Source organism: Trachypithecus francoisi, unplaced genomic scaffold (genome assembly GCF_009764315.1).
Source record: "Trachypithecus francoisi isolate TF-2019V2 unplaced genomic scaffold, Tfra_2.0 Lachesis_group20, whole genome shotgun sequence".
Taxonomy (NCBI): Eukaryota; Metazoa; Chordata; class Mammalia; order Primates; family Cercopithecidae; genus Trachypithecus; species Trachypithecus francoisi.
The window spans coordinates 53,575,114-53,645,026 of record NW_022681466.1 but is presented as its reverse complement, the minus strand read 5'-3'; the positions used below and the strand labels follow the sequence as shown (position 1 = coordinate 53,645,026).

At 50.7% G+C, this 69,913-nt stretch overlaps 2 protein-coding genes across 2 annotated transcripts; one reads left to right on the top strand and one right to left on the bottom strand.

The window, feature by feature from the left end:
* The first annotated feature begins 22,375 nt into the window (after nt 1-22,375).
* On the top strand, nt 22,376-56,136 carry NOS2 (nitric oxide synthase 2). Its single transcript, XM_033184358.1, has 25 exons — nt 22,376-22,457; nt 23,125-23,247; nt 24,242-24,390; nt 29,238-29,400; nt 30,189-30,280; nt 31,120-31,261; nt 31,390-31,529; nt 33,201-33,375; nt 33,466-33,567; nt 37,794-37,988; nt 38,963-39,045; nt 40,107-40,251; nt 41,539-41,643; nt 43,284-43,333; nt 43,723-43,897; nt 45,063-45,195; nt 46,327-46,405; nt 47,199-47,380; nt 48,762-48,925; nt 49,902-50,109; nt 51,686-51,773; nt 52,171-52,292; nt 52,737-52,885; nt 53,841-54,035; nt 55,558-56,136. The coding sequence occupies exons 2-25, from the start codon at nt 23,209-23,211 to the stop codon at nt 55,663-55,665; spliced, it is 3,183 nt and encodes a 1,060-aa protein (XP_033040249.1). The 5' UTR covers nt 22,376-22,457; nt 23,125-23,208; the 3' UTR covers nt 55,666-56,136.
* Nucleotides 56,137-56,898: 762 nt separating this feature from the next.
* On the bottom strand, nt 56,899-62,610 carry LOC117068019 (galectin-9C-like). Its single transcript, XM_033185281.1, has 6 exons — nt 62,215-62,610; nt 59,570-59,617; nt 59,007-59,057; nt 58,327-58,368; nt 57,481-57,569; nt 56,899-57,329 (listed from the first exon to the last, which is right to left on the bottom strand). The coding sequence occupies exons 1-6, from the start codon at nt 62,608-62,610 to the stop codon at nt 57,086-57,088; spliced, it is 870 nt and encodes a 289-aa protein (XP_033041172.1). The 3' UTR covers nt 56,899-57,085.
* Between the last annotated feature and the right edge of the window lie 7,303 nt (nt 62,611-69,913).

The window sequence follows — 69,913 nt, the reverse complement described above, 5'->3', positions numbered from 1 at the left end:
CTTCTTCTGCCTGCAGCTCTGTCCATCACCTCTCTGGGGGGCTTTTGGATATCAACTCTGCTATCAACCGCTGTTCCTCTGTCTCCAGTTCAAACCTGCAGGGCCTGAGGGTCCACCAGGGCACCTCTGAGGCCACTGGCTGCTCCCTGGTCACATACCCATATTTGTCCAGGCAACTGGAGGGATCACATGATACACAGCAGGGAGAAAAGCCACTCAGAAGTGGGCCATGCCAGGGCAGATGGACTAATGAGGAGTTCTTCCAGATAGGAGTTAAGTACTAAAGACAAAACAATTAATATGGAATTAATTGTAACCAGGACCTGGAACAAATTTGCAATCACAAAACTGTCTGTGTTTCTTGCATTTTCTCCACCTCTTCCAACCCACTGCGGGCTTCAGTTTTCCCTTCTGGTAAGACTGGGAGCATGTATTTCCCACATTCCCTTCTTCATCCACGTGCATGAGATCATCGGGCAAGATAAACAGCAGCCCTGTGCCATATATCCCCATTGTCCCCATGTTACATATGAGGAAGCTGAGTCACACAGATGAGCCAGGAATCTTCCTGAAGTGGGCCTGGCTCATGGCGCCGCTGGGTTCTCATAAGCGGTTAGTGACAACCTCAGCTGAGCACTCCATAAACTAACTGCTCAATGCTCACTGCAGCCTGGAGCCTCGAGTGCACCGCTGCCGCTACCAGTCCCCTGTTCCAGCAATTTATTTTAATCCCCTCTTCTTTCCCTCCTGACCTTTCAACTGCCCCAAGTAACAAACTATTTACATGGGAACTACCCAACAGACAGCTAATCTTATACTGGTCTAGAACAGGGGCAGTAAATACGGGTCATTGGTCATCTGCCCAGGGCAGATGCGGGTGGCTACTTTTTCCTACTGGGTCTTAAAAATACAGAACTTTAACGTCCATCTCACTGCGAATCTCTGAGCAGTCATTCCCTGTCTCTGAAGGTTGGCACAATGGATAAAATTCACTGGCCTTGGAATCTGGTTCACCCTTCTGTGTGGTTTGCCTGGGGACCCGAGATGATCTTAGATCAGCACTAGTTAGATGCTGCCCTCTCTCCACGCCCATCCAAAGGCCTAACTAGGAGACTCAGGTCTTCCTTACAGTAAGAGTCGTGCTTGGGGATGCAAATGACTGGGAGGAGATCCCCTTCCGAAGCCTGTGACGATCCTCCCAGGGTTGCTCTGTGACTCCCACTCCCTGGATGACCTGCTGCAGCTTCCTGCCATATGTAAATCTCTTACCTGGCTTTCCCTGTCCCCCACCCTTTCCACTGCCCCACTTCTCAAGCTCTTTTCCAGTAGATAATTAGTGGAGCGGCATTTATATACACATTGGATGAGAAACAGACTGGAAAAAGGAAACTCCCATTTATTGTGGACCTGCTATGTGCCACACCCTCTGCAGAAACTTGTGTGCCTTTTCTCTTTCTCTTTCCATTTCACAGAAGAATAAATTGAAACTGATGAGTAACAGAACTTGTGTCACCCAGAATGGGGCCCCCTCCAGGGCCTTCCATAGGCTTAGGAGAATCCAGGTCACCTGTGTGCTTAAGAGCCACCAAGGATGAAGGCAGATTGGGCATCTGGAACCATGAAGGTCAGGGGCAGGCTGCAGGTTGCTATGTCTCTACTTGATGCAGGTCCTCAGGGAAGCAGACTCTCCCACCGAAATCAGAGCTCAGAACTTAGGGTCAAGTATCTACTCCCATATGTCCATCCATTCATCCATCCATCCATCCATCCATCCATCCATCCACCCATGCATCCATCCATCCATCAGCTTGTCACTCACTAATTCATCAATGGTCCATTGGCTACATCACATCCACAAGAAGCTATATAACAAAAAAAGAAAGCTCATTACCAGTGTTGTCAAGGATGTAGACTGATTGGAACCTTCTTCCTATGATGGTAGTGATGTAAAATGGTGCAGCGGCCACTTCAGAAGATAGGCTGGCAGTTCCCCAAAAAAGTTGAACATAAAATTCCCTATGACTCAACAATTCTACTCCAAGAGAATTGCAAGTACATGTTCACACAAAAACCTGTACTCAAATATTTATATTTGAACAGCGATATTCACAGTGACCAAAAAATAGAAACAACCCAAATGACCATCAACTGATGAATGGATACACAAAATGTGGTATATCCATACAGTGGACTATTACTAAGCCATAAAAAAGAACGAAGAACTTAAACATGTCACGTGAATGAACCCTGAAAACATTATGCTAAGTGAAATAAGCTAGACACAAAGGGCCAAATATTGTATGATTCCATTTATATAAAACATCCAAAAATAAGCAAATCTATAGTGAAAAAAAGTAGATTTAGTGGTTTCTAAGAGTTGGGGGTAAGGAAGAAGTGGGGAGTGACTGTTAAAGGGTACGAGGTTTCTATTTGGGGTGATGAAAATGTTCTGGAATTAGATAGTGGTGATGGTTGCATAACTTTGTGAATATACTAAAAACCACTGAATTATACTCTTTAAAAGGGGGGAATTTTATGGCACGTGACTTTTATCTCAACAAAACAAAGTCCTCTGAGCACCCACTCTGGGCCAGGCATGCTGCTGGTGCTGCAGAGATGTGTGAGACATGATCTTGGCCTTGGGAAGCTTGTGTCTACTAAAAGAGACACACCAGTGAGCTCACAATTAAAATAGTGGGATCAGTGTTGAGGAAAGGGGAGCCCAAGGGATTTGGGGCACCCCAAGGGGCTTGAGGGTGGAGGGTCATGGGAGCCCCTAGAGGCAACAATGCCACGAAGTGAAGCAGAGTCTGAAGGGGATTCGAGTCAGGGCAAGGGTAGGCCAGGGAGCTGTCAGGGACATTCCAGCTACAGGGAACAGTGTGTGCTAAGGCATGGCTTGTTGCAGAGCTCCTGGAGTCGTGGGGAGCTCTGAAATGCAGGCCAGGATGAGACAGGCTAGACACAGGTGTTGGAAGCAGAAGTTCAAGGTTCTTTCTTCCAGTATGGGAGCTTCCCTTGTAAGCTCAGCAGAAGGACAGTTGGGGACTGTCACCTCCTCTGAGAGCACTCCTCCAGGCTTTCCTGCCCAACCCTGCCCCCACCTGGCCTCTTGGGCCCTCCCAGGACCCCTGGGGAACTCCTGCATTGCTCAGTCCTTCCTCCAGGGCCCTGACAGCATCACAGATCATTTCCCTGATTTTCCTGCCTCTTCCCCTGGAGCTGTGTTTGCCTTTTAAACAGTCGTCATCTATAGGAGCTTGGTCTTGGGTGAGAGAGGGCTGCCTTTAGCCTCAGCCCGGCGGTGCCCTAAGATGCTCCTCCCAGATGCGTTTGGAATCAAACGGACCTGAATCGTAGTTCTGCAACTTTAGCTGTATGATCTTGGGAAAAATTATTTGATCTCCCTAAGCCTCACATTTGTCACCTGTAAAATAGGGTTGACACAGCTCATCTCACAGCGTGGTGGTGTGGAATGCATGAGATAACACATAAAAAGGCCCTGGCAGTCAGTTGGGCATTGTTTCTTGAGCTCCGGCATGTACCAGGTGCTGGGAGAATAGCAGTAGGCAGAGCTATCCAGCTCCCTGCTGCTGCTCTGCTAAAGCTACAGCTACAGCTACGCTCTGGCTCTGGCAAGATAGGAGCGTGCTCAAGCTGAACTGCAGGGCGGGCGCTGTGTACAATCATCTCACTACTCCTCCCCAAGGCTCAAAGAGGTGGGGACTCTGTGATCATCCACACTTTACAGATAAGCAAACTGAAACCAAGAGTAACCTCTCCAAGGCCCACAGATGAATTTAGGTGGCAGGCCTGAGACTTGTCCCTGAGTCTGCCGGACGGTGGCCTCTGCTGTTATTAATAGCTTGGCCCCCACAGCCTCCCACTCAAATTGCTGGAGGAATTACCCTTCCTCCCTTCCTCCCATTCTTCCTTCACCCACAAAGAGCCAGACCCCACCTCTGTTTCAAGAGTGAGCCGCTCTGCTTTGGCCAAGCGTCCTAGCATTTTGACGCACTTGGCCTGTCCCCCTGGCTTCTACTCTGTCTTTAAGGAGGCAGCCTCTGTCCCCCAAATGCGCTGCCTCCAACAGGCTCTGGGACTCATCTTGCCATCTTTACTAGCGGCAGAGGAAGGAGGGAGAGAGAGAGCCAGCTTGTCTCCCGTTACTCACCACTGGATCCCCAGGGCCCAGCTTGGAAAACTCATGGACGATGCTCAGAAAACCAGTGTAACTCCTGCAGAATAGCCAGGGGCAGGGGTGGCTGCCCTCTCTGTGCCTCCTGTAATGAAAATGGACATTAGAAGCTCCTTTCCTTTGGGAAAGGTGAATTACCGGCACAGTTGCATGTCTGAGATAGTATTGCAAAAAGTAAGGATCCACTTTTTATATTATAAAACTAACATATGCCCAGATAGCAAATACAGAAAAGGATACAGAAAAGGTAACTATTGCCCATAATTCTACCACTTTTTAATATTTTAGTATGTTTTTCTCATATTTTTTTCTGTCTTTATTTTACATGGTGGGGGTTATTATTTTTCTACTGATATCATGAGCATTATTTCTTATCATAAAGACTCCTTTTTTTTTTTTTTTTTCCCGGGAGACCAGAGTCTCACTGTTGCCTAGGCTGGAGAGTGCAATGGTGCAATAATAGCTCACTAATTCCTCAGCTCAACTGATCCTCCCACCTCAGTCAGTAGCTAGGTTTACAGGTGCTTGTCACCATGCCAAGCTAAATAAATCCTTTCTTTTTTTTTTTGAGACAGGGTCTCACTTCGTTGCCCAGGCTGGAGTACAGTTGCACAATCACAGCTCACTGCAGCCTCGACCTCCTGGTCTCAAGCGATCCTCCCACCTCAGCCTCTTGAGTAGCTGGGACTGCAGTTGTTCACCATCACGCCTGGCTAATTTTTAAATTTTTTGTACAGACAGGGTTTCGCCATGTTGGCAAGGCTGGTCTCAAATTCCTGGGCTCAAGTGATCCTCTCATCTTGCCCTCCCAAAATGCTAGGATTACAGGCATGGGCTACCACACCGGGCCACGAAATGGTTCACTATAAAGCTGGCCTGGTGTGTCTTTATGCTGATCACCTGGATTGTTCCTGACTCTCATAGAGAACGATATTCTGGACATCTCTGTACACACAGTAGCCAGGCTCTACAGAAGCTGCCAGTCGTTGCTGCATTCTGCCTTTCGGGGGCACTCTGGTGGGGAAGGTAACTTTTCCAGGAGCATCAAAGACCAGATATGTACGAGGTGGGGAGACCCAGAAAGCCCAGATATGACAGCTGGAAAAGCGTCAGAGACCCTTAAGTGAGGAAAAGGAGGCCGGGAGGGCTCATGTAGCCTAACCAAAGATACAGTGCTTCTTAGGGAAGGATACAAGAGGGTGGGCTTAGCTGAAGTTCTTGGCATTTAGAACTTCTTGGATCAGCATCCAGCACCCTCAGAGGCTGTACCTGGGGAGAAGGTGATCAAACACCTCTCTTCCTCCATTTGGTCTAATTCTAACCCCCCTGTAGCAGCGACATCTGTCCTCGTCTCATTCCAGTGCACTTTGTGAATTCCAGAGGGCTTTTCAGGAACCAGGGAAGGCTGCTCTGTTCACAGCAGGGCTTGGGAGTTTAACCTCCCTGGGAACAGCCTCAATGAGTGATGCTGTGGAACTGCTGGGCCAGTAGCCGAGCCCCTGGCCCCTCGGGTGGGATCATTCAAAGCCCTGTGTTCTGCACCATTTTTCAAGTTCCCTGGTGGGGCTTAGCTTAGTTGCAAATTGTGAAAGCTGGCCTATAGCACCTTTACCAGCTGCCTCCCTTTCTCTGTCTCACTTTCTCATTCCTCTCCTGATGTCCCCTGTACTTCCCAGGTACACTACTTGCCCCTGAATCTTGCCCCTTGAACCATCACACCCTGCGACCACCCCAGGTGCCAGTCTGTTTGTTATTTCTCAACCTAGAAGGACAGGCACCCAGGAAGCAACATGGGAGGGCAGGGAAGGGAGGATGTTCTGGGGAGGCTTGACAAGAAATGAGACTTTTAAAAGAAATGCCTGGCTGGAACACCAGCAAAGTGCCAGGCCTACATCAGCCAGCGTGAGTCACACTCCAGGGACTCAGCAAAGCTTGTCCACCTCCCTGGTCCACCCTCAGCCTGTCCACCCTGGAGTGACCACTGGGCATTTCCAGTAAAAATCCCTTCACTTCCGTCATCTCCAAGTCACTCAAGGTGGTGGAAACCTGGGAAGACCTCAGCTTCGGAGCTGCTGGAATTTGTGTGACTCACGCCCTCCAGTGGTCACTTGACAAATGACATGGGGCTCAGGGTCTGGGGACTTGAGCTTGTTAGGGCCTCAGAACTGGGAGAGTCCCAGGAATGCCTCTTCTCAATGCCTTCCTTTGACAGCCCAGTGGAGTGAAGGCCCCACAGGATATGTGGCATGCATACACACAAATGGAGAGAAAGAGCCACCCTTCCGTGTTTCCTTCACGTCCCACCTTTATCATTTGTGTCACATCTGCATGCACCTATACTGTTATTTGCTTAAACATTTTACCTTAAACTGGCTCTTTTTAAACCTTAAATATATTTCTAAAATAAAATTTTTTATCACTTTCTGTGAGGTGGGGCACACAGTAGGAACTCCATCTCCTCTTTCCGTGGCCTGGCACAGAGCTGGCACCAGACACTGACATGGAGGGGAGAACATTCAACCCCAGGTAATCCTCAGCTCCTACCTTGGCCTCAGTTTCCCACTCCCTCATCATCACCTCTCCTTGCCCCTGGGTGTACTCATCTGTAGCAAAATGGGCACGCACACAGTGGGCACACAAGTGGGGTCCAGTCAAGTTCTCAGACCTGGGTCAGTCCTCAGCTTTGCCACTTACAGACTGAGTGACGTTGAGCTGGTTGCTCAAACTTTCTGTGTCTCGATTTCCTTATTGGTGAATTGGGGATAGTATTATAATAGTACTTGCCACACAACGTTGTTGGACGATTAACTGAGATAATAAATGCAAAGCCCAGAGCCTGGCTGTATTTATGGAGCAAGTGCCAGAGCAAGTGCAAGTTGGGACTCCAGGGTCATAGCCCTGCCACCACCTGACTGTGTGGTCTTGGACAAGTCATTTGGCTTTGCTGAAACTCAATTTCCCCATCTATAAAATGGGGCTAGTGATCATTCCCATCCCACAGGACTGTTGTGTGGATTAAATGGTCGGTATGTTTAAGTGCCTTGCTCAGTAAACGTGAGCTCTGATCATTGTTTTTGTAGAAAGGGCTTCAAAGTTGCTAACTTCCGAGGGCTAACTGAATCTGAACCATCTTCACAGCCTGTCATAGAAACAGATCAAGTCGATTCAATGGAAAATCAGTTCCAGGATAATGAGCCCAAGACATTCCCGTGCTGGTTGCTGTCAGCATGGTGCCTGGGTCAGCCTGGGAAGGCAGGGAGGAGGGCATTTCTCCACAGCAGCCTCAGAATCTCTATCACCACCCTCTGGAGGGCCCACCTGTCCTCCGCCTGCCCTTCAAGGTGCTCTTTGATTTCTCCCCAGCAGAATTCACCTGCCGCATCCATCATCAGAAGAGGCCCAGGAATGTGGCCTGCTGGGTGGGCAGGGGCCAAGAGGAAGGCAGCCGTGCAGGTCCTGGAAGTCCCAGGAGACTTGCCAACCTCCAGTAGGGGGCCAGCCCTGGATCCTGCAGACAGGTGCTCTGGGGAGGGTACCAGAAGCTCACTGTTTGTCCTGGCTTGAAGGCTGTCTGCTGTGTGACCTTGGTGAGTCTCCTAACCTCTCTGTATCGTCACAATCATTATCACTATTTTTACTCCTCTCCTCTTCCTATTTGCTGGTTAAGAGAGGATTGGGATAGTGGTCATGGTTATACAACATTGTGAATATTCTAAAAAGCATTGAATTTTACACTTTAAAATAGTTAATCAGTAATTTTATGTTATGTGAAACTTATTCCAACTAAAAATTAAAAATATGTACATGAATTTAATGTTACAAAGGGAGAGAGAGGACTGGGAATTTAAAAGCAGGGAATTTAAAGGCAGGAATTTAAAAGCAATTGTTACTCTCTGACCCCCAGCAAGGATAATAAATTCTTGTTTGGCTGCCTTTTTGCTTAATGGCTCAAAGCATTTTCTTGTATCTTCTTTACTTACTTTTATTTTTATCATCATTTGTCACAAGAGAAGTCAGGCCCAGAAAGAAGTGGCTTTTCCAAGGTCACATGACAGTTCAACAGTGAAGCTGTCCCTTGAACCTGGGACCTTTCAGGCTAAAGGAAACCAGATCATGCTAACCCCAGATATGCCGATGTGGCATCCTGATTATTTCCAGCTGAAGTCATTTGAGAAAGAGCAGCTAGAGAGAGGGCTATCTGAACTGCCCTGTCCTGCCTGCAGCAAGCCATAAACATTCCTTGGAGAAAGATGCTTTCCTAGCATCAAGATGAGAAGATAACTTTTATCAGCTCAGAGATGGCACCAGAGTCATCTACAAATACGAACAAACCTTGCTATCCTACTCCTTACCTCACTCCCACATGTTTACTTTCTCGCTGCTTGCTACCTCTGGAAGCCTACAACTGTGTTCCTTTGTCTTGTCACTTTTCTCTTCTTTCTTTCTTTCCCTCTTTCCTTTTTTTTTTTTTTTTTTGAGACAGGCTGGGGTGCAGTGGCACGATCGTAGCTCTCTGCAGCCTCGAACTCCTGGGCTCAAGCGATCCTCCTACCTGATCCTCCTGAGTAGTTAAGACTACAGTAGCTGGACATGCCACTGTACCCAGCTAATTTATTTTCAATTTTTCTGTGGAGATTGGATCTCACTATGTTGCCCAGGCTGGTCTTGAACTCCTGGCCTTAAGCAATCTGCCCACCTCAGCCTCCTAAAGTGCTGGGATTCCAGGCATGAACCACTGCGCCCGGCCATCTTGTGACTTTCTAAAATGCATTGCTCTTCGTGGCAGATGCTCCGTAAGCCAGAGTTCTAAGCCGCAGCATTGAGTTACTTTCACTGAGGCTTCTCCTGTGTGGTGTGCATCACAGACATTAACCAAACTTGCTTGTTTTTCTCTATTATTAATCTGTCTTTTGTTACAGTGTCTTTCCCAACAAAGAACTTTGGAGGATTGAGGAGAAATTATATTTCCTTCCCAGCTGGCTAATTCCAAATGTGTCCTCAAGCCTGAAGCTCAGTTTAGATAGTGACTGCTGACTCAAACCCTGCCAGAGGTCAAGAATGCCACATCAAGCAGATGCTGCATTAGAGGGGAGCCCAAGGTGACACGTTTGACAGATCAAATAACTGAATAACTGCATTTTCTGAAGGAAAATCAACGAAGTGCTTTGAGGCCAAGTAGATGGGATTCTTGAGGATTCCATAAATAGCAAGTAGTAGTATTCCCCTCAGGGGCTCTTGGGTGGGGGCATTAAATGGTTAATACATGCGTTTGCTGCAGGTATAGCCAGAATATGTAAAAGCAGCTACAGGGAATAGAGTGCAGCAAACTCCTAATCATCCCTCAAAACCCTGCCCTGGTGTTCTCTCCCTTGTAAACTTTCCTTGAACAAGGTAGAACCAGCTACATCAGCACCATACCATCCCTCCATCACTACAGGTATCACTCAGTACTATAATTATCCATTTCTTTTTCTTTTTTCTTTTTTTGGTTTTTGAGACAGAGTCTCGCTCTGTTGCCCAGGCTGGAGTGTGGTGGCATGATCTCGGCTCACTGCAAGCTCCACCTCCCGGGTTCATGCCATTCTCCTACCTCAACCTCCTGAGTAGCTGGGACTACAGGCGCCTGCCACCGCGCCTGGCTAATTTTTTTTTTTTTTTTTATTAGAGATGGAGTTTCACCATGTTAGCCAGGATGGTCTCGATCTCCTGAACTCATGATTCGCCCTCCTCGGCCTCCCAAAGTGCTGGGATTACAGGTGTGAGCCACCGCGCCCAGCCTCCATTTATTTTTCTAGGCCTTGCACTCCCTAAGGCCAGGATTCTGATGCTTTCCCAGAGTGCTATTTACCTGAAATGAACCAGTTGAAGCCTGAAAGAAAGGTGGCTTTGATATGTTAAAACTCATTCCAGTTTATTCCTATTTTTCATTCATTCATCCACTCATTCACTCAGCAAAGATCCTTGAGCTCTGATATCCATGTCTTTTTTTGTGGCTCTTAGTTTATCTTTGACAAAGTTAATATATTATGCTGAATTTAACTTGGGAAAGACAGGAAGGCAATGAGTGGACAGTGGCAGCAATGTGTTGGGATGGTGAGATCAAGGGTGACTTTTTTCCCTTTGCTTCTAAACTTCTCCCTAAGGAAGTTGTTATTTTACTTTTATGATGGAAAAATGCGTATGTATAGGAATACTGTATTTGAGTCATTATAAGGAATGAAATTACAGGCTGGGCATGGTGGCTCACCCTTGTAATCCTAGCACTTTGGGAGGCTGAAGTGGGCGGATCACTTGAGCTCAGGAGTTCAAGACCAGCATGGGCAACATGGTGAAACCCAGTCTCTACCAAAACACAGAAATATTAGCTGGGCATGGTGGTGCGCACTTGTGGTCCCAGCTACTTGGGAGGCTGAGGTGGGAGGATCGCTTGAGCCTGGGAGGCAGAAGTTGCAATGAGCAGAGATCGTGCCACTGCGCTCCAGTCTTGGTGACAGAGTGAGACCCCATCTCAAAAATAAATAAATAAATAAAAGAAATGAAATGAAATTACAAGAAATTATCACTTTTTCATATAAGAAGTGATCATTTCCATTATAAGAAAAGGAATTTCTCCCCCCATAGAAAATAATCCTACTTGCCATTCCGCCAAAGCTTACCTAGTGCTAAAGGATGAGGTGTTAGTAAGACCAGCTTCTCAGAAGCCAATAGCATTCCTTCCTTTCCCTTCCAAAAACCTCAGGTGACTAGTTCAGGGGCCTGTCTGGAATAATGGCATCATCTAATATCACTGGCCTTCTGGACCCTGGGCATTTTCCAACGTGTTCCATACTGTCAATATTCCCCCAGCTTCCTGGACTCACGTCACAAGCTGGAAAAGTGAGAGGATGGACAGGGATTATCCAGAGAGCTCCCTGCTGAGGAAAAAATCTCCCAGATGCTGAAAGTGAGGCCATGTGGCTTGGCCAAAGAAAGCCTGGCTCCGTGGTGCCTCTAACTTAGCAACCACCCTACTGATGAACTGTCACCTTGGACTTGGGACCAGAAAGAAGTGGGTTGGGTGAAGAGGCACCACACAGAGTGATGTAACAGCAAGATCAGGTCACCCACAGTCCCTGGCAGTCACAGTCATAAATTAGCTAACTCTACGCCAGCTGGGGGCACTCCCTTTGCAAACCAAAAAAAGAAAAAAAAAGAAACCTTTATGCAAAAACAACCCTCTGGATGGCATGGGCTGAGTATAAATACTTCTTGGCTGCCAGTGTGTTCATAACTTTGCAGCGAGTCAAAAACTGAGGCTCCGGCCCCAGATAACTCAACATCGTTGCTGCTTTAAAATCTCTTGGCCACCTTTGGTGAGGGGACTGGGCAGTTCTAGACAGTCCTGAAGTTCTCAAGGCACAGGTCTCTTCTCGGTTTGACTGACCTTACCCCTGGGAGGCAGTGCAGCCAGGTGCAAGGTGAGTGGCCTTCATTTCTGGGGAAGCGACTTTTTTGAGAAGGTTTTGTTTCTTCCTGTATGAGAAGGCTCAGAAAGTTGCAGGAATTTTCTGCCTACAGAGAGAAGGTATTGGAAAGTCTAGGTAAAGAAATGCCAACATGAGGTTCGGTCATTTGAACGTGGCATCTTGGTCAGATTTCTTTTCTGCAAATGTTAGCTGTGGTTGCTACATGACAAGGAAAAACTTTCTGAAAAGTTAAGAATGAGAGTTTGTGTCTACTAAGAATTTTTTTTAACATAGATTACCTTATTCAGTCCTTATAACATGTAACCTGCCCACAAATCCTGGTAAGGTGGATATATTAAACCATTTTATGGATGAAGAAATGAGTTTCAGTTAAATAACTTGATCCAGGACACATAACTGGTAGAGCTGGAATTCCAGGATTTGAACCCAGGTCTGTGGGGCTATAAGTTCTTTTCTTTCTTTCCTTCTTTCTTTCCCTCTTTCCTTCCTGTCCTTTCTTCTCTTCTCTTCCCTTCCCTTCCCTTTCTTTTCTTTTTTTTTTTTTTTTTGAGACAGCCTTGACTGCCCAGGCTCAAGTGGTCCTTCTGCCTCAACCTCCCGAGTAGCTGGGACTACAGGCACAAGACACTATACCTGCCTGGCTAATTTTTAAATTTTTTGTAGACAAGGTCTCCCTGTGTTGCCAAGGCTGAACTCGAACTCTTGGGCTCAAGCGATCCTCCTGCCTTAGTCTTCCGAAGTGCTGGGATTACAGGTGTGAGCCACTGCGCTTGGCCTAAAAATTCTTACATGGACCATATCCACTACACTGTCTTCTAAAGACAGAGTTTCTGCCTCTTTGATCTTCCTCTTGTCTGTTTCAAAGGAGATGATCTCAGATTTCGAGGGATGAGTGCATTTTTCACAAATATTTCCTCCCCATATAATAAAAGAGGAGCAAGTAATAATGCTGAGTTAGAACAACAATTGCAAAATCTTTAAAAGAAAGGCAGCTACAACTTGAGTGCTTTCCCCAGTAACAGACCTAAAACTACGATTGATAATAATTGCTGCTGGAAAGTGTCTTTCAGGGTCAGACAAAGGCACCCCTGTTTCAGCGACCTCCTGGCTCTTCCTCACCCTGTCTGTGGCCAGTGATGAAGCCTGGCTGGGTCTGGTGGGCCAGCAGGTCCCGCTAAGGAGGCTCATGGTGCATATAGTTTGTCCTTGTTAAGTGGAGATGGGGATGGGGAGGCGGTAAATTGTTTTCCCTTTAGGTTATTAGGTGGCTTTACACAATTGAAGTCTGTGTCAGAAGACTCCCCATTCCAACCCCGAAATAGAGACAGAGGTTGCAAAGCATTGATGAAGGGGCTCATGCTGGCGTTCGTATCGATTCTTCAGTGAGCCAACCCCATTGAGAAGCCCTGTTCTATAAAATCTTCTTCAACCTTCCCTCACCTCTGCTTCCCTTCTTCAGCCCCACAGTGAAGAACATCTGAGCTCAAATCCAGATAAGTGACATAAGTGACCTGCTTTGCAAAGCCATAGAGATGGCCTGTCCTTGGAAATTTCTGTTCAAGACCAAATTCCACCAGTATGTAATGACTGGGGGAAAAGACATCAACAACAACATGGAGAAAGCCCCCTGTGCCACCTCCAGGTGAGTTTTCCCCGGGGGCACCTCCCGCTTGTCTCCTTGGGCACCCATGCCCTGTCGGTACCCATGACTCAGATTCCTTGCTCTGCTCCTCCTCTCTCACCTGAGGTCTGATCTCCTTGTTGCTTCTTGAAAATCCCTGTTGGAATTCAACGCAACCCCTGATTATTGGGCACCTCACTGTGCCTGACAGTATGTGGAGGAAGAGGGGACATGGCATGGGGCTGGCCCCGAAGGAGCTTGGAATCTCTGGGGGAAGAATATGGGAAGGAGCTTGACCTGAGAATGGGAGGCAGTAGAGCCTAGTGGTGGGCACCAGGGCGGAGGGGTGGCGGTGGAGGGTCAACATCCTGGCCTGCATCCATTCTAATTTACTGTTCGCTAGATGCTTTGAATATCATCCTGGTGAAGGGCATCAGGATGTTAGACAAACTAGTTCCAAGCCCTGTGCTGGCAGCACTAGTTGCCTGGTGCTGCCTCTAGCCGTCTGCATGACTCAGGGTAAGTTCACCTCTCTGAACCTTAGTGCTCACCTGCGGAGTGAGAAACTCAAGGGGCCCTCCTCATGGTGTGCTGAGGATGAAATGAGATCTACAGCACTCAGCACTGTGCCCACACAGAACAGGCGCTCTGTCCACATCAGGGTTCATTACCATCTACTGAGTACCTGCCCTTGCCAGAGCTATACAGGCCGCTTTACAGACTTTGCATCTCAACTGATCTCTATGGGGGTTCTGTGAAATTCGTATGATTGACTCATTTCACAGATAAGGAAATAGAAACTCTGAGAGGATTATGACTTTGCCCGGCTTGAATGACCGGTAATTACCGAGTTTACAGAGTTGGAATTTGAGCCCAGAGTTGGGTTCTTCATGTCCCTTCTCCCCAGGCCCATTCCCTCCTCCCAGGGCAGAACCAACAGAATGAGTCGGTCATTGAACAAGCCAAGGGACAGGCTTGAGGCTCGCTCAAGTGGAAAGACAAGGCAATCTGCAATAACGCAATAGTGCAACTCAAAACAAAGCACCCATCTACACAGGGCCACCACACAGTCACACAACCCCACTGCCCCAGAGGAGCCTTTCCCATGGACTACAAAGGGCAGGGCGCCCCCTGCATGCGTGCAGCATGACGGCCTTCAGTGTGTCTGTCAGAGGTGGCAAAAAAAGCCAGTGACTAAGAGGATGGGCTTGGGGATGAGCAAGTGGCTTTGCCACTCAGTAGCCCTGTAACCTTTGGCAAGTCCCCTAGCCTCTGAGCCTCAATTTCCTCCTGTGTAAGAAGAGGGTAGCAATGCTGATTTCCTGGAGTTGGAGTAAGGAGTAAATGAGCTTTCCCATGTAAGCAACTTAGCACAGTGCCTGGCCCAGAGTAAATGCTCAGCAAATGGCACTGTTGGCCTTGCCATCATTAGTGGTGGTGTTGGCAGCTAGCAGGTGATGGAGCAACATTAAACAGACTTCCCTCTAGAGGCTTCACAGAAGTCAGGTGGACTCTGTGGCCTTTGAAGTGTGGGTAGAATGTAGACAGCTGCAGAGAAATAGCAAGGGCATTTGGGAAGAGGGGAGAGGTGAGCAGAGACTCAGAGGCAGAAATGAGCCTGACTGTGCTTGGCCAGGAGTGGGTTGGGGGCTGGGATAGGCAAGGCCAGGCCAGAGCACAAGGGCTGGAATTCGGGGTAGGAGATTTGGACTCGCTCTCCCTGGCAGTAGGGAGCCAATGTAGGTTCTTGAGCAGGACAGTGTAGGTGTGGTGTGGCAGGTGAATTGGAGGAGACAACTTTGAAACCAGGCAGTCTGTGCTGTGGCAGCTGAGGTGGCTAAGAGACCAAGAGGTGAGAACACAGGGTTGGATGGCTTCTAGATGTCCTGCTGGTACTTCAGATTCTAAGGGCTGTAGAGGGAGAGCAGCTTCACCCCTTCTTGCTCTTCATCTCATCATTGCTGCCCCTGCCAGCTGGCCTCCCTGACTCCAGCTCCCCACACTGGCTCTGAGTTCTCTCCTGCCAACTGGACTTCTAGCAAGTCATGCTCCTATTCTAGAGCCTGCAGTGGCTCCCCATTGCCTGTCACCACATTAAAGCTTCCACAGAGCTCTGAGCGCACACCCTACCCAAATGGAGAGCCCATCCTACCTGCCCAACCCAGCCTTTCTCAGCTCCCCAGTGCCTGTGCATAGCACGTTCCTCCCTCAGCTCATCCAGACACAACTCATACCCTATTTTTTTCCTTTCTATTTTTATTTTTTAATTTATTATTGTTTTTAGACGGAGTCTCACTCTGTTGCCCAGACCTCAGTGCAGTGGCTCCATCTCAGCTCACTGCACTGCAACCTCCACCTCCCAGTTTCAAGCAATTCTCCCACCTCAGCCTCCCAAGTAGCTGGGACTATAGGCATGTGCTACCACACCCCCTTAATTTTTGTATTTTTAGTAGAGACGGGGTTTCACCATATTGGCCAGGCTGGTCTCGAACTCCTGACCTCAAGCGATTCTCCTGTCTTGGCCTCCCAAAGTGCTATTACAGCTGTGAGTCACCGCACCTGGGCTTATTTTTTCTTTTCTTTTCTCTCTCTCTCTCTCTCTCTCTCCCCCACTCTCTCTCTCTCTCTTAAAACTGAGAATCTTGCTATGTTGCCCAGGCTGCTCTCAAACCCTGAACCCTAGTGAGCTATCCACTATCTTTCCAGATCACCCTGAATCTCTCTCTTCCCAAAACCCTTATGGTGTTGACTGCAGCCTTTAACCTTCATCACCACACCCTCTGATAGCATTGCCAGTTATCCCTGTGTCTTTGGGGACTGACTTGTGGATTGACTTGTGTCTTTGGATAATTCAGGAAATGTGAGTTCAGACCCCAGAGAGGGCCCTGAGCTGCAGCGGAACTGTGGCAAACCAGCTGACTTGACCATCTTTTCCCCCCTCCTCTTCATGCTGGGGATGGGCTGGCGGAAGGGATCCAGTTGGATAGAGGAGGGGATGAAGAAAAAAATATCACACATCAATTCATTCAACTCTCCCAACGATCCACAAGGAAGGAATTTTAATTATCCCATGTTAAATATGAGGACCCTGAAGCCCAGAAAGTTGAAGTAATTTTCAAGATCTCATAATTAGCAAATGACAGAACCAGCATTCAGATCCAGGCAGTCCGGAGGGACCCCTGCATGGGGCTGCCACCTTTGTGTCCTGGGCATGTCCCATTCCATTGACGAGTACATGGGATGCCCACTCCCCTGGCTCTGTGCTGGGAGTCAAGATACCAGTGAAACCCTTCTGCTCATCAGTGAATTGTCTGAGCCACTTATTACTTGCATACACCACTGCTAAAAACAATAGATAACAGTTATAAGGTCCTTATTACTATGTCAATAATGAGACAGGAACTATTATCCTTGTTTTACAAGATTGAGTGACTTACTGGAGGTCAATTCCTGGAAAATGGTTGAGCTAAAATTTGAATCAAGTCCAAACTCGTAACATCTACACTATCTGTGCTCTCCTGGAGGGCCTACTGTGTGCTGGACTGTTCAAGAGACAGAGAAAAAAGACCCAGTTCCTGCTGTCAGGAAGGAAATGGGGAAACGGATGTCTTCCTCGCTGGTTTGGGAGATGTACATGAAGAATACGATGTTAAAGAGTCGGAGAAATTGTGTCAGGAGTAGGTGGGATAGAGAGTAGACAGGAGGTCGTAGTTGTGGGTATACTGGCACCTTGCTAAAGGCCTCTTCTGGGGAGACTGCAGAGGTGCCTGGGCTGGCTGTAGGGTGGGGAGGAGTTGGGGGGAGGAGGTGGGTACACCCAGAGTGCAGCATCCACTCGAGGGAGGGGTGATGGTACTGGAAGAGGAAGCAGCTGTGCAAAGGGGATTTCATCCTGAAAGCGATGAGAGCCAATGAATGTATTTTGATTTTAAAAAGTAATTTTCTAATCTGTTCAGGTGTCATGAAACCAAGAGCCTATTCTAAGTGACTGATGATTCTATACCTTTGTAAATAATTAGGAAGTGAGCATGGGGTGTGTGTGTGTGTGTGTGTGTGTGTGTGTATGTGTGTGTATTTTAGAGACAGAGGCAAATGTGGGAGCATCTAGGTGAAGACACATGGAATTCAGAACTAAGTCAAGCTATGTGTTGCTAGCTGGGCTGCAGTCGGCTAGAAATAAATATGTGCCCGCTTTCATTCTGCTTTAACTGGGGTTTTGGATTTAATGTGCTTGCATACTGCCAGGAGGGCCCCCTGCATGTTGAGGTCCAGGGCTGCTGCCCCATCTGGGTCTGGACCCTACCTGTTATCTTGCTTGAGATAAGGAGCAACTTACAGGTAGAGCAAAGTCAGGAGGCTCTGAGCAGTCCAGGTAGCAAGGACAAGGGGCCTGCAAGGCACCCAAGGGGGTTTACGATCTTTCCTACAATATTCCTACTAGAAGTCACCCCCAACCCGGTGCTTTCTTTGGTTTCTTTTCTGGAATCGCACAGAACATGCTGTATATAACAAGTGATATAACACTTCCATGGACAGCCTTGTGAGGTGGTGTGAGCTTAGGCTGGGCTGTGGCCCTGGGGCTGCTGTGTGGCCCTGGACAAGATCCTTAACCTCTCTGGCCCCAGCTAATGCCTCAATAAAGTGGAGATGACAACGTAGAACTGTCTTCTCGACGGAATTGGACGAAATGACAGAAAGAAAATTTGCTCTGTAAACTAGAAAGCACCGCGCAATGGGAGTAATTATGATAAGCTTTATTGTGATTTTATGAGGAATAAACAAACACGAGGCCCAATACCACCCGGGCCTCTTAACCCAGACACAGTCCAGTGCCATCCAAACTCCGCGGCGGACGCCGGCTGCGGCTCCCTGGGTGCTTGGGTCCCGGGATCGCCGGGGAAGGCAGGGAACGAGGGGCGGCTCGGCCCCGGACATAGTGTGGGTGAAGAGCTCCGGCCTCTGCGCGGCTCGCCCCGCCCCCGGGGCGGGGGCTGCGGGCTCCGAGCGATAAAGCGCGGGCCCTGGGAGGCGCGGGGAGCCTGCGGATCTGCGCCTAAGGAGCCGGGACCATGCGCGAGGGGTTGGGCGCGGCGTGCGAGGCCGCCGGGCCCCGGCTTTGCCGGCTGCTTTGCAGGATCCTCCGGCCGAAGCCCGCCTGCTGCCTGCGCGGAGCCAGGTACCCCGCGGCCTGAGGTCCACCCTGGGAGGGAAGCGGTGGGCTCCGAGCCCGGGCGCGGCCCCAAGCATCTCTGGGAGAAATCGGAGGGCAGGGATGTGCGCCCTGTGGGATTCCTGAGGGTTTACTAAAAGCGTTTTGTTGGTTTAGAACGCGTGAGAGGTCGCAATAATTCAGGAGCCCAGATGGCCCAGAGAAGCCCCCCCATGCTCTATGAGAGGCGGCTATGCGGGTTGAGTTGCGCTGCGCATGTTTCAGCACTTGGGAGCTTTTGAAAGTTTTCAGCACTGGGGTTGAAAGTTGCTACACTCTTTGGATCAAATATGGTTAACAGAGCAAGGAGGTTCTTGTTTCACAAATGAGATCAGTTTCCCAGGGCGTCATCCCCCCCACCCTCCCCATCTGTCCCCACCATCACCCTTGGTGTAAGGTGAGGTCAACAGGCAGGGAGGCATCGGAGCCGCAGGGGAATCTGGCCCCCAGGTCAGCCCAGGCAAGCCACAGTCTGCAACTGTGACCGGCTCGGCTGGTGAAGGGCTTGTGGAAAGTTCTGGGTCTAAGCAAGCCACCATACTGCCAGCACTCCCCACGCCCCCGACCCCTTTTATTGATAGGGTCTCGCTCTGTCACCCAGGCGACAGTGGTGTCGTCTTGGCTCACCGTAGCCTCCGCCTCCGGGCTCAGGTGATCCTCCCACCTCAGCCTCCTGAGTAACTGGGACTACAGGCGCACATCACTACACCTGGCAACTTTTTTTTTTTTTTTTTTGTAGAGATAGGGTTTCACCATGTTGCCCAGGCAGCTCTTGAACTCCTGGGCTCGAGTGATCCACCCACCTCGGCCTCCCAAAGTGCTGAGATGACAGACGTCAATCACCGCGCCCGCTGCCAGCACTCTCTTTGAATGCAGGTCCTTGAGGGTCCTCAGAACCCCGCGCTGCTGTGGGTTTAGTCAAATTGCATGAGCGTCTGTGGGGTCGGAATCAACCATGCAATAATTTGGAAAGAAGTGTCCAGATCCTGAAGGTGCTCACCTGGCATCTGGACACCCTGTCACCCTGTCTCCCAGCAGCCAGACAGAAGAAATGGTGTGGGAGGGAACTGGGCAAAGCTTTGTTTATTCACTTTTCAAATTTAAAGAATTGTCCAATTATGAAAGGAAGTCGTGATCACTGTAAAACGTTGGAAGATGTGGAAAAGTATAAGAAAAGTTAAATTGCCTATGATCTTATCACTTAATGCTAGTCACTGTTAACATTTACTAACATTTCCCTGAGGTGTTTTTCTGCGCTTGTATGCGCGCACACACACACACAGCCAGCATCAGACCATGTATACAGTTTAAGGCATTATTTATATGAGGGCAAAACTAGACACAGTCTAACACCCAGCCATGGACGATGGGACTAGGCTAATTGTGGCCCATCTGTTAAGTGGATTTTTAGGCAACTTTAAAAAATGATACTTTTTGAAATATGGGGTAAAATGATTATGTTAAATGTCAAAGGCATTGCTTCTCAATCTAAACAGTACTGTAGATATTTCTGGTCTGAAGCTTCTGAAATTGTCCAACTCTACTTCCAGAAGTAAGTGAGAGGAAGCAAGAATGGGTGCAGGGTGGGTGCTGGGGTGAGGGGGAATGGCAGAAGAGCAAGGGAGGCAGTTGCCTCCCTGGGGACCCCATCCCTCATACATCTTCCTATTGAAGCAGCCCCATGATGACTGCTCAGCCATGGCTTACCTGTTCTGAATATCCAGATTACCATATATATATCATATATATATATATATATATATATATTTTTTTTTTTTTCTGGCAGGCCACACCAGTCTAGACCAGAGGGGTATGTTAAAGAAAAACTTATTCAATGATACTTGTTAAAGAACAGTATGGAAGACTTTATTTAGGACCATCTTGATAGGTACAGGGACCTGCTGCAGTGGGGTCTGGCAGTGGAGGAGAGAGATTGGGCCCAAATCCAAATACAGCAGAAGCCAGTGGGAATTTATAGCCAAAGATCAGGGCAGGGTCTGTGGATGGAAAATTACCAAGAAAAACTTCAGGCATAGGGGGAATTCTGCCTCACCAACCTAACAGGATTCTTGCTTAGGACAGGCTAAGGTGATCAGACATCGCCTGGGGGAGGATGGAGGATGAGGACCCTGATCAGATGGGGAGGGCGACAAGCTATCGAGGATGGAGGGTTCTTGTTAAACTGACTTGTCAGGGATTCTTTTGCTAAAACTGCATTTTTATAAGGAAATGCATGGATGGGCCCAGCAGAAGATTCAGAAGTCTGAGTAAAGTTTGGCCAAGCAAAGCATCTTTGCCATGTGGCAATGGTTGGTCACATGGAAGGCCCTTTACAGGGTTGTGTGGAATCCCTTGATTCAGATATAAATTGCTTTCTGATGCATACTTACATCCTCTTTTAAGACAGTATCTCTTTATAGTTATAAATCACTTACTGCTACTATGTAATGTACATAATTAATTATATAGTGGTAACATATAGTCATTTTTTCCCTATAATAAAAGCAATACATGGTCATTTATCCCATTTCAACATCATACATATGTATCAAGTAGAAAATGAGAGACCCTCATAATAGTCTCTAAGCCCCTCTCCCTCTGATGCACAAGCATGCACACCCAGGAAAATACTGCCAAGAACATGGAATACAATACGCTTTCAAACCAAGGTGCCCTGGTGGGACGATTCTCCCTAGGGGAGGCATGTGTGAGTGGTAACTGTTCAGTTTGCCTGAATGAACCTGAAATCCCAAACAAGAACAAACGGTTTCTGACCAGTTTCAGAATACTGAATTTTAAAGTAATCTTTAATTAAAAAAATTACTTTAAGTAATGTTTAATTTAATTTTTAAGTAATCTGTAATTTAATGCTAAGTTTTACAATGCTTGTTTTTACTTTGGTGAAGGTGACTTGACATCTTAGATTTGCTTTAAAATAATGATGAGGCAGGGAAGGTATAGTTGAAACGAGATTGGCAGTGGATTGATCACTGTTGAACTGGGTTGAATCTGGGTGAAGGGCCCATGGAAGGTTATTGGACTATTCTCTCTACTTTTGTATGCTTAACATTTTCCATAATAGAAATGTAGAATAAGTAAATAAACCAAGATAAATCAAGTGTTTTAAATTAAAAAAGCTTAAGTCACGAAAAATAAGTGACTGGGGCTGGGCACTGTGGCTCCCAACTATATTCCCAGCACTTTGGGAGGCTAAGGCAGGAGGATCACTTGAGGCCAGGAGTTCGAGGCCAGCCTGGGCAGCGTGGTGAAACCCCATCTCTACCAAAAATACAGAAATTAGCCGGGTGTGGTGGTGTGCACCTGTAGTCCCAGCTACCCAAGAGGCTGAGGTGGGAGGTTCACTTGAACCTGAGAGGTGGAGGTTGCAGAGAGCTGAGATCATGCCACTGCACTCCAGCCTGGATGACAGAGCAAGACTCTGTTTCAAAAAATATAAATATAAATATATAAATCAATCAGTCAATCAATCAATCCAAGTGGCTGCTGGGCAATGCTGCTGGTCTGGGAGGCAGAGTTGTTGGAGCCATTCTCTGTCCACCCAGCCCCTGTGCCACGTTTGTACTTGGCTTTTCCAGAGGGTGAAGGAGCATTTTCCAGATCCTCTATGGGCTGCTGTTTGGGCCAGTAGCTTTGGCTCAGCTCTGCTCATGCCCTTTTGGCTCTGCAGGAGGAAGAAGATAGGAGGAAGAGGGAAGGTGGGGATGGGGGGCAGTTGATCAGACTGACCATGAACAATTCACTCCCACCCTCTGGACTCAGTTTCCCTATTTGTCAAATGAGGGTACTGGCAGAGGGAACTCCAAGATCCCCCTCCACCCTCAGATACCCCATCTCATACTAGCTGTTTCCTTTCACAGTCCAGTGACACAGGATGACCTTCAGTATCACAGCCTCAGCAAGCAGCAGAATGAGTCCCTGCAGCCCCTCGTGGGGACAGGAAAGGTCAGTGAGTCACATGGGTGTGGGAAGCCCCTTCCTCCCTGGTCCAGGCAGATGCAGACAGAGCAGCCTGTTAGAGGCTGGGCTGGAGAGGGCAGGAAGCCAGGGTTTGGATGGAGAGTGGAGAGTCCCAGACCTAGGGTGTTGGGAGGAACAGGTGGGAATGAGGAAGGGCTTTGGGAGAGTGGGACAACACCCAGTGGTCGGGAGTGGTGGCCCCTAAGGTGCACTGACAGCTAGCTTCTATTCCTTGGGTTCCATACCATTCTAGAGAGGTGGGCAGAGAAATGGGTAGGAGAGGGAGAGAGGGTGGCTTATATGTCCTTCCGTGCTCCCAGGAAAGGAAGGCAGTGGTGCCTTTCTGTTCTCAGTGGTATTGGCTCTGACAGTCATCCTTCTCACCTCTAACTTAGTCCCTCCTACAGCAGTTCCTCTGAGGAAACATTTGGCAGGGCCCTGGGTGAGGAGAGGACCCTGGCCAGTGGCCCAGGCACCTGGAGCTCTTTGCAGGCGCTGGCCCAGGTGGCTCAGGGGCTGGAAACAGAGGAGGGACATGGGGGGACACCCTGCCCTGTGTGGCCACCAATAGATCCTTCCCCACTCCAAGACAAGGCAGGGACTGGGGTCTGGGAGAGATCTGAGAGAAAACCCTGATTTTTTCCCTTCGCAGAAGTCTCCAGAATCTCTGGTCAAGCCGGATGCAACCCCATTGTCCTCCCCACGGCATGTGAGGATCAAAAACTGGGGCAGCGGGATGACTTTCCAGGACACACTTCACCACAAAGCCAAAGGGGTACGTCTGGGGTTTCAGGGAGAACCACCTTTGTCCCAAGCTGGTGAAGCTGCCAAGGCTTTGTGGATCAAACAGGTGTCCCCCTGGGCAAACCAAACAATCATCTGCTTGGGCAAAGGGGTCTGGAAACAGAGACATTCTTCACAGATTACAGTAGGCATCTGTGCATTTACTTAATGATGCCAACTCCCTGCTAACCACCCCAGTAGATAATGGATAATCCAGAAGGTCAAATAAATGATTGCAGAAACAAATTCATATCTTTCTTAGACAGATTTCAGGATAATGTCAGGGAGAGTTTTCTAACAGAACTGCTCAGAGCTGGACTGTATCACATCAGGAGGTAGTGAGCTCCCTGTCACTGGAAGGATTTAAGTGCAATTTGATAGATTGCAGAGGGGTTCAAGTATCCTGTGAGTGGTTGGACTAAACGTCTTTTCAGGCTTCTTTTGGTCATCTAAGTTTTTATTCTAACTTCAGGATACATTCTATGGTTGTAAAGTGGGGAAGAATGGACAATTTCAAGACCATGAAAGCAAAATGATTTCCCACATGCCCCCAAACCACCACAGTTAACATTCGGTGTACTTCATTCGTGTGTGTGTGCGTGTGTGCGCGTGCGCGCGCTCACGTGCCATCCTATGTCTCATTTCAGTTTGTTTTGGCCAAATACCAATATCATGTTCCCATAGGAGCCATATTGGATTGACTTTGCTCTGGATCTGGAGCTGGCTGGGGAGCAGGGCCAGAGACTGAGTCCGGAGTGGGGGGACAAACCTGACTCACACCCCCTGGGGTTCAGCCAGTGGAAGAGAGGAGATCTAGGTGGGAGAAAGACAGGTGGACCCCAAGGAGGAGGTGCCACAGGGGTGGAGAGGAGGTACAGGGAGCCAGAGCAGCCAGAGAGGAGCCAGGTGGCCAGGAGAGCTGGCCCCAGAGGAGGGTGGCAAGAGGCCAAATGGCCCACCCTCACCACCTGCGTCTCTCTTTCCAGATTTTGACTTGCAGGTCCAAATCTTGCTTGGGATCCATTATGACTCCCAAAAGTTTGACCAGAGGACCCAGGGACAAGCCTACCCCTCCAGATGAGCTTCTACCTCAAGCTATCGAATTTGTCAACCAATATTACGGCTCCTTCAAAGAGTAAGCCTTGCCCGCTGCAGGGTCGCTGCCTCCTCTTCCTTCTGCTCTCCTGTCTCCACCCATCGCCCTCTGATCCTAGCTAGGTACCTTTCTTTTCCAGATTTGTGGTGTTAAATCACTATGGTTTTGCAGAGCAAAAATGGTTTTCTAGGGGAGAAGACCCTGGAGCAAGTTCTCATAATTGTAGGATAAAGTTGTACATAGTGATACCGGTTAAAAGTGACTGAATTTGGCTCAAGCCTGTAATCCCAGCACTTTGGGAGGCCGAGACGGGCAGATCACGAGGTCAGGAGATCGAGACCATCCTGGCTAACACGGTGAAACCCCGTCTCTACTAAAAAATGCAAAAAACTAGCCGGGCGAGGTGGCGGGCGCCTGTAGTCCCAGCTACTCGGGAGGCTGAGGCAGGAGAATGGCGGGAACCCGGGAGGCGGAGCTTGCAGTGAGCTGAGATCCGGTCACTGCACTCCAGCCTGGGCCACAGAGCGAGACTCCACCTCAAAAAAAAAAAAAAAAAAAGTGACTGAATTTGAACCCTGGCTCCCACATTGTGTCTCAACATCCTCATCATATTAATGGCAAAAACTGCAACTACTTTTGCACCAACCTAATATAAAATGGAGATAATAATAGAAGGTGGCTCATGTGAGTTTTGTGAGGATTCAGTAAGTTCAGAACAGTGTCCTGGCATACAGAGACCTTGATTATGAATTAGTATGGACCCTTTAATTGTGAAATGTTTGAGACAGAAAGGATCTCTGAGACCACCTAGTCAGGCCTTCTACAGGTGTGAACATGGAAGCTGGTGACATACTTGAAGTTACCTCATTCCAGCTAGAAGCCAGGCCACCTGACTAGGAGAGAGCAGGCCATTGCTCTTTGCCCTGACTCTGGTGGGGTTCTACATTTCTGGAGTTCTCTCTTTTTTTTTTTCTACCCAGTGAGGCTTCCCTGAAGACCATGCTAGACATCCTTTATTTCTATGGCCAATTGGTCATTTGGTTGACAGAAACACGTCAGGCACTGAGTATGCCCCAGCCTTGTGTCAGACACTGGAATACAAAGATTTTTAATTGTCATTTGCCAATTTTATTGTCAACATATACAATTTTAATCATCCAAAGAGAGGTTGTAAAGCATTGTGGCCTTCCCAGTTTCAAATCCTAGCTGTGCCCCTTACAAGCTGAGTAACCCTGGGCAAGTTACTTTGTCTCTCTATGCCTTGATTTTCTTACCGAAAATGGTGATAATAATAGTACCCACCTTGCAGGAGGAAGGTAGTCTACGGGAGTTTATAAAGATGAAAGGAGTTAAAGAATATAAAGAGCTGGGAACAATGCCTGGCCCATAGTAAGCACGACATAAATATTAGCCATTATTATGTTTTTAGAACACTGTGTTGTCCAAATAAAATATGTGGCTATGTAATTTAGGCCCCTTTAAAACTTTTAAAACAAAAATGCACAAAGAGATTGTAAGAAAGAATGTCTGAAGGAAATGGATTGTTTTCTTTTTGTTGGTTTGTTTTTGTTTTTGTTTTTTGAGATGGAGTTTTGATCTTGTTGCCCAGGCTGGAGTGCAGTGGCGCGATTTCGGCTCACTGCCACCTCTGCCTCCTGGGTTTAGGCGATTCTCCTGCCTCAGCCTCCTGAGTAGCTGGAACTACAGGCATGTGCCACTACACCTGGCTAATTTTTTTTTTTTTTTGTATTTTTCGTTGAGACAGGGTTTCATCTTGTTGGCCAGGCTGGTCTCAATCTCCCAACCTCGTGATCCACCCACCTCACCCTCCCAAAGTGCTGGATTACAGGCATGAGCCACCAAGCCTGGCCCAGAAATAGATTATTTTCTAGGCTGGGAGGGTAGTGTAGCTATTCGGGCAGAGCCTCACACAGCACTGCACCACATGAAGTGAGCCACAGACGTGTACCTGGGACTCCCTGGTGGAAAGAGTGGCTTCTGGTGGTACCACCTCCACTTTTCTTTTCTTTTCTTCGTCTTCTTTTTTTTTTTTTTTTTTTTGAGACTGGGTCTTGCTTTGTCTCCCAGACTGGAACGCAGTGGCACAATCTCTGCTCACTGCAGCCTCGATCTCTTGGATCAAATATTCCTCCCACCAGCTTCCTGAGGAGCTGAGACCACAGGTGTGCACCACTATGCCCAGTTAATTTTTTAAATTTTTAGTAGAGACAGGGTCTCACTATGTTGCCCAGGCTGGTCTTGAACTCCTGAGCTCAAGCAATCCTCCTGCCTCGGACTCCAGAAGTGCTGGGATTACAGGTGTGTGCCGCTGCACCTGGCCCACCTCCAGTTTTCTATAATCCTAGAATGTCTGAGCTGGGAGGGACTGTGAGTCTTCAGAAGAGGCCCACATCTTCCAGGGTCGGTGGTCCTCAACCCTGGCTGCACAGTAGACTCACCTGGAAAGCCTGCAAAATTCTGATGGCAGGGTCCCTTGAGTCAAGGGCAGCGGAATCTTGGGAGGTGGGGACGAGGCAGACATGTGTGTGCTTCAAAAGCTCCCCAGGTGATTCTAATGTGCAGCCCGGATTGAGCGGCCTGTTAGGGGCTGCCTGCTTTGTGACTGCAAACTTCACAAGATCCTTGGCCTTTCAGCTCGGTTGTTAATTAATGAGTCTTTCGGGGTCCAGGGAATTTCCTGGATGGGTTTCACTGGGCCACAGTACTTATTTATTTATTTATTTAGCACAAAGCACGTGTGCACCACAACACTATGAGATTGGTATTATTATTATCCTCATCTTACAGACAAGGCAACTGAAGTCCACAGAAGAGATGTACCTTGCTCAAAGTTACATCCCCCGAAGCCCCAGAGTGGGGATTTGAACCCAGGCAGCTGATGCCCGAGCCCCTGCTTTTCCCGTCAGTGCTCTAGTACCTAGCCGTGTGGCCTTGCAGGTTCCCAACTCTATTCTGGACCGGGGAGGCCTTGCTGTTGTGTGGAAGGCAATTGGGCGGGTGTTCAGAAGCCCAGTAGGGCTACAGGGCCATGCTTGGCGGTGTTGGAACCCATTTGCTTCTCACAGAGGAAAACTGTGTTTCTCCAAGTCACAAGTACGTACCTTGAACCCCTGCTTCCCTGACCAAGAGATCCTGGGGATGTGGACGGGGAATGGCAGCCTCTGCTCACAAGGACCCTGGCAGTCTAAGACATGACCAGCTGAGTGGGTTCAGTGGCCTTTTGTATCTGAAGAATCATAGCATATTTAGAGATTGTGACTTGCTGCATGTTACATTTAAATCTGTTCACCGATGATGAAAGCCACTCCTTTTTTTCAGAGCTCGTAGACATCATAGCATTTCTAATGCCTTAGAAACATGATTATATGAAAACGGCCGTCACATCTAAAACTCTGAAGGAATTGGATGTGAATGTAAAAAATAATCTCTCTTGTATATGCACGTGCTGACCGCCATGTGTGTTGGCGATGTGGGTGTTATGGTGTCATTACTGTTTTCATGCTCGGATGCAGAAGCGGGGAATATCGCTGGAAGCTTTGTTTGGGGAAGGAGGTCTCCCAGCAGTGGGGTGGTTCCCACCTCACCCAGCAGCTTCTTATGGCAGGGGTGTCCTTGGGGATAAATATCATCAAGTGTTTTGTCTTCGTGCTTTTTTTCTCTAATCAAGGAAAAGTTGTCGAGACACTCTTCATCCACAGAAAGGCCATTTTGTTCGGAGTTACCCACTCTCCTTAATCAGGAGTTCATTCTTTAAATAGTTTTGATACTGTTTCAAAGGCTTTGGGGCTGATTGGAAATCTCAAGGTTGTTGTTGTTGGTGGTGTGTGTGTGTGTTTCCAAGCCTTTCTGACTGAGTCCCTCCCTCCCTTTGGGATATTTTTGAAGTCTGGGAGGGGAGGAGAGAAGCAAGTTTAGAATTGCATATGGAGTGACTGAATGAGCAATTCTGAGGCTGAGGAACAGCATGGTTTAGAGAGACTATGACATGGGCAGCTCTCTTCTGGCCAGGCCCTGGGACCCTGCAGACTGAGCTCCGATAGCCAGGTCCCAGTCCTGGCTTGACCAGGCTCCTGAGAAAGGGTGGGCAGGCCCTCAACATCTTTGGGCTTACCGTCCCCACTAGGGTGGAAGGTGCAAGGTCACATTGCCACAGTTAAGAACCTGGGCTTGGCATCAGGGCGACCTGGGTCTGAGTCCTGACTTTGCTCTTTCCTGTACTTATGTTCCTGGGCGTGGTACTTAACCTCCTAGAGCCTTGAGATCCTTGGCTATAAAATAGATGCGAAAATATCTCCCTCCCAGACTCAGCGAGACCCTGCCTGCGAGCTGCTTCACCCAGTGCCTGGCTCATGTGGGTGCCCAGTACACCGGGGCTGTCACGGAGGGACTGGCTCATCTTCTCTCAGCCATGGCAAGGCGGGAGGCCACTCTCCTAACTAATGGAGGGGCAGGACGTTGCTATGGCTGGATGGGACACTCCTCCCAGGCTTGCAAGTGTCTGAGAAGGATTGCACCCCTTACTGAGATGAATATGATTAAAGAAAAAGCACCTGAAAATAAGCAGCGTTCCCATGGACTCAGGACTGGCTGAGTAATATTTATAGGACTCAGTGTAAAAATGAAAATGTGGGCTCTTTATTTTAAAATGGTTAAGAATTTCAAGATGGGGACAGCAGAGCATTAAGCATGGGGTGCTTCTAGGCTAAGTGTGGGGTCCCCAAAGCCAGTCCTGGAGGGAGCTGTCTCTGGTGAGAGGCATCTTGCCCTTCTGGTGTCCTATTTCAGTTCCTGCTTCTGTGGATTGAATCAATCCCCATGTAAGGCCATCTCATTGTTGATCTTCCTTCTGTCTTCCTGTCCCCCAGGGCAAAAATAGAGGAACATCTGGCCAGGGTGGAAGCGGTAACAAAGGAGATAGAAACAACAGGAACCTACCAACTGACGGGAGATGAGCTCATCTTCGCCACCAAGCAGGCCTGGCGCAATGCCCCACGCTGCATTGGGAGGATCCAGTGGTCCAACCTGCAGGTGAACTTCCTTAGACCTGAGCAGGAGAGAGCTGGAGGCAGCCAGGCTCTGAGCAGATGGCTTGGAACAGCCACAGAGAGCTGTGCCTAGGCCTCCTGGGACCGAAGCCACGGCCCTGGATCCTCTCTCACATTCCCGAATGTTGAGATGGGGCACCTAGGGTCCCTCTCTAGAAGCCTTGAATCCTGTTTCAGCATCAGAGTTTCTAGCTCCCCGTTCCCTATTGTGTTAAATTCAGGAGACTAAATGCCATCATTAGAGTAAACCACGACCTTGTTTTTATTACTCTTGAGGCCGTGCTGCAAGACGTGTTGTTTTCCTCGAATGCTTGAATTCTTGGCTCCAAGAGAACATTTTATTTAGCCTAGCCTCCTAGGCCATCTTTTTGTTGGGGAATCATTTGTTGCAGGATAATATTGAAAGCTCCTGGACAGAGAAATCGATTAGAACTGCCAGTGAATCCAACTCTGGCTGTGTAGCATGTGCTGGTGTGGGAAAGGACCTAGCCTGGGGCTGTGGGAATCCCGATTCATGTGCTTTCAAGTCAAGTTTTCTTGGAATTCTGGCTTTGCTGGGATCATCTGAGTGGAGTTGCCTGTGCTCCCCCAGCGGGCAGCTGTGAGATGGGAGTGGTGTTGCAGATGGGAGGCTGCACTCTTCTGCATGGTGTTGAGTGTTTGGGTGTTGAGTGTTTCGGCTGCTCCATTGGTTCCCAGTGACTTCTGATCAGCCTCAAACCCTCTATCTGCCCAGTCTTTGATGGGCATGGTCTGGATGGGCTGTTGTAGGTCTTCGATGCCCGCAACTGTTCCACCGCCCGGGAAATGTTTGAACACATCTGCAGACACGTGCGTTACTCCACCAACAATGGCAACATCAGGTCAGTGCACGTTTCCCAGGGCTGCAGAGGGGCTTGTCTTGCCTGAGAATCTCAGCCAAAAGATGCAACACTTGGGTCTAGGGGAGGCATCTCCAGCTCCAAGAGAAATCAGAGAGAAAGGAAAAAGAGAAAGACTCAGGCTTCTTCAGGGACCTCCAGTAGTGAGCCCAGCCCCTGTGAGCTCAGCTCCCATCGGCAGCCCGTGCCCTTGGTTTCCTTCTGACGTGGAGCCATTTGGAGGGGATGGAGAATCTTTAAGTAGTAACTGCTTCACTATTCAGAGTTAGGGCTCCCATTTTTTAGAAGGGTTGGGATGTTAAGAGATTACCTTCCTCTCCCAGCCAATGAGATCAAAGCTAATAGGACTGAACAGCTCATTCAGTCATTCATTCATCTTTTTGTTCAGCAAGCACTCAGTGCCTACCTAATGCAACCCAACACAGGACTAGGCTGGGGGAGCAGGAGGAAGGTGGGGTATGGGGGATAGGAGGCAGAGTGACTAGAACCCTAAGACGCTGCTCCAGCTGCCATGAGCCTACGACCTGCACTAGACAGGCATCCAAGTAACTCCACTGCAAAGAGGGAGACACAGGGCAGCGAAGGAAAGACTGTGGCAAATCAGCTAACCCTGCCTGATGGATGGGAAGGCCCCCTTGAGGGGGTGGGCACTGGGTCTTGAGGGAGGGCAGGAGGAGAGGGCATGTCAGGAGGCTGGCTCAGTCAGCTCGGGGTCAGGTGCTGCAGAGCAGTTAGGGTGGAGGCGGAGGTAGGGCCATTGCAGGATGGCTGGGCCCCCACCAGGGCCAGGTGGTAAACAGCACTGTTCCTGTCCCGGGAAGGTCGGCCATCACTGTGTTCCCCCAGCGGAGCGATGGTAAGCACGACTTCCGGGTGTGGAATGCTCAGCTCATCCGCTACGCGGGCTACCAGATGCCAGATGGCAGCATCAGAGGGGACCCTGCCAACGTGGAATTCACTCAGGTACCCAGCCCAGCCTCAGTCCCTGGCCCTTGAGGCAGAGAGCTCCGTGGTGAGCGAGTGACAGAGTGGAGCCCAGAGGAGACACACAGTCCGGGCTTGCAGACTCACCGGCCTGTCTTGTTCCCTAGCTGTGCATCGACCTGGGCTGGAAGCCCAAGTATGGCCGCTTCGATGTGGTCCCCCTGGTCCTACAGGCTGACGGCCATGACCCTGAGCTCTTCGAAATCCCACCTGACCTTGTGCTTGAGGTGGCCATGGAACATCCCAAGTAAGTGGGCTAAGGGTGCTGGGGGCAGGGGTGAGTCAACACACAGCTCTTCTCCTTTCCTAAGTGAGGCTCCAGCCCTCAGGCCCCTCTCCATACCTCCCCTAAAGCCCAGCCAGCAGCAGATGACACTCAGGGGGCTGACTTTCAAGGACTCTTTTGTCACTGTTGCGTTCTGCAGCCATTCTGCACTGGCACCTCGGGCCTCAGACAGGATGATTTGTTGATGCTGAGGGGAAGCAGAGGCTTAGACGCACGCGGCCCCAGGGGCTTGAGAAGCAGTGACTGCAGGAGAGGAATGCGTTGAGATTCTGGAAAGGAGCAGCCCAGGCCTCTTCTGCCCTCCTGACAACGCTCTTAGCTGTCCCTCTCCTGTCGGGGGCATATAGGGCTCCAGTGACTTTCAAGGGTCCCACTGGCCCAGCCTCTGCTCTAGGCAGTTCTCATAATTGCAAAAATACCTCTGCGTATTGAGATTTACTCTCTAGCAGACATTGGGCTGGGCTCTTCTTCCTGGCCATTGAATGAACTGAAGTCAGTCCCAACTTACAGCCTTTGTACTCCCTGTTCCCTTTGCCTGACATGCTCTTTCCTCCGAATTTTTCTAGGCTCATTTCTTCTTGTCAAAAGGCATTTCCTACAATGCCATCTCCAGTGAGAAGACTCTCTGAGCACTCAAGCTAGAGGAGGGCCCCCTTACCCTCAGTCTAACACATCATCTTGTTTTTATTTCTTATGTATTTGTTTACCCATTTATAATCTAGAGTCTAGACATTAGACTATAAGCTCCTTGAGAGTGGAGATCTTTTCTTTTCTGTTCACAATGTATACCCAACAGCTAGCAGAGTGCCTGGCACATAGTAGGTGCTCAGTTATAAATATTTGTGGAATAAATGAATATACAAGTGAATGATGTTACCAGCTTTCTAATAATTCCATGAATTTGATGCTATGATTTCTATTCTGATAATGAGGATGTTGAGGCTCAGAGAGGCTAAAAACATCCCAAGGTCACACTGCTAGTCAGTGGTGGGGCAGAACTTGAACCCTGGCTTTCTGACATGTCACTGGAGTCCTTAATCGCTCTATTGTGTTACATTCTCAGCATTTAGCACAGAGCCTGGCACATACTTGATGCTTAATATAGGTTTGCATGAATGAATGAGTGCATGAATGCATAATTTAATAAATGGCACCCTGCGTGTCCAATACGTCTCTCTGGCTGGGATTAACTCAGAATCGACTCTTGGAAAGGAGTTTTCTTGTTTGACCCTTTCTGAAGCTTTTTTCTTGATAGGAAGGTGGGGGGTCAATGGGAGGGCAAAGGTGCAAAAGTGAAGCCCCTTGCACCAGACATGGTGGTTCACACCTGTAATTCCAGCACTTTGGGAGGCCGAGGCAGGAAGATTGCTTGAGGCCAGTAATTCAAGACCAGCCTGGGCAACATAGTGAGACTCTAAAAAAAAATAATGAAAAAAATTAGCTGAGCAAGGTGGCACGTGCCTGCAGTCCTAGCTACTTGGGAGGCTGAAGCAGGAGGAACGTCTGAGCCCAGGAGTTAAAGGCTGCAGTGAGCTATGATTGTGCCACTGCACTCCAGCATGAGACCAAGTCAAAAAAAAAAAAAAAAAAAAAAGGAAGGCCCCAGTTAAATCGTGTCTGCCTTTTTGCCAGATATGAGTGGTTTCGGGAACTGGAGCTAAAGTGGTACGCCCTGCCTGCAGTGGCCAACATGCTGCTCGAGGTGGGCGGCCTGGAGTTCCCAGGGTGCCCCTTCAATGGCTGGTACATGGGCACAGAGATCGGAGTCCGGGACTTCTGTGACGTCCAGCGCTACAACATCCTGGAGGTAACACAGGCAGCCCAGCTGGCCAGCTGGAGGTGTGGGCCTGGGGGTGGCTCCAGGGACTGACTCCCCGCTATCACTCTGCCTCTGTAGGAAGTGGGCAGGAGAATGGGCTTGGAAACGCACAAGCTGGCCTCGCTCTGGAAAGACCGGGCTGTTGTTGAGATCAACATTGCTGTGCTCCATAGTTTCCAGGTATGTCTGGAGTTTTGTGAGTCTGAAGACTTTTTGATTAGAAGCTCATCGGATCCAGTGACTTATGTGATGCTTACTTTATAAGTCAGCCCCCTTGCTCACTCTAGAGGTCCAACAACAGGCAGCTCTTCACCTCCCAAGACTGTTCAATCCCTGCACTTGAGCACTGAATTCTGTGCTCTCTCAATTGCTCTAGGACTTCACTCCCGAAAATTTCCCTCTTCTCTCTCTGTATCATCAATGTCTCTCTCTCTGCTGAGTCATTCCCAGCAGTGTACAGACAGGCTCTCCTAGCCCCATGTCAAAAAATAAATGAATAGCTAACACGTAACTCCTGCCAAACCTCAGGCTCCCTCCAGCCACTGCCTCACCTTTCTGCTCCTTTCTACAGCAAAACTATGGAGAGATCTCATTGCGATTCCTCATCCCCCAGCTGCTTCAGCCTGGCTGGGTGACAGAGTGAGACTCCGCTCAAAAAAAAAAAGAAAGGCCTCTCTGACTATGCCATGTAAAATGATGCCCTCGCCCCACTGCCAACCTGTCTCTCTGTGTTAGTCCTTTAACCATTTTATTTTTCTTCAAAATACTTCCTCATACAGTTCCTGGCATTATATAGGACATCGACTTTTTTTACTTTTCCTTTTTTTTTTTTTTTTTGAGACATCATCTCACTTGGTCACCCAGGCTGGAATGCAGTGGCATGATCACTGCAGCCTTGACCTCCCGGGCTCAAGTGATCCTCCCACCTTAGCCTGCCAAGTAGCTGGGACTACAGGTACACACCACGCTTGCCTAATTTTTGTATTTTTAATAGAGATGATGTTTTTCCATGTTGCCCAGGTTGGTTCTGAACTCCTAGCCTCAAGTGATCTGCCTGCCTCAGTCTCCCAAAGCTCTGGGATTATAGGCATAAGCCACTGCACCGCGCCGGCTTTCTTTATTGTTTGGTTTTCTCCAGTAGAATGTAAGCGCCATGGGGCAGGGACCTTGTCTCTCTGTTTGCTGCTGCACCTCTAGCCTAGAAGAGTGTCTGGCACACGGTAGATGCTAAAATAATGTGTCTTGGAAGAATGAATGGTGAGGGCCACATCCACGTTCTGGCCTGGCACAAACTGGGTCTTCAGTCCTGGTCTGATTCGTGTATGAATGAGTGATGCTGAGAGGGGACCTATGAGCTGTGGCTGCTCTTGCTTGCTGTGTGAGGGTGACAGCCTCCACCTCCTCTTAAGCCCACACACAGCCACTGGGCTCCTGTGTAGGGCTAAGCCCTCTCGCCCATCCGCTGTTCTTACCCATGGAAACACTTCTCTTCCCTGTGGGAAGGAGGCCTGAGATGTAGGAAGATACTACTTTAGAAGCCACAACCATTGCCATAAAGCTGACAGATGCCCTGGAGACCCCACCACTGGGCAGTCATTCATTCATTCAGCAATGTTTTACTCAGCATTTGCCTGGTGCTGGGCACTAGACTGGGCCAAGGATGTGGGTGGTGAACAGAGTACAGATGAGCACACACTGTTCCCCATGACTGGGTCACCCCATAGGCAGATCAGGCCTGTGCTTGATGGGGGAGGGGAAGATGGAACAGGAAGAGCCCCTCGGTGTCTCGGGAAGGGCTGGCCTTGCACCACACATCCTGACTCCTGGGGACTCCCAGCACCAGCCCTGATGCTGGCAGGATGTGGATACGTCCCAGAAAGTCCGTGAGCCTCTGCTGTCTCCTGACCGTGGCTGACTGTGTCCTTCCACTGCCTGAGTGTCTCCAGGACTTCCTCACCAACCTTCTTCGGGGTAAACTTCAAAAGATGGGCCCTTGTTTCTTCTCTGTAAAATGGGGATAATAGTGCCTCCCTCACCTGAGGATTGTAGGAGTTAAGTAAAAATGCATACAAAATGTTTAGCTGCACTGCCTGGCCCATAGGGAACACTCGGTAAGCAATGATTTTCTTACTGTTTATTATGTTGTCATCACGATCATGGCTACCACTGAGAATTTTTTTTTTTTTTTTGAGATGAGCTCTCCCTCCGTTGCCTAGGCTGGAGTGCATGGTGTGATCTCGGCTCACTGCAACCTCCACCTCCTGGGTTCAAGCAATTCTCCTGCCTCAGCCTCCCGAGTAGCTGGAATTATAGGATTGTGTCACCATGCCCAGCTAATTTTTGTAATTTTAGTAGAGACAGGGTTTCACCATGTTGGCCAGGCTGGTCTCAAACTCCTGGCCTCAAGTGATCCACCTATCTCCGCCTCCAAAAGTGCTGGGATTACAGGTGTGAGCCACTGCACCCATCCCGTAGCTACCACTGAGCTTAGAACTGATCTGGCACCCAGGAGTTGCTGTGTCTTGGAAGAATAAATGAATGAGAGCCCACGTCCACAAGAGTGGTGGCCGGACTTATATATATACATATATAACTTATATATGTCTATATAATTTACAAGGCATAGCTGGACTTCACAGGCCTGACACCAGCTGGGTCCTCTCATGCCTCCCTACCTTGACTCATGCAGTGCTCCACTCAACCAACTTGCACACCTCTCACAAGACTCCCCTCCTCTCAGGAGCTGCTCCCGAAATTCCCTAACTCGCGCTGGGCCTCTGTTTGGCATTGTGTCCTCTCCTCTACCCTTCCCCAGCACCTTTGCCTGCCTCCATCAGAGTTTCTGTCAGGCCATGTGAAAATGACTAATTTTCCCCTGCTTCCCCACCCAGTTAGACTAGACTATAATGCATAGAAGGGGTTGTGTCTTTCCCTTCTATAACGCTGATGCCTTATGCAGTGCCTGGCAGATGGAAATTATAAGAGCAGCTAACATTTATTAAGCACCTACTATGCTTTGTTTATTTCAGCTTATTGCATCCCTTCAACAACCTCATGATGTAGGAACTTTTTTTGGAGACAAGGTCTTGCTCTGTCGCCCAGGCTGGAGTGCAGTGGCGTGATCATGGCTCACTACAGCCTCTACTTCCTGGGCTCAAGCAATGCTCCTACCACATTAGCCTCCCACGTATCTGAGAACACTGGCATGTGCCACCACACCTGGCTCATTTTAAAATTTTTAATCTTTTTTTTTTGTTTGTTTTTAGACGGAGTCTTGCTCTGTCACCCAGGCTGGAGTATAATGGTGCGATCTTGGCTCACTGCAACCTCCGCCTCCCGGGTTCAAGCGATTCTCCTCCCTTAGCCTCCTGAGTAGCTGGGATTACGGGTGTGTGCTGCCACCGTGCCTGGCTAATTTTTATATTTTTTAGTAGAGACGGGGTTTCACCATGTTGGTCAGACTGGTCTCAAACTCCCGACCTCAGATGATCTGCTTGTCTTGGCCTCCCAAAGTGCTGGAATTACAGGCATGAGCCACCACACCTGGCCTACTAATTTTTAAATTTTTATAGAGATGGGGCCTCACCATGTTTCCCAGGCTGATTTCAAACTCCTGGGCTCAAGTGATCCTCCCACCTTGGCCTCCCAAAGTACTAGGATTACAGGCATGAGCCACTGCACCTGGCCATTATGGGAATTCTTATCATTCACATTTTACAGATGAGCAAACTGAGGCTTAGGGAGATTAAAGAATTAATAGCTCAAATAAGAAGCCCGAGTTTGAACCACTATGTTAAACAAATGTCTCTTGACCGAATGGGTTGCCACAGACATAGAGGCCAGTGGCTGTCTCGCTGGACCATTCCATGGGGTCAGACCCCACAGCCCGTAATTTCAGACTGTGAGTGATTCGTCTCCCATACACTACAGTTCTCCCAATGCTTCAGACCTCCCCATGGAGGGGTCTGGCTCCCTCTTGGCTGAGGAGGCTACAACCCCAGGGAAGTGACTCTTAGAACTCTCTACCTATAAATGGCCAGGATGGTATTTCCTTTACCTGCCAAAAGGCGCTGTGGTTTGAGTTATGCAGATCCAGACAGAGCCATCTGCTGGGAGTCTGGGGAGACCTGTGGGCATGAGAGGCTGGATATTACCCCCAAAGGGACATGGGACCTGTGGGCTGACCCTGGCTAATGTGCTTCCTTGGGCTCCATCAGAGGCTCCACAAGCACCTACCATTTGGGTGTTTATTTTCAGCAGGCGGGGAGAGGGCCAGGAGGAGTTGCTCTCCCATGTTACAGATTGCCAGGCCTTCCCAGGCACCCTCTGGGAGCCCTGCAGCCAACCAACCCCTCTCCCGATTCCCTCACCCTTATCTCCACTCCCCTTCTTGCCTTCTGATATAGAAGCAAAACGTGACCATCATGGACCACCACTCAGCTGCAGAATCCTTCATGAAGTACATGCAGAATGAATACCGGTCCCGTGGGGGCTGCCCGGCAGACTGGATTTGGTTGGTCCCTCCCATGTCTGGGAGCATCACTCCTGTGTTTCACCAGGAGATGCTGAACTACGTCCTGTCCCCTTTCTACTACTATCAGGTGAGGGGCCTTCCTCTCCTCTCCCACCTGGGGGCTCAGGTGTGGCTGTGTGTGTGTGTGTGCACCTCATGGTTACACATGCAGGGCACAAGAGGAGGCAGGGATATGTTGTTAAAGCTTTCCAGGCTTCACTCAAGGATGCTGAGCAGCCTTTGTGCATTTCCACGGAGAGTGGCACTGAAGGAAGTGCCTTCCACTGCACCCCTAGTGGCCTGTGGTTCGGATGGGGGGTCTGTCATTACACCTGCCTCCACGGGAGGGTCTGGCAACAGTCACCCAGCAGAGTGCTGAGGGGATTGGCTCCTGAGTCAGATGCTATTGATTCTGCCATTTCCTAGCAATAGGGTCTTGGGTGGGTCCTTTCACTGTTCTGAGCCCTGATCTTCTCATCTCTAAAAGGGATGAGCTTCACTCCACGACAGGGGGTTGTGTGGATTGCAAAGCTGGTGTATGGAACAGCTCAGCCCAGTGCCCAATGCAGAATGCATTCAGTAACCGTGAGCTATTGAGACAAGTTCATTTTGTGCCAAAAAGGATTTAAGAAGAGCTTCCTGCATCTACGTGACCTCACATGCAGGGTGACTGCATGTCCTAGATTCTTGCCTGTTGTAGTAGCAGCTCCTCTTGCTCTCAAAGGTGTCTCAGTTGGGACTGTACATTATGTTGTCTGCCTGGTGATAAGATGCTAAAAGAAAAAGGGAGCGCAGCTTGTTCCTTCCAGGAGGACACTGATGAGAATAAGAGTCAGTTGCTCTCCTTGATGTGCAGGCTCCATGCCGGGCAGTGGAGAGGCAACTGGGGGAGAGGCAGCCATAGCCCTCCCTTGTGGGGGTTTAGTGACGGGGGTGGAGTGCAGGACAGCCTTCTCTCCCAGGCTCATGACGGGTGCGAAGGGTCCTCTACCACTCCAGCATCCGCAAGCCGAGCCAAGCCAGGACCCTGCCCTGCCCTCACATCTCCTCTCTTTTCTGAAGGTAGAGGCCTGGAAAACCCATGTCTGGCAGGACGAGAAGCGGAGACCCAAGAGAAGAGAGATTCCGTTGAAAGTCTTGGTCAAGTGAGTGGCAGTGACTAGTAGTGATGTGTGAACTGTGTCTCTTCCTTCTAGTCAGCCTCTGCCTCCAGTCCTTGAAGGGCAAGGAACACAGGCAATGGATATTCTTTTTTTTTTTTTTTTTTTTTTTTTTTTTTTTTTTTTTTGAGACGGAGTCTCGCTCTGTCGCCCAGGCTGGAGTGCAGTGGCCGGATCTCAGCTCACTGCAAGCTCCGCCTCCCGGGTTGACGCCATTCTCCCGCCTCAGCCTCCCGAGTAGCTGGGACTACAGGCACCCGCCACCTCGCCCGGCTTTTTTTTTTTTTTTTGCTTTTTTTTTTTTTTTTTTTTTTTTTGTAGAGACGGGGTTTCACAGTGTTAGCCAGGATGGTCTCGATCTCCTGACCTCGTGATCCGCCCGCCTCGGCCTCCCAAAGTGCTGGGATTACAGGCTTGAGCCACCGCGCCCGGCCACAATGGATATTCTTTTTGCTTTTGTTTTTGAGACAGGGTCTCACTCTGTCACCCAGGCTGGGGTGTAGTGGTGCCATCACAGCTCACTGCAGCCTCTGCTTCCCGAGCTCAAGTGATCCCTCCCACCTGAGCCTCCCAAGTAGCTGGGACCACAGGTACAAACCCACACCTGACTAATTTTGTTTATTTTGTGTAGAGATGGGGTCTCACAATGTTGCCCAGGTTGGTCTCGAACTCCTGGGCTCAAGCGATCTTCCTGTCTCAGCCTCCCAAAGTGCTGGGATTACAGATGTGAGCCACTGTGCCTGGTCTGGGAATGTATATTCTTCGTGGAATTTGGCTCCCAGAGGTCCAGTCGCCAATTCCAAGGGTCCCCTGTTGCCATTGTTCCAACCTTCTCTCTCCTCCGTTTTCCCAAAGGGGCCTGCAGTAGTGGGTGAGGGGAGGAAAAGGGTGAGTTGTCATGGTGCATGGCTGGTGAGAAGCGTAGCTTGCTTTTCCCTCAACCTACCCCACATTAAACTCGGTCCTGTCCCATTCCCCTGGTCCCCCATTTTCTTCTGGAAGGCTGACTTAGCATGCAGCACCTGCCTGTCTATCTGTCCCCACAGAGCTGTGCTCTTCGCCTGTATGCTGATGCGCAAGACGATGGCGTCCCGAGTCAGAGTCACCATCCTCTTTGCAACAGAGACAGGAAAATCAGAGGCGCTGGCCTGGGACCTGGGGGCCTTGTTCAGCTGTGCCTTCAACCCCAAGGTACCGGCTCAGTGGGATGGCTGTTGTTTTTTTTGCTTGTGTGCAGGGGAGTCTAGGAAAAGTTAAAACGGTTTCCCCACTCCTGGATGTCTCAGAACCTTGGATGTGCTAATGTACGTGATAAATCTGGAAGAGAAGGAAAGACGTGTGCAGGGATTTCCAAACTTACACAGCAGATGAGTTTTTCATGGTGTTCTAGAGAACACATTTTGAGGAACACTTTCACAGTGAATCCAGGCGTCAATATACATCAGTTATTCTAGCTGAACTTTATTCAGGCTCACTGAACACCTGCTCTGCAGGATGCAGTGCTACATGTGAAAGGGGGAAGAGATGAGTAAGCTGCAGATAAACAAGAAAAGGCCACAGAGGGTCTGTCTAAGCTCTATCCCCTGCCTTCAGCACTGACAGATAAAATCCTACTCTTAGGGATTGGTGGCCCCATACTAGGCCAGCTCCAGGCTTTGAGGATCTCACAGTGAGTGACTCAGGGCCAGGCTTTGCCCTCAGGGAGCTCTCCAGTATACACCTCACTCTACCCTCCCAGCGCCCTGCAAAGCAGGCGTCAATGTCATTGTTAATGCACAGAGAAGGAACCTGACTGTTAGACAGGTTGATGGGTTTTCCAGGGCCACACAGCTTCTGGGAGATGGATGTGACCCTGAGGACAGGGCACGTGCCAGTGTAATGCCACCATGGCATGAGCTGTGATCTGTACCATGTAGAGGCATAAGCCAAGGGGGAACTGACTGATGACCAGGTCAGCCAGGTCGCTGAAAACACCTCTTGGGTCCAAGCCTCCCCTGCCAGCTCCCAGGAGTCTGGAACTGCCAGGAGGGTGGTGGCAGGTCCCCCATCCTTAGCTGGGTGGACCTGGATAGAGCAGCAAGACCAGGGCACATTTCCCCGGCCATTCCCTCCAGGCGCAGCTGTGACCTGCTCATTCCAATTTTGTGGAAATATTTCCACACACACAGAATTGCAAGTAGCAGTGGACATGGTGAGAGGCATTTAGACATGGGAAAGGCAGTATTTTGGAGACAGAGCTTCCAGGGCTTGCCAATGGGTTAGCCGCAGGGCTTGAGCGGGGAAGGAGAATCACGGATGATGCGTTCAAATCGGTTCATTCACCTCCTCTGTGCCACGCCTGTGCCAGGCCCTGGGAGAGACAGATGAGCACAGATGAGCACAGGAGCCGCAGACTGGGGACAGTGTGGGAGGAAGCCCAGGGTGTCTAGGCAGGGTAGGGAGGGCCCTACTGGGAGCTGAGAGTTGATGTCCATCCAGGTTGTCTGCATGGATAAGTACAGTCTGAGCTGCCTGGAGGAGGAGCGGCTGCTGTTGGTGGTGACCAGTACGTTTGGCAATGGAGACTGCCCCGGCAACGGAGAGGTGGGTGGCCTGAGGTCTGGATGGTCTAGGGGGTGATCGCACACAGGAGGACTCAGGAAAGGGTCTAGGGGATGCAGCATGTCCTATATAGGGCGTTTGGGTGTCACTGCTCAGGCCACTCTGGATCAGGTCATTTGCTGGCCTCCATCGTAATTATTGCCATATGGTCGGGCCCCCTTTCCTATGAGATATTTAATATATTTCTGTGAGTGGCCTACCTGTTCGTATTTAAAAATTCACATTTAAAGGAAACTTGTATCACTCTCACAAAAGGAAAATAGCAAAACATAAATTCAATGAAAACAAAATGAAGTTAATGAATTTTAGCTAGATACTATTCCTAACCAAATCCTACTCTTTCTTTTTTTGTTTGTTTGTTTTTATTTTTTTGGTTTTTTTTTTTTTTTGAGATGGAGTTTTGCTCTCGTTGCCCAGGGTGGAGTGCAGTGGCGTGATCTCGGCTCACCACAACCTCTGCCTCCCTGGTTCAAGTGAGTCTCCTGCCTCAGCCTCCCAAGTAGCTGGAATTACAGGCACACGCCACCACGCCTGGCTAATTTTGTATTCTTTTTTTTTAGTAGAGATGGGGTTTCTCCATGTAGGTCAGGCTGGTCTCGAACTCCCGACCTCAGGTGATCTGCCCACCTCAGCCTCCCAAAGTGCTGGGATTATAGGTGTGAGCCAACATGCTCAGCTATCTTTGTTTTTAAAAAAGAGTGATAGACAATGAGAGAGGTGGCTGGGCGTGGTGGCTCAAGCCTGTAATCCCAGCACTTTGGGAGGCCGAGACGGGTGGATCACGAGGTCAGGAGATCGAGACCATCCTGGCTAACACTGTGAAACCCCGTCTCTACTAAAAAAAAAAAATACAAAAAACTAGCCGGGCGAGGTGGCGGCGCCTGTAATCCCAGCTACTCGGGAGGCTGAGGCAGGAGAATGGCATAAACCCGGGAGGCGGAGCTTACAGTGAGCTGAGATCTGGCCACTGCATTCCAGCCTGGGTGACAGAGCGAGACTCCGTCTCAAAAAAAAAAAAAAAAAAAAAGACAATGAGAGAGGTATTAAAGGTCTGTTAGCACCAATTCGAGACTGTGTCTCCAGTGCTCAGAGGAATGAAAATGTAATTGAAGGGGAAGAACTAAAAAATAAATTATGAAAAGGGAGTAAATACTCACCCTGGGATTTGACGCTAGTTCTGCTGGGTCACACACCTCCTGGGATCGTCTTGGGTTCCTGGAGAGCCAGCCTCATTTCAGAGACTATAGTACCAATTGCTGTTGCTTCTACCAGGTTCCAAACCAGAAGAGAATCACGGCCCATTAGGAGGCCCTCTGGAGATGCCCTGCTATAAGGCAGGCCCCCTCTGCCAGGGCTGGATGGGAGGAGGCCAGGCTGTTCTGGGTCTCCCACCAAGGGGCAGGTTGTTTATATAGTTGCTACAGTTTAGCTGGAGTGAGAGACAAGCTAAACTTGTCAGCTGACAACCAGGTCCTTGGCCAGGTGGCCCCACACGTAAACCATCTTCCACTGTGGGCCGTGAACCTTCTCCTGCCAGCTGTGGCCAGGTTTCCAGAAGAAAGGAAAAAACAGTGTTTTGATTGATCCTGGCCTGAGAACTCTGTCGTTACCTCTCTTTCTAGAAACTAAAGAAATCGCTCTTCATGCTGAAAGAGCTCACCAACAAATTCAGGTAAAACTTTTTCCCTCGTTCTACTCCTCCTAGCCCTGCCCTGTGGACCCAAAGTCTGGGTTCAGGAGATGGAACTGGGTGTGCACAGGGGGTCGTCTCAGAGCTGACCAGGCACAGAGGGACCCTGGGTCTAAGGTCTGTACTCACAGTATGTCAAGGGTCAAACCACAGAAACCAAGTCCCTCTCACAGGTCTGTAGGCCAAGCATGGGGTGGTCATGGGAGTTGGTGACAAGGCTCTGGGGTCAGGGGGACCAGAAGGGGATCCAGCTCCATGCTCCAGCTAGAGGGGGAGAGTCTGGGCCTGGCCTTCCAGGCTGTTGGTGCTGGGTGCTGGGTGCCAGGTGCTGCTTGCATGGGACATGAGTCTCTGTGTGTGTTCTCGGGCAGGTATGCTGTGTTTGGCCTTGGCTCCAGCATGTACCCTCGGTTCTGCGCCTTTGCTCATGACATCGATCAGAAGCTGTCCCACCTGGGGGCCTCTCAGCTCACCCCCATGGGAGAAGGGGATGAGCTCAGTGGGCAGGAGGACGCCTTCCGCAGCTGGGCCGTGCAAACCTTCAAGGTCGGTTCCCAGCCAGAGCTGCTCCACAGCAGGGACATGACAGGGAGCATTCATGCCTAGGACCTCTGTGCTGAACATCCCAGGTGCCATGACCTCTGCCTGTGGTCCTGTAGATGTGTTCCCAGGCATGGGCCAGGGCCACTGACCTGAGGGCGCAGGTCACTGCTGCTCTCCCTCAGCCCCCTAGAAGAGCTCCACCTTGTGCACACCACTCTGGGGAAGCAGGTGGCACAGGTACCCCCGTGCCCTTAGGGAGCTTCTAATTTAAGGACTTTCCCCCACTGACTACCTAGGTCGCCTCTTAACTACTGTGTCTGTTTCAGTCTCGCAGCCATAGAGAGCCTGGGCACAGGCACCGCACAGTGGGCCCTCGGCAGATGCTGACCCCTTCTCTCTCCACCACCACTTTGGATCCACTCAGTGTCTCCCTAGCTATTTATTGCGGTGGTTGGCCCTAGTCATTTAGGGAACTCATCAGTCATGCAGAGTGTCATTCACTGGTGGTGCTTAGGATTATCAGCGTGCATTGGGGCAGGCTTGGTTTCAAAGCCCGGGCCTCCTCCATGTGGTTCCACACCAGGAACATGGGGACAATCAGACCTCTCCCAGTGTGGGCATGAGGATACAAGATCATGTCAATATTGGCATTCATAATGGCTGGGCACAGTGGCACATGCCTGTAATTCAAGCACTTTAGGAGGCTGAGGTGGGCAGATCACTTGAGCCCAGGAGCTCAAAACTAGCCTGGGTAACATGTGAAACCTGCCTCTACTGAAAATACGGAAGATTAACTGGGCTTGGTTGTGCATAATTGGTGTCAGCTACTCAGAAGGCTGAGGTGGGAGGATTGCTTGAGCCCAGAGAGGTTGGGGCTTCAGTGAGCTATGATGGCACCACTGTACTCCAGCCTGGGTGACACAGTGAGACCCTGTCTCAAAACAAAAACAAAGCAATATTTATAATAGCAGCAATAGCTACTATGTGCCAAGCCCAGGCACCTCTTTGAGTCCTTGCTGTCACCCTATCAGGTAAGTGTGCTTAGAAGTTACATGAAGCTCATGGCTCAGTGTTTGGTCCATGGTAAGGGCCTAAAAAATGGTAGCCCCGGTGGTGCGGATGCTGCTGCTGCTGACCATTAACCCCAGTCTGCTCCACCTTCTTCCAGGCAGCCTGTGAGACGTTTGATGTCCGAGGCAAACAGCACATTCAGATCCCCAAGCTCTACACCTCCAGTGTGACCTGGGACCCACACCACTACAGGCTCGTGCAGGACTCACAGCCTTTGGACCTCAGCAAAGGTACCTGCTTCTCTGCAGCACACAGGGCTTGTTTGTGTTGGGGTCTGAGCCCTGAGCCCATGGTCAAGGAGACCCCCGGGTCTCCTTCTGAACAGAGACAGCTGGCCTGGGCACCTCCCTCTCACTGCATGCAAGAGCCTGTTAGGGTGCAAGACTCAAGGCGCTGAGGGAGGCTGTTTCAGGAGGGAGCCCCAGGAGGGCGGTGGAGAGAGAAGGGGACAGCATCTGCCGAAGGCCTACTGTGTGCCGGGCACTGTGCAGGGCTCCTGGCCCACATGGGCTAAGTGAGCCTGGACACTCCTCCTGGGAGAAAGGCACAGAGGGAGAAATTGCAGTCCAGGGAGGTGAAGCACCTTGCTAGCCTGTGGCCATGTTGGGGTCTGAGCTTCCGCCTTCCAGCCGCACAGGCAGCCAAGGATTGTGAGGAAGGCATCACAGAGACGATTCCAGGCTTTAGTGGTGAACTCTCCACTCTGCACCCCGGGGTGCTGTGCCCTGTGCCCTGACTAAGATAGTCCTGAAGGTTTCTACATGTTTAAGATCTCCCCAATGTCAACGGTGCTCTCCTGTGGATCCCAAGGCATGGAGATGTCCTGGGACTTTCGTTTTTAGGTTCCTAAATTGAATTTCCCAACACCTAGAAGCAATACCTAGAAGCTGCCCTGTATCAGATCAAGGACTTTTTTTTGGGGGGGGGGCGGTGGGGGACGGAGTCTCAGTCTGTCGTCCAGGCTGGAGTTCAGTGGCGCGATTCCCACTTACTGCAACCTCCACCTCCCGGGTTCAAGTGATTCTCGTGCCTCAGCCTCCCTAGTAACTGGGACTACAGGAACTACTACCATGCCTGGTTTCAGTATGTTGGCCAGTCTGGTCTCTGACTCCTGACCTCCAGTAATCCACCCACCTCGGACTCCAAAAGTGCTGGGATTACAGACATGAGCCACCATGCCCGGCCTGGACCAAGGATCTTTATTTGTGGAATAAAAGGAAGAAAAAGAAAACCTCAATGGCCACCTCAGAAGCATACCCCAAGTGTAATGTCCAGGTGTCACTGACTCAGACACCTGGGGGCTTCCCCTACCTATGCTCCAGAGCCACTTTGCCAGTTCACCGTCTCTGTGTTCTTCGCAGCCCTCAGCAGCATGCACGCCAAGAATGTGTTCACCATGAGGCTCAAATCTCGGCGGAATCTACAGAGTCCGACATCCAGGTAAGGGAAAGTGCAGGGCTTCTCGGGTGATGCTCTGTCGATTTTATTCTAATGAATAAAAGGCCAGAAGAAGTCAGTCTTTGAAGGGAAAGGAGAGGAGCCTCTGCTGGCATTAGCAGCCACACTGTCAGTAGGACCGGCCCACCTGGTAACCCGCGGCCACCTGTGCTTTTACATCTACTCTTGGTTAACCACAGGCCACTTTTCCAGGTTGGACACTAAGCACCTGCTCCACTTCCTCTCCTTCCTCATTGAACTCTTTCACTAAAAGGAGAGTGCAAGAGAGGCTTAAACTGTTTGACTCATTCTGAAGAACTTTCAGGAAAAGTGTTGGCAGGGAAGGAAATTTCCCAGCTCTGGGAAACGAGCCTTGTGGATTATCTGCAGGTTTCATTGATCTGTGTGATCCTCCCCACGTGCATTAGGAAAACTGCCTTTGGTTCTAATAAGAACATGGTTTGTCCTGGCAACAAGGACAGGTTTCTTATAATGTCCACGTGTCTCCAACGGGGATGCTTTCTCCAGGCAGAGGCTGTGGCCAAGCCCTCGGGGGACTCAGAGGGCTGCTGGGAAGGGGTGGGCCCCCTCCTCCCCAAAGGGAAGCTCCCGGGGCCCTCTCGAGCACCCCTGCCTGTGGGGTTCCCTCATCCCAAGCTCGGGGTGGTGGCCCAGGCTTGTGGAACCAGCCAGGAAAATGAAAGGAGGGCACATTTCCTGGGGAAACTGGCCCGCCCATCAGGAGCCCTGGAGGAAATCCTGCAACGTCACCTGAGGCTTCATTTTCCTTCCTCAGCCGTGCCACCATCCTGGTGGAACTCTCCTGTGAGGATGGCCAAGGCCTGAACTACTTGCCAGGGGAGCACCTTGGGATTTGCCCAGGCAACCAGCCGGCCCTGGTCCAAGGCATCCTGGAGCGAGTGGTGGATGGCCCCGCGCCCCACCAGACAGTGCGCCTGGAGGCCCTGGACGAGAGCGGTGAGCCCCAAGCCAGAGAGTCAATGCTGCCTGGCATCCTCCGGCCACCCCACCTGCTGGGCCTGGGCCTGCCAGTGACAGCTATCCCTGTCCTTCGTGCTGAGAGGGTGGGCTGCCAAAGCTCATGTGAAAGCAGCTGTGGAAACAGTCCCAGCCCATAAGGCATGGCCCCCTGGCCTTAGTTTCCCCAGTGATAACAACATCCCCGCAATGCAGTGGCCAAAGTGAGAAAGTGGGATAAGCCAGGCATGGTGGCTCACGCCTGTAATCCCAGCACTTTGGGAGGCCGTGGCAGGTGGATCACTTGAGGTCAGGAGTCTGAGACAAGCCTGGCCAACATGATGAAACCCCGTCTCTACTAAAAATACAAAAATAATTAGCCAGGAATGGTGCTTCATGCCTGTAATCCTAGTCACTCGGGAGGCTGAGGCACAAGAATTGCTTGAAGCCAGGAGGTGGAGGTTGCAGTGATCCGAGATCTCGCCACTGTACTCCAGCCTGGGTGACAGAGACTCCATCTCAAAAAAATAAAAAGGAAAGTGGGACCAGAGAGGCAGAGCCTGGCAGTGCTCCCCACTGTTCAGGAGAAAGTGAGAGAACCTGAGACATGGGGACAATGAGACAGACGTCCTTGTGACTGCAGGGTGATGGATGTGGTTCATCAGGACTCTGTTCCAGAGGAGATAATGTCATGCTCATATTTTAACCTAATATTTAGAAAGCATCTGTGTACCAGGCACAGCACCAGCTACCATGTGCACAGTTTCATTCAGCGCTCATGCCAACCCAGCAAGATAGGTTTTGGTATCAGATCTGTTTCACACGGAGGGAACCCAAGGCCCAGAGGCTTCGGTCACCTAGGAAGTGGGGAGCCAGGGTTTGAACCCGTGTCTTCTGGCCCCAGGGTCTGTGCTGTGACTGCCCTGTGTGCTGCCCCCTGGGACTTCCCTTTGGGTTCATCTTCTGCTCACCCAGCACCTCTTGGTACAGCACCCAGGGGACTGCAGTCATGGGCTTTTCTCTGAGTGAACAACTGGCTTGTGAGGTATCCATTAGTCTTTGGTGGATTTAGTCATTGTGAGTCTGTAGATCGCCAATGGGTGTCTTGCTGAAGTTCAGGTCTGGGCCAGAGAAGGACATGGTTAGTTCATCAGGACCATGCCAACTTAGTGCCCCTTGGAGGGCTGGTGATCAACCTTTCCTGGCAATCCTTTCTCCAAGCGCCACCTCCTTCCTGCCTTTTGCTCATAGAGCCAGGACTTTAGAGCCTCCTTTCCCTGCAGCTGGAGAATAAGGGGTGTCTGCCCTGGGGGCCTCTCTACCTTCTGAGAATCCCGAATGGGGCCTCTTTTCCATCCTGACACCTTCCTTCCCCATCCAGGCAGCTACTGGGTCAGTGACAAGAGGCTGCCCCCCTGCTCACTCAGCCAGGCCCTCACCTACTTCCTGGATATCACCACCCCCCCAACCCAGCTGCTGCTCCAAAAGCTGGCCCAGGTGGCCACAGAAGCGACTGAGAAACAGAGGCTGGAGGCCCTGTGCCAGGTGAAGATCAGGGTTGGTGGGCAGTGCGGGTATGTGGGGGGTCCCAGCATGTGGGGAGCCAGAGTCCAGAGCTGGTCTTTAACTTCCAAGAGGGATCCACCCAGGTTCCCAAAGTGAGACTTGTCAAAGGCTGGTGGGAAGCCAGGCATCATCCACTGGCCCATGTCTAGGACACAGTTGTGTTGAGTGAACTGAGTTTTTGCAAGTATCTGCAGGATGCAACCAGAGTGCACTGCCTTGGACATTAGCTAGAAAGGGGAGCCATCATTATCTGTCTTTGCTTTCCCCCAAACTGGAATAAACTTGTCACTTAAGATGTATTGGGGGATGGATGGTGTGGATGAATGGATACATTGGCATAATGGGCAGAGTGACAGATGGACAGCTGAATTAATAAGTTAATGAGAGAATGCATTAACTCACCTGCAACTGTCTGGTTCCAAGTCTGCAAAAGGCACTGGTTGTCATTATTATCATCATCATTATAGCTAACTATCTCGGTTCCAACTACCTCCGTTACCATTATTTTGTGACTGCAATGTACTAACTTGGTACATGTTTTCTGGTTTAATTCCCATAACATCCCCCCCAGGTAGGCAATGCTATCCTTGTTTCACAAAAGGTAAGTAATTGGGATGACATTCCATAGCTAGTGAGGACACCCAGTCAAGATTTGAACCCAGGTCTGATTGGTTCCAAAGCCTTGCCCCAAATAAATTACAATAAAGATTTGACCCCTGCCCATGAGTTGCTGAGAGTGGAGGTAACATAAGTTAGATAAATGTACTGGACTGAGTTCCTCCAGGACAGGAACTATTTCTTCTCAAGCTTGGTAGTCTCAGCACCCCGGACAGTGCCTGGCACATGGACTTGTTTGTTGAGTGAGTGGAGGAATGAATGAATACTGGGTTGTGACAGCCTTTCCCCCAAAATGGGGCAGGCATCCTGAGTCACTCACATCACCCTTGGCTTTCAGCCCTCAGAGTACAGCAAGTGGAAGTTCACCAACAGCCCCACATTCCTCGAGGTGCTGGAGGAGTTCCCGTCCCTGCGGGTGTCTGCTGGCTTCCTGCTTTCCCAGCTCCCCATTCTGAAGCCCAGGTTCTACTCCATCAGCTCCTCCCGGGATCACACGCCCACGGAGATCCACCTGACTGTGGCCGTGGTCACGTACCACACCCAAGGTGAGCCCAGGGCTCTGGAGCAGGCCCTCTCCACTCCTTATTGGGCATCTGTTCATCAACTCAGATTCAGCTCCCTCATCAGTTCAAGGAGGGAGGGAACACCCACAGCCCAGAGTTGTTAACGGTATTAGGAGGTGTGTGGGAGAGATCTCTAGGAATCAGGCACTAAACTAAGCCTTCTGTGTGTATATGATCAGTTACTTTGTGGGGTAGGCACTGTGTGCATTTTACAGGTGGCACAGAAAGTCACACTGTTAGTAAGTGGAGAGCTGAGATTCAGACCTGGGTAGTCCAACTGCTGAGTCCAAGTCCTCCACCACTCCACTGTCCCACTACTCTGGTGACAATTTAATGAGATCAGACGTGGAGAGCACCCAACCCTTGGTGAGAATCCAGTGGTTCTTAGTCTTCCTGATCGTGCAGCCTGAACGCAGGGGAGATTCTGCATTGATTGTTCATTCGCTCACTGAGCTCATTCAGTGATGGTTTATTTCACACCTCCCCATGCCCGGCACTGGGGTGGGTGGGGAAATACAGCAGACATCAGCCCTGCCCTCAGGGAGCATCTAGAGGCAGCAGTGGAGAGATAGGCATAGAAATAATTACATGATTTTCGTTGTGCAGAAGCCAAGAAGGAAAGGTCAGGGTCACTGAGGGAAGTGAATGGTTGGTGATGCTGCCATTGACGGGGAGGCCAGCATCTCATCCAGGTGATCTCGGCTCCACTACTGGCCACTGCCCCCTGCCCTGCCCTCTGTAACTGAGCATTGCCTGGGTTGGCAAAGCTGGGAGCTGCCCACACGTCCGAGCCCTCTGTCCTCTAGGAAGCAAAAACACAGTTTATAAAACCTTGGCAGAGACTCTGCCCTGCTAGAGAACACCCACCCAGACCAGGAGAGGAGAGGCCGACACGTCCTGTGAGAGCAAGATTCAATCCCGAGGAAAACCAGGGGGACCTCTGCAGTTGGTGGGAGGCCTCCTTCAAGTGCTGGGCCATTGTAAGGGGAACAGAACCCAGAGAGACCTCCTGGGTTTCTACAAGCCCAGGAGGGGCCACTGAGGAGGAAAGCGAGGCGCCAGAGCAGGCTGAAATGCGCGGAGCTCATCCACCACCCAGGGTTGCTGCCAGCAAGGGCCACGCTCATGAGCGCACACAGCAGTGGCCACCCTGAGGGGTCACTTCATGCTGCTGTCAGTGGAGCTCAGAGGTGAGCTGCGGGTGTTCCTGGAGAAAGTCTTTGGAAGGAGCACTGGAGTAGGAGTCAGGGAACCTGAGCTGTCCACCTGATTCCACCAAGACCTGAGGGACCTTGGCCAAATCACTTTTCCTCTCCGGGACTCGGTTTCCGCATTGACAGAAGGAGCAGCTTGCAGCCTCTCTAAGTCCCTTTCAACCTTCCTCAGCTCTGGGCTCTCAGAGGGTGGAGCTCAGAACCAGGAGGACAAACAGCTGCTCATTGAGTCCTGAGAGTGCCCGAGTGGGGGCGTCCAAGGAGGCCGTGGTGTGGGCGGAGCAGCTGGTACAGTTTGCGCATGGGCAGTGGGGGACGTTGGTCACTTTGTGTTATCGTTGCAGATGGCCAGGGTCCCCTGCACCACGGTGTCTGCAGCACATGGCTCAACAGCCTGAAGCCCCAAGACCCAGTGCCCTGCTTTCTGCGGAAGTAAGCATCACTTCCGCTCTGTCCCCTGTGGGACCGCTGACTCCTGGAGGTTCCGGGAGGAAAGGGAGGGATCTGGGGTTTAGGTGCTGCTCGGAGACCCTTGGCCCATAAAGAAGACACTGGGGTCACACTGGTGTGGCTGTCTCTAGCAGGGACAGTGGTGACAGGTGGGTTTCAGAGTCCAGTGAGCTTGGCCCTTTTTCAGAAGGACCTGGGGGAGGTGCTGGTGGCTGGACAGAGGTGAAGCAGCCTGCAGGACGTGGGAAATCAAATAGCAGCTGCTTGTTCTCTCCACCCCTCACGACCGCCCCCCACAGGCCCAGCTCCCCAGCCACCCTGCGTGTGTGTGGCCCCGGGGTGTCTGAGGGCTGGCCCCCTCTTCTCCTGTCCTCTTCAGTGCCAGCGGCTTCCACCTCCCCGAGGACCCCTCCCATCCTTGCATCCTGGTTGGGACTGGCACAGGCATCGCCCCCTTCCGCAGTTTCTGGCAGCAGCGGCTCCATGACTCCCAGCACAAGGGTAAGGCTGGAGGCTTCCCAGGTGGGAGGGGCACCAGGGGGCAGCGCCTGCCTAGGAGCAGAACTGCAGCCCCACAAACGGCTCCTGGACCTTTCTGGAGGGAAGGCCTCCCAAATTTGCCTCCCCGTGCGGGACTCTGTGGGTTAGAATGGCCGCCTTTCCATCTCCCACATGGTAGCCGGGGCTCCCCCTCCTGGGAGTGGAGGTAACTGGAAAGTCCCTGCTTTTGACCTCCGATGGGCTGAGGGAATTCTGCATCCGCACTTTCAGTTCAGTGACTATGGATGTGTGATCTGAATGCCCCGGGCCTCAGTTTCCTCATCTGTAAAATGGGGATAATGCTGTTAAATAGCTAGTGGGAGTGAAATGAGAATTCCAGTTGGACTTGGCGCCGTGGCGTCCTCTGGTGGCCAACATGGTAACAACAGCCCGGGACTCCTGCAGGAGTGCGGGGAGGCCGCATGACCTTGGTGTTTGGGTGCCGCCGCCCAGATGAGGACCACATCTACCAGGAGGAGATGCTGGAGATGGCCCAGAAGGGGGTGCTGCATGCGGTGCACACAGCCTATTCTCGCCTGCCCGGCAAGCCCAAGGTAAATGCAGCCTTGAAGCAGGTGAAGCATTACACACACAGGCTCCAGGGTGAGCCCTGGGTCCCCACAGGCCCCTCGCCTCCCTGAGCCTTCAGCTCCTGAGCTCTGAAGTGCGGGTAGTTCACAACCATCAGAGTGATGCTGTGAAGAGTGTTACGCCCTCTCATACAGAAGAAGTGACAGGTCTGGAGAGGTTCGGGACTAACCTAGGTCACATGCGGGTTAAGCCCACGGCTCAGCCTGCTGAAGGTCCCCAGCAGGTCCCCTGGGACACGCGACTGCCCTAGGAGAGGTGATCCAGGCTGGCTATGCTCAAGTCCAGCAAGGCTGGAGGGCAGCCAACGCTTCCACCACGTCCCTCAGAGGGGTCTTTGCTGCCCCCAGACCGCGTTGCCCCCTGAGCCTGGGGTGTCAGAATAGACTCTCGGCCTTCACACACTTGTCCCACCAGGGCACCTTTTGGGCCCAGTGCTCTGTGCCCAGTGCTGGGGCCGGTGTGCATCCTGTGTGGAGCAGGAGCAGAGAGTCCCCAACTGACTCCTGGACATTCTAGCTGGGGAGCCCAGGATCCCTATCCTGCAGGGACGTGATGGACAGTCTGCATTGAGAGGCTCCTTTTTCTGGGGTGTAGGCAGAGCCCTGGGCGTGGGGACTGCCTTTATTGATGCCTCTTTGAAGCATGGCAAATTCAGAGACAGTCTGAGAGCCCTGCTAGATGGTCAGCCCCTTGAGGGCAGGACTGTGTCCAGCATTTATCTCTCTATTCCCAGCTCAGCCACTGGAGCATCATGCGCCTCCTCATCCTGAGCCTGGATCCCTGCAAGGTCCTGGCTGGGAGGGGACTCACTCCACACCCCTGAGTGCCCTCTCCCCACCTCCCTGAGGCCAGCAGGCCCACCTGCAAGCCTCGTCCCCAGCAGCTGGGGACTGGACCCACCACTTCCTCTGGTTTCAGGTCTATGTTCAGGACATCCTGTGGCAGCAGTTGGCCAGCGAGGTGCTCCGTGTGCTCCATGAGGAGCCAGGTCACCTCTATGTTTGTGGGGATGTGCGCATGGCCTGGGATGTGGCCCACACCCTGAAGCAACTGGTGGCTGCCAAGCTGAACTTGAATGAGGAGCAGGTCGAGGACTATTTCTTTCAGCTCAAGGTATAGTAGTGGGTGTGTGGGCTGAGGGTGTTGGCCAAGGCACAGGCCACTGGAGCCAGGACCAGGGGTGGCAGGTAGACCCAGGGGAGTCAGGCCCAGAAAAGTTCTGGACCCCAAGAGAATCTTAGCAGTGGCTGAGATCTGAGCTGGGTGGGCTGTCAGAAGGCCCCGCTGCACATCCCGGACTGGTCCCAGCTTTGGGAAGTCGGGTGAATGGGTTCCATTTTGCCGTCTGTGGAATGGGGGCAGGAGGGTCTCCTTGGCCTCTCCCCAAACCCCCTTTCAGAAAGTATCTGTGTGGCCAAAGCAAGGCTGTGAACACAGGGGAGAGCAAGGCTGCCCCCCGTCAGCCTCGTGTGAACCTCACACTTCTTATTTACACCCAGGCTGGCGTCTGCTCACCCTCATCCCCGCAGCAGGAAGGGCTTGCATTTCACTGATGAAGATAATAGTGATATTTATCAAGGGTTTCCACTGGGCATACTGCTTGCCAAGGATTCTCATGTGACATTTCATTCAGTCCTGCCAAGGATTTTACAAGGGAGGCACCCTGTTTTACAGAGGGAAGGGGGCCTACGGGGTCCACAGCAGTGAATGTGAGAACGTAGAGTTCAGTCTGCCTCTCTCTAGTTCCAAAGCCTGTGACTGTCACTTCCATACTCTCCCTAAGACACATTCATATGTTCAACTGAGCATTTATTGAGCACCTACTATGTGCTAGGGATAGACCAGTAAATGAATCAGGCAAAAATTCCTTACATTCTACTAGGGCTGACAAACCCAAAAGAAAGAGGTGTAGTGCTTCGGAGAAAAACAGCAGGAGACAGCCCAGGAAACGCTGGGGAGTGTAATTGTAAATAGGGTGGCCAGGGAAGGCAGAGCTGGAAGGCGGCGTCTGAGAATAAACCTGAGATAGCGAGGAGGAGCCCCGTGGATACTGAAGGAAACACTCGGGGCTGTTCTGGAGGGGGCAGCAGGGACAAAGGCCCGGGGGTGGGAGTTAAGCTGGCGTGTTGGAAGAACAGTGAGGAGATAACAGGCATTTCCCCAAATTGGTTGAATGGGTCGGTAGATATTTGTCATCAAAAAGGTTCCAAGGTCAAATAGCCTGGGACATGCTTAGTTAAGCCAAGGCAAGCACGTTGCTTTACTACAAGGCTTCTGGGAGGCTTCAACCTGCTGCTGTGCGTCGGGACCCTTCAAGGCTGGGAGCAAAGCAAGGACGTAGCGTTTCCCAAACGTATTTATCTCGGACCTCACACTTCCTGGAGCGTCTTGGGAAGGGGATGAGCACTGGGCAGGACATGGGAATGCCAAGTAAAGCTTTGGAGATGGTTAGAAGGCCCGCTCCAGAGCAGGTGCTGAGCGGGGTTAGGCTCTAAACCAGATTCCAGCACAATCTTAGTATGACAGTTGGGAAGACAGATGGCTCATGAAGGTCCATGTGACAGGGAAGCTGGGCAGCCCCAGGGGCTCATCCCAGCCTGGACTTCACACGTTGGTCTCTGTTTCCATCTAAAAGAGCCAGAAGCGCTATCATGAAGATATCTTTGGTGCTGTATTTCCCTACGAGGCGAAGAAGGACAGGGCGGCAGTGCAACCCAGGAGCCTGGAGATGTCAGCCCTCTGACGGCCCACAGGAGGGGTTAAAGCTGCCGGCACAGAACTTAACCGTGGAGCCAGCTCTGAGGTCACAGGGCCTGGGGAGATGGAGAAAAGTGATATCCCCCAGCGTCACGTCTTATTTCCTCACCTCGTTCCCCATCAAGGCCTTTACTTGACCTCCTACCAAGTAGCACCCTGGATTGATCAGAGCCTCCTCTCTCAAGCTGGGGCCTGCCTGGTCCCTTGAAGACGAAATCTTCAATGCCAGACCTGGCAAGTGGGTGCAAGATGGAACCCGCTGCTGAGTGCACCACTTCATGTGACCACCAGGAGGTGCTGTTGCGCCACTGTGTATTTAACTGCCTTGTGTACAGTTATTTATGCCTCGGTATTTAAAAAACTAACACCCCAGTCTGTTCTCTATGGCCACTTGGGCCTTCCCTGTATGATTCCTTGATGGAGATATTTATATGAATTCCATTTTATTTTAATCACACTCTATGTGTGTGTGGGTGTTTTTTAGGGAAAGCTCCCCTCAGAATGGGGAAGTGGTGGGTGTTGCAACCTGGACAGATCCTCCACAGAGGGACACCCCAGGCAGGCCATGGCTCCTCTGAAATGGCTGCCAGGTGTGACAGCAGCAGATGGAGCTTGTGCTGGTCTATGGGGCCTGAAGAAATGGATTCTTGCTGGGCCAAGCAGGATGTGTTGGCATCACCTGGATGTGGAGCTGGGCTTCCAGTGGCTGGCGGAACCCCACACATGGGCACAGAGCCACTTTTCCCACGCAAGCCCTAACCCCTAATGCCAGGGAGACCCACAATGGAACACACACCCAAACGGTGCTTCGCGTCGCCTTCTCCTGACACCCCTTCCTCAAGCCACCTCCTCCCACTGGGACACCAGGTCTGAAGAGCCCAGTTCTGGTCCTGCTGTGGCCCTCACAGGCTCTGCCCCAGCCCGTCTCCCATCTCAGAGGCCTGGGGCTATTTCCTGGGGTCCCCCATTGCAACCCTTCCTGTGTCCAAGATTCCTGCCCAAAAGGCTAGAGCCCCAGCCTGCTCTCTCCAACACCCTCTTGGGATTTGCGAGGGACCCTCTGGGAGGAGGTGTGAGGTCAGGACCCCCTGCCCAAAGGGAGTCCACGCTCTCCCGTCCCACTCCTCTCAGCAGCCCCCGCCCCCCGCCCAATCCCACAGACTTCAAAATGTCTCCAAATGAATTAAAGGAGCCACGGTCAACCCACATGAATGTGCCAACAAGCATTTTCATTTCTTTATTTCAAAGACAGTGGGAAAGGAGCCAGTCCCCTGAAGACAGCACTCTGGTCAGTTGGTGGAGGCCAGTGGGATGCCATCAGGCTAGCTTTCCTGAAGGGGGTGAAGGGTTGCTACAGAGTGCAAGGTGAGAGTGAGGTTAAAGGTCAGGGGGAGGGGCTGAGGAGGTCACCTCCCACCAGGAGTGGACAGCTGGTGGCTTGGGACTGGGGTGGAGCTGCGTGGGGGATGGGAGGGGAATGCGCGTGGGGCTTTGTCTTCACTGCCCACTCCTCCCCTCTCCCCAGCTGTGTCCCTCTTGTTAGACCCCCAAGAGCTGTTGATCTGGGTGTTGCGGACCACAGCGTTCTCATCAAAACAGGGATTCAGGTGGAAGGCGTTGTGGCTCCCAGAGCACAGGTTGATGTGGAACCTGGGGTGGGCGGCCCATCTGGACATTTGTCCACTGAGTTCTGGGCCCCATTTCCTCCCTGTCATCCACAGCCTGCCCAAAGCCAGGGGAATGACTGGAATGACCTTGAAGGGCTCTCTCTTCCCAGAGGTCACTGGAGCCCTTGGCTTACCTCTGAGCACTGGGCAGGACAGTGCCCGACAGGATGACAGACTTGGATGGGTACAGCCCTCCCGAAATGGTGGTGACAAAAGGCATCAGCTTTCAGAAGGAGAGGCATGGGTCAGCCAGTGGCAGCCAGGGCAGCCCACCATGCAAAAGGGGAAGACTGTACCAGTTCCCATGAATCTGGGCTGTCAGCTGAGAAGAAGCCCATGATATCTTTACTTTGTTCCATAAAAGCCAAAAGAAAACTTTCCAGTGGTCCTCAAATTAATGGGCTTAGATTAGTGTCACGAAAGGAACTTTGGGCCGGGTGCAGTGGCTCACGCCTGTAATCCCAGCACTCTGGGAGGCCGAGGTGGGCGGATCACGAAGTCAGGAGATTGACTAACATGGTGAAACCCCGTCTCTACTAAAAAATACAAAAAATTAGCTGGGCGAGGTGGCGGGCGCCTGTAGTCCCAGCTGCTTGGGAGGCTGAGGCAGAAGAATGGCATGAACCCGGGAGGCGGGGCTTGCAGTGAGCCGATATCGCACCTCTGCACCCCAGCCTGGGCGACAGAGCGAGACTCCGTCTTAAAAAAAAAAAAAAAAAGAAAGGAACTTTGGCCAAACACAACAAGACTCGTGGGTTGAAAAGGGAGGGCTATGCAATGTGCTCACATTGACATGACAGTTTTAAGGTTGAAAGCTCCTCTCCACATTCTTCTAATTTACTGGGATGCTTTGAAGCCCTTCAGCTTACCGAAGGACCGCTTTTCATTTTTCAAGGCCAGTGGATACCCCCGCAGCAGCTCTTCACCCCCAGCCTGCCCACCACAAACAGAACCTCTGCCCTCCCTGAGAAACCACTTACATAGGCAGAGTGGGGGTACATCACAGGTGGGAGGGCGGGAGTCTGTTGAAAAGAAACCAGGAAATTCAGTGGGAGAGCGCATGTGTGCACGAGCACTCACCCACGAGCACCCACGCATTCTAGAGGGGGCTCCACTGTGAGGCTGACCTCGTGAGGCTTTGGCCCTTGGACTCTCCCGTCCACCTCCCTGTTCATGTTAGCCTTCCTGGAAATTCCTGCCGTGTTCCCGGACCCCACCACGGTCACCTGCCCCTCAACCCCTCCACAGGCAGCCCCACTAACGCTAAGCTCCCGGCCTGATTTGCACCATCAGGAGAACAGCTTAAGCCTGTGATCAGTAGTGACATCCCGGGGACCCAGGATGCAGGGCCAGGAACCTCACATCCGGGTGCTGGGGCCACTGCACTCTTGGCCCAGTTTGTGACAGGTGGACCAGTTTCCCTCCCGGTCTCTAGGGAACCTGCCTCTTCCACCACTGGATAAATCCTGCTTCTTCCAGAATCTCTGCTGTCCCAAGGACCGCTTTAGCCACATGTCACCTGAGCCAAGGACTCAGCCCCTAGTGTCCCCATCCTCCTTGCTAAACAGCTTTCTTCCCAACTCTAGGGCTCTAGGGAGTTTAGTTCTTGGTGAAGGAGGACACTGTGCAGCTGTGAACTGGCCAGAACTTGTAGACTTACAGAGAACATCTGTCCATGGGTGCTCTGCACCATGTGGATGACTGTCTGGGTCTGGAAGAAAGAAACCAGGTCTCACCCAGGCTCTCCCGTGTGAAGACCACCAGCTCCCACCAGAGGGCGCCACACGGCAGGCACCTCCGGGGTGTCATCAGCCCAATGGCCCCACAGACCCCACAGAGGGTGGGTCCAGGTGTTTCTTCTCTCAAGGGGATGAGGGAGGCAAAGGTTAGAACCCTGGAGAAGACAGATGGGGACGCTGGTGGCTCTGGCCCATCTTTCCTCTCAGGGAAACGTCTCTCAGCCTAGCCTCCCTTTGCAGGTGGGAGAAGGGAATGCGGGACACGGTCTTCCGTGGCTGCCCACGGGGTGGCAACTCAGGTTGCTTCATCACGGCCAGCCAACCACATCCAACCCCCTACCTCGCCAGGCTGGGCAGACGGTCAAGGGCCTGGCCTCTGCCTTCCCCACTCCCAATGGGAGAGGCCCAATGCCTGGCCCTGCCTCCTCCGTGAGCCCAGAAGAGCCAAAATGAAGAGGATCCAAAAAGAAAGCAAGAGACTTACAATGGGAGCCGGGTTGGCAGGCCGCACGCCGGGAGGCTGGAGGGGTGAGGAGAGTCAGAACGGTGGTTATCACAGGCACCACAGAACGGGAAGAGACAATGGCAGAACTCCAGGGAGGCTCTTGTGCTCAGAAATGCTTCCCCACGGCCGGGCACGGTGGCTCACACCTGTAATCTCAGCACTTTGGGAGGCCGAGGTGGGCAGATCATGAGGTCAGGAGATCGAGACCATCCTGGCCAACACGGTGAAACTGTCTCTACTAAAAAAAAATTAGCCGAGTGTGGTGGTGAGCACCTGTAGTTCCAGATACTCAGGAGGCTGAGATAGAAGAATGGCATGAACCCGGGAGGCGGAGCTTGCAATGAGCCAAGATCACACCACTGCACTCCAGCCTGGGCCACAGAGCGAGACTTCGTCTCAAAAAAAAAAAAAGAAATGCCTCCCCAGAAACACCCACCTCCCTCTTGCTCCCAAGCAAGCCTTCCTGAGCCCGTGGCACCCAGATTTTTACCTCCAGGTGCACAGGGCTTTGGGGTTGGGAGATAGGGTATCCCCATTTGTTCCTCTCAAAAGAGAGAAGACTGGGTTTGATAGAGACCTCACTGCTTTCTGTAGATCCCACAGTTAAGAGCATTACTTCCAGTGCCATATTTCACCCGTAAGGTGAGAAGGGGTATTTGTTGAAGGCCTACTGTGGGTCAATTCCTGGGCTTCAGTGTTTTCCAGTGAGGGAAGCAGCCTCAGCTCCTGTGTCCCTGGTGAGGCAATGAGGCTCAGAAAGATTAAGCAACTTGCCCAAGCTCGGGCAGGTGGAAGGGACCAAATCCAAAACGGCTGCCAGTTCTGTCTGACTGTATCCAGCACACTTTCTATCCTCCCCAGTGCCAGGACCAGCGCCAGGGCTAGGGCCAAAGTTGGGCTGCCCTGCAAAAGTTCCCTAGGGCTCGACCAGTCCTGAAGTCAGCAAGGCAGGAGGCAGGTGCCCTGTCTGTACCGTGTTGGGCCATAGGAAGACTGTGTAGACAAAGCGCCCCTCCTCCCAGTCCCCACTGCTTGAGTGGCCACAGGAAGTGCTGCTCGCCTCCTTGTCCTGGATCCTGCCCCACCCAGTAGGCTGTTCTTGCCCTGGCTGGTATCCCATTCTCCCTGGCTGTGAGAACCACATTCCACATTCATTCATTCTCTGAGCCCCTACTGAGTGCCAGGCACTGTGCAAATGAATAAGCCACAGTCCTAGCCCTCTGGGGCCTCATGGGCATAGGGAGATGGGGTAGAGTGACAGGGACAGACACTCAAACACAGTTACAATGGGGTGCAGTGAACTGGCATGGCACAGATATGTACAGACTCTGTGGGGACATGGCAGGAGCGTCCAACAATATTCTGGGCAGGGAGGACTCCCTGAGGAGAGACACTTAGGCAGAGCATGGAAGGGCAATTAGGCGTGTGCTGGGGGCAGGCTGGCAGAGGGTGCTTCCGGGACCAGGGACAGCATATGCAAAAGCATGGTGGCCCGAGGGCCTCGTGTGAGCCGTGGAGGCTGCGTGAGCTTCGTGGGTTGGGGGTGAGGCAGGGAGGTTGACTGGGGCCAGACTCAGGAAGAATCTGTATGCCCTGCTGGGGAATTTGGGCTTTATCTGAAGGTAATTTTTGTATTTTTAGTAGAGACAGGGTTTCACCATGTTGGCCAGGCTGGTCTTGACCTCCTGACCTGAAGTGATCTGCTCTCCTCAGCCTCCCAAAGTGCTGGGATTATAGGCATGATCCACTGTGCCCATCCCCTTCAACTTTTATTTTAAGTTCCAGGGTACGAGTACAGGATGTGCAGGTTTGTTAACTAGGTAAACGGGTGCCATGTGTTTTGCTACACAGATCAACTCATCATCTTGGTATCAAGCCCAGCATCCGTTAGCTCATCTTCCTGATGCTCTCCGTCCTCCACAAGGGCCCAGGGTGTGCTGTTTCCCCCCTTGTGTTCATGTGTTCTCATCGTTCAGCTCCTACTTATAAGTGAGAACATGCGGTGTTTGGTTTTCTACTCCTGTGTTAGTTTGTTGAGGATAAAAGCTTCCAGCTCCATCCATGTTCCTGCAAAGGACATGATCTTGTTTCTTTTTATGACTGCAGGGGTATTATTTATACATGCATAAAATACTCATGGGGAACAGAGGAGAGGTGACCTCAGGTTGCATAGTGAATGGATGTGGACATCCTTATCTCAGATAAGCATACTCAGACTGACTTACCCACGGGCTTCTCAAGCCCAGAGACCTACTCTGCTTGCAAAGGTAATTTGCAATGTGCTTACAAAACTATACCCTTAATAGACCCTGGATAAAGGCTGGAACAATGTCGCTGAAAAATAAATGTTACCAGCGACCTGGAGAGGAGGAATGGTGACAGCAGAGGAATGGAATGAGCTTGGAATTCAAAGACACACAACACCAAACAGCAACGTGATGACTCCTCTAGTTCTTATTTTCAGAGTAAAAGAAGCAGCAGGCGCACCTGTAGATTCAGGTGAAGGTGCGGAAGGAGACTACGCAGCCATGGGTAACACCTTACAAGGAAATGGTCGTGTTATCTGTAGAGTGGTGTCACTCCGGCTGAATGTCAGTTGAAGTGATTACTTAAAAGCCATTCACCTGATAAGGCTGGGGGTCCCAGGGCTGAGAGGTGGGGAGAGGATTCCTGCTCATCTTGAAATTTGAGCTCTGCACCAGGAAGCAGAGGTCAAAGGGCATCCCCTGCTGGGACAGAATGTGCATCTTCCTCTCCTCAGGTGCCCAGCTTCCTTTCTGCCTTGTGTTGCACACCACGTACCCTCCCTCTTCAAACTGAGGGTTGAAGTGGAAGGCAAGGTCGTTTCCACTGAAGCCGGTCTGAAAGTCCACAACAAACCTAGGCCCAGGGAAAGCAAATAGTCTTCTGTGGCATGGTTTATTGCCAGGGATAGGCACAGGAGGGCCTTGGTGCCTCTGCCCTGCATTTGTCTGGGATCTTGCATAGAACCTGCATGTCAGATACTGGTTGGTTGGCATCCTTTATGTTTCTCTAACTAGGATCTAATGTGTTTTTGTGCAATTATTGCATTTTGCCTTTACAGTATGATTTTCTAAAAATAAGTAGAAAATGGTTAAGAAAAAGTGCTGGCATTAACAAACAAGAAGCATAGGTCTTGGAAAGTGATTACCAATAGTTACCAAAGATGGAAGTTGCTAAGCACACCTAGAAGAGAGGGCCTTCCATGCCAGTGGACACCTGTTGGAGGCCAGCACATGCCTGATTAAGTGGGAAAGAAGAAAACAACTGTAGAGAGCATGTGAAATTGGGGCTGGGCACAGTGGCTCACACATGTAATCACAGCACTTTGGGAGGCCAAGGTGGGTGGATCACTTGAGCCCAGGAGTTCGAGACCAGCCTGGGCAACACAGCGAAATCTCATCTCTACTTAAAAAGAAAAATTGATTAGCTGGGCATCATAGTGTACTCCTGTAGTCCCAGCTGCTCTGGAGGCTGAGATGGGAGGATCACTCGAGTCCTGGAATTCGAGGCTGCAGTGAGCTATGGTCATACCACTGCACTCCAGACTGGGTGAAAGAAAAAGTCTGTCTCAAAAGAAAAAAATCAATTAATTAAATGAATAAATGGAGACGATTACATCTGAAATATCTCTGCTTGTATTTTTTCCTTTGGAGTCCTTCAGCTTCATTCCTGTAGTCCTTTGGAAATTCCTGCCCCAAGGAAGGGAGAGGCAGAAAGCTCCTGAGAGGAGAGGGTCCTCTGAGGTAGGATCTGTCTCTATTTGACAGGATAGGAGTGGGAAGCCCTCCTGGTGCTGGCAGGTGGGGAAGGCGGAGGGAGGAGGAGAGAGGAAGGGGCGGAAGATGAGAGGCATGGTCCTGACTCCCCTGGTTGGAGGGTTCAGGGGGATTAGGGGCCTCCCTGCCCTTGGCATTTCCTGGGGGAGGTCACCAAGAATCTAGGTGGCCGAGCTGAGGTTGAGCTGGGATCTGCGAGGCCCAGAAGGAGAGGTCCTCTGGGACTGAGGCAGAGAGGCTTCTGTGAGAGAGCAATGAGTCCAACAGGCTCTTCTGTGGGCCCCACAGACTTCAGCAGGCAGCCACCCGTGGTCTCTCATCAAGACAGGAGAGAGCTGCACACCTCTGTGCCACCCAGTCGGGGCACCCCGGCAGGGGTCAGCCAGGTCCGTTTGAGAGTCTAGAGCCCTCCCAACCCCTGAGAAGTCATGTGAGCTCCTCTCTGTTCCCAGACAGCCCACCTTGGGAGGGAGGAGGGGGTGGGAAAGAGCCCTAATACAATGTTAGTATTTTGAATTGATTTAGTAGTTCCCAGAAAAGGCCTTGAAACCGAAAGAGACCAAATTACTTTTGACGGTGATTTTCAATATTTTCACTCAGCAGAAGGAGAGCTTCAGAGTGGATGAGAGCAGTGATGGGACTTCTCTGAGAGCCTGCAGTGCCCCCAGGAGATGCCAAGGGCAGGGAGGCCCCTGATCCCCCTGAACCCTCCAACCAGGGGAATCAGGACCATGCCTCTCATCTTCCACCCCTTCCTCTCTCCCTCTCCCTCCGCCTGCCCCACCTTCCAGCACCAGGAGGGCTTCCCACTCCCATCCTGTGGAATACACAGATCCTACCTCAGAGGACCCTCTCCTCTCAGGAGCTTTCTGCCTCTCCCTTCCTTGGGGCAGGAATTTCCAAAGGACTACAGGCCCTCAGCAGCCCCAAGCCCTAGTGTAGTTTGCCCACCCATCCCAGGCCCCAGGGCTACCACTTTGTCAAATTCTCTGTCCCGGGCTCTTTAAAGGAGCGACGGGCCGTGGTGAGGATGCATCGCTTCAGAGTCAGGTCTGAATCCTAGCTCTGCTGCTCATGACCTGAGTGGCCTTGGGAAGCCTACTTCACCTCTCTTTGCCTCAGTTTCCTCATCTGTAAAACGGGAAGGTGTTTCTCCTACTGCATGTGATTGATGATTTCGTGAGAAAAAGCCTGTGGTAGAAGAGACTGGCACATAGGAGATGCTTCTCCACTGTCACCCACCCCCCCACCTTGTTCTCTCTGAGCAAAATTCACAAACTGATGCTTACGATTTTCAAAGTTTATTCCGAAATGCCTCTTATCCACTGTGGTTCTATAACCCGCATTAAAGCACAGATCTATCTCCTGGCTGATTTTCACATTCTTCAAGTTTTTAATGTCTTTTCTAATATCTCCTTTAGGCCAATTTCCTACCCAAGTTAAATGCCTAAAGGAGCCAGGCAGGTGATGTGTTGTGAGTCAGATGGCCAGGTAGGGAGTGGTGGGGACTGTGGCAAAGTAGACGTCACACCCCTCATCTAAAAAGTCAACATCTACTCAGCGCTAACCAGTGATTACCATCTGGGCCCAGGATTGGCGGAGCTTCCAAATTTTTAAGAGAAGATAGAAATCTGAATTTTTTTTTCTGTAAAACTTTCTAATTTCTTGGAGGAAAATTTTTGTCAAAATGGATTATGTAAAAGTTCCTGGCTGGACACAGTGGCTCGCATCTATAATCGCAGGATGTTGGGAGGCCGAAGCAAAACAATCACTTGAACCCAGGAGTTTGAGGCCAGCCTGGGCAACATAGTGGGATCGCCCCATCTCTACAAAAAATAAAAAAATAGCCAGATGTGGCACACACCTTTAACCCCAGCTACTTGGGAGGCTGAGGTGGGAGAATCGCTTGAGCCTGGGAGGTTGAGGCCACAATTGCGACACTGCACTCCAACCTGGGCAACAAAGCGAGATTCTGTCTCAAATGAAATTCCCCAAATTCCCATATTATAGAGATACACAATTAAATATTTGCAGTGGAATGGTATCTCTGGATGCGCTTCCACATATCTAAGGGTGGGAAGGGAAGCAAGCGAGGGAGGGTATAGGATGAAGCAACATAGGCCTGGGTTGATCGTTGTTGGAGCAGAGTGATGGGTGTGTGTTGTTGATGGTGCAATTCTCTCTGCACGTTTGAATTTCCTATAATAACAGTTAGAAGAAACACTGTGCAGGCCAAACAGAAAACACCTGCCAGCCAAGTTCAGCCTACTGGCCGCTGCTTTCTGGTCTGCATTGTTGAGTTGTGTGACCACACAGGACCCTGGGAAACCCGTCCTAGCTCAGTGTACACACCTGGCACCATGAAAGCCCCAGGAAATCTGGGATCTGATTCAGATAGACTCTGCTCCCCATTGATTTGAGGGGGATGTCTTTTGTTGTCCCTCAGGTCAGGTCTGAACTCTGCCATTAAGTACTTTAGTGACCTCAAGCAAATCACAGCTTCTCTGTGTCTCTGACTTCTCTTTCTTGTCGCTGTCTACACCAGCAGTGTGAGGGAAGGAGAATCAGCCTGATCCAGGTATGGACCAGCATGGCCTAGGATTGAGAAGCCTGTTGTTCCTGAAACATGTCTGTGGAACATTTTCCCCCTTGTCTGCTTGTGGAGGCCTGTGATTCTCTCCAGAGCCTTTCATACTATCATGAGAGTCAACGCTGGAAATACACACCCTCCTGGGAAGCATGTGGCCTCCACTCAAGCGTATTCACACCACAGCATCTAGAATTGAAGGCAGAGTGTGATGGACACGGGCTCGCAAGTACACACAAGGCTGAACTAAGGAAGCCAGGAGGGAGAAAGAGCAAGTACAGATCATGGGGGCGGGACAGGGCAGGTTAATCTCCAAGGCAACAAGTTCCCCAAAAAAGTTCTGTGAGGTTTCAAAATGTCTGAAATGGTGCCCTCAAATTCTGAAAAACAAGATTATTTTATTTTAGTTTAGTTTGAGATGAGTTCTCCCTCTGTTGCCCAGGCTGGAGTGCAGTGAGGGGTGTGATCATGGTTCACTGCAGCCTCCACCTCCTGGGCCCAAGTGATCCTCCCACCTAAGCCTCACGACTAGCTGAGACCAAATAAGTACATGCCACCATGCCCCACTGATTTTTAAGTTTTTTTGAAAAGAGGGGTTCTTGTTGTGTTGCCAGGGCTGGTCTTGAACACCTGGGCTGAAGTGATCCTTCTGTCTCGGCCTCCCAAAGGGCTAGGATTTCAGGTATGAACCACCATACCTGGCTTGAAAAATGAGATTTTAAATAGAAAGTTATCCTACAAACAAGGTTATTCATTGCAGTATTATAATACAAAAGATTACAAAGCAAAGTATTGGAAAGAGCTTAAATGTCTTCCAACAGGAGAAAAGTGAAAAAAATTAGGGTATTTCCATATAATAGGTTCTGTGGAGCCTTAAAAAGAAAAGAAAAAGAGGAAGACAGAACTCTGAGCACTGATATGGAATGATACCATTGGTATAAAAAGTGGGTGGCGGAAGGCTACGGACTTGCATTTATTTATTTATAGATAAAATATCTCTGGAAGGATTTACAAGAAACTTATAACACTGGGTATCAGTGGGCCACCCCCCAGAAACATCCACATTCGAATCCCCAGAAACTGTGAATGTGTTGTAGAAGGGACTTCACAGATGTGATTGAATTAATAATTTTGGCATGGGGAGATCGTCCTGATTTTACAGGCAGTCCCAATGTGATCACAAGGATCCTATAAAAGGGAGGCAGGAGAATGAGTCAGAGGTAGGAGATGTGACAACAGAAGAAACAAGAAGCTGGTTTTGGTTTTTTGTTTGTTTGTTTTGTGTTTTTTTTTTTGAGACAGGATCTCACTCTGTCACCCAAGCTGGAGTACAGTGGCATGAGCTCAGCTCTCTGCAGCCTCCACTTTCCCAGGCTGACACAATTCCCCCAACCTCAGACTCCCAGGTAGCTGGCTGTACAGGCATGCACCACTATGCTCGTCCAATTTTTTTCTATTTTTTGTAGATACATGGTCTCACTTTGTTGCCTAGGCTGGTCTCCAGCTCCTGGACTGAAGAGATCCTACTGTCTTGGCTTCCCAAAGTGCTTGGATTATAGGCATGAGCCACTGTGCCTGGACAAAGCTGCTGGTTTTAAAGATGGCAGGAGGGGCCATAAACCAAGGCATGCCGGCAGCTTCTAGAAGCTGGAAAAGGAAAATAAACAGATTCTCCCCTGGAGCCTCTGGAAGGAAACAACCTTGCTGACACGTTGATTTTAACATCTGACCTCCAGAATCATTAAGAGTATAAATTTGTTGTATTAAGATTGGCCAGCGAAGACTGCTGTGGAATTTAGATGTGTGTGTCCAGGAAACCCAGGAAAACAACCGGACTCACTTTTGCTCTGCAGGGTGCAGGAGGATGGATTTTTGCACTGGATTTATGGTCCCACTGGCTCCCGTCCCAGCTCCGTACACTAGCAGTTCAGACATTGGCCAAGTCGCTTGACCTGCCTGTGCCCACTTCCCTCCTCTGAATGGCAGGACAGTAACACCACCCGGCAGAGTTCTTAGAGGACTGGGTGTGATGCGGTGGGCTGAGCCCCTGGCTTGTGTCGGCCTTGACAGTGCAGCTCTTTGCATGGAATGAATCGATCCCTCTGCTGAGTCAGAACTTGCTCTCTGTTCCTGGTTGTGCCCAGAGACCGGGGACTTTCCCTCTTCTTCTTATTTGGAAGTCTAGAAAGCAGAGCTCAGCCCTGCAGACCAGAATATGGGCAGCCTCGTTCTGGACTCAGCGTCACCAGAGGACACCCAGGCTCAGCCCCGACAGTGGGGAGCTCAGCCTGGCTGGTCGAGACTGACCACCAGCTGGAACCAGTACATGGTTCTTAGCCAAAGTGCCCCATTGCCTCAGAGGCTCCACGGTCCTGCTGGCCACCTTCCATGACACTTTGATTTTAGCCTTCTGACCTCCAACGCTGTAAGAACAAATGTGTTGTTTTAAGGTTGGCCAACTAAAGCTGCTGTGGCATCTGGATCCATGTGTGTCCGTGAGAGTGCACGACACTGCACTCCAGCCTGGGCAATAGAGCAAGACTCTGTCTCAACATATTAAAAAATAAAAAAATAAGAAAAACTGCTTGGTGAGTTGTAATACAGTCAAATATCTACTTCTATGTTCTGGTTTTCTACTTCTAAAAAATTGCCCAAGAAAAAGGAAAACATATGTGCCTGTTTTAACAGCTTTACTCATCGTTGCCCCAGGCTGGAAACAATGCAAATGTTCACCAAAGGAGAAGGGAGAAATAAATTGTGGTTTTCATACAACAGAGTAGCCCTCAGCAATAAGAAGGAGCTAGGCCACAGGAAACATCAATGGGCCTCGCAACTGAGTGGAAGCCAGGTCCAAACAGACACATGCTGTGAGAATTCCATTCGAGTCAAGTTAAACAACAGGCTAGAATGGCGTCACCCTTGGAGGTCACTGACTGGGAGGGGCACGAAGGAGTCTTTGAGAGGCTGGAAATGTTCTGGATCTGGTTCTGGGTGGTGGTGGCACAGGTGTTTACATCCATTAACAATAGGCTGAGGCTGGGTGCAGTGGCTGACACCTGTAATTCAGTACTTTGGGAGGCTGAGGCAGGATTGCTTGAGCCCGGGAGTTCGAGACCAGCCTGGGCAGCATAGTGAGACCTTGTCTCTACTAAAAATCAAAAAACGTAGTGGGGTATGGGGGTGCATGCCTGTAGTCCCAGCTACAGGGAGGCTGAGGCAGGAGGACTGCTTGAGCTTGGCAGGTTGTGGCCATAGTGAGCTATGGTCATACCACTGCACTCCAGGTTGGGTGACAGAGCAAGACGTTGTCTCAAAACAAAACAAAACAAAACTCAACAGAAAACCAGGATCTGTACATTTTACTCTACCTAGACAATATATCTCTAAAAAATACTGCTGAAAGAAAAAAATCTACCAGAGCCCAATGAGACACAGGCACATCTCAGAGTTCTAGCAAATGAACACATTGGCATTAACTTGAGCTTTGGAGGTGAGTGACAGGTAAGCAGCCCACTAGTGAGTCCAGTCTATAAAGGAGGGCCCTCTGCTCCACACCCTGCCTAGAGGGGCCCCAGTCATACTCACCGGCCATCAAAAGTTCAATGGCTAAACAATGTGTACAAAATACATAAAATGGGCTGGGTGTGGTGGCTCACACCTGTAATCCCAACACTTTGGGAGGCCAAGGCATGCAGATCAGCTGAAGTCAGGAGTTCAAGACCTAGCCTGGCCCGTCTCTACTAAAAATACAAAAATTAGCTAGAGACCGTGGCTCACACCTGTAATTCCAGCTACTCGGGAGGCTGAGGCAGGAGAATCACTTGAATCCGGGAGGTGGAGGTTTCAGTGAGCTGAGATTGTGCCACTGTACTCTAGCCTGGGTGATGGAGTGAGACTCTGTCTCAAAAAATATATATATATTACCAAAAATGGACT

What these genes read in the sequence shown, in the direction of transcription:
- LOC117068019 (XM_033185281.1), bottom strand. Translation starts at nt 62,610, where the DNA reads ATGCCAACCAACCAGTATCTGACATGCAGGTTCTATGCAAGATCCCAG. An exon ending in GGGACCCCCAGCCTTATCAG is followed by an intron (nt 59,618 to 62,214) that starts GTGAATGGCTTT and finishes TTCTGACTCTCC; the next exon opens with TCACCCCTCCAGCCTCCCGG. An exon ending in CCCATGGACAGATGTTCTCT is followed by an intron (nt 58,369 to 59,006) that starts GTAAGTCTACAA and finishes TCTTTTCAACAG; the next exon opens with ACTCCCGCCCTCCCACCTGT.
- NOS2 (XM_033184358.1), top strand. Translation starts at nt 23,209, where the DNA reads ATGACTTTCCAGGACACACTTCACCACAAAGCCAAAGGG. An exon ending in CCATGACTCCCAGCACAAGG is followed by an intron (nt 52,293 to 52,736) that starts GTAAGGCTGGAG and finishes GGACTCCTGCAG; the next exon opens with GAGTGCGGGGAGGCCGCATG. An exon ending in GCCTGCCCGGCAAGCCCAAG is followed by an intron (nt 52,886 to 53,840) that starts GTAAATGCAGCC and finishes CTCTGGTTTCAG; the next exon opens with GTCTATGTTCAGGACATCCT.